Source organism: Triticum aestivum, chromosome 3B, assembly GCF_018294505.1.
Source record: "Triticum aestivum cultivar Chinese Spring chromosome 3B, IWGSC CS RefSeq v2.1, whole genome shotgun sequence".
In the NCBI taxonomy this organism is placed as follows: domain Eukaryota; kingdom Viridiplantae; phylum Streptophyta; class Magnoliopsida; order Poales; family Poaceae; genus Triticum; species Triticum aestivum.
The window spans coordinates 794,000,992-794,072,439 of NC_057801.1; the positions used below are offsets into that span (position 1 = coordinate 794,000,992).

Consider the following 71,448-nt stretch of genomic DNA (forward strand, 5'->3'; position numbering starts at 1 on the left):
TGCTTCCCCACGGTAGAAAGGCTTTATGCAAGTCTCTAGTCAACATTAAGTACTTCGACGAGGCCTTCGACGGGCACCCATCCTGCCAACCGAGAACCGACCTCCACGTGTGGACCGATGCTCACTTCTGCTCCAAGTTCTTCACGGAAAAGGTAATCGTCTATAGAAATGTTTCTTATGATATTAATTGTGCTGGAGTAGGTTGCTCCAATGTTCATGATTTTATCATACTTATTGTCTTGGACATTGACACTGGTCTCCAGTATATGTATACGTTTGATCTTTTATTATATGTATATAAATACATATTATGGAAATTTATTTTATAAAATCCAGAAGATACTATTTTGACCTACCAACATGAGTGCAAATTTGAGTGCAAATTTTCTAGAATGACAAACATTTAATATTTGGAACCCAATTAAAGTACTCACTAGCTACTTTCTCATTTAGTGGCTATGCTGTTGCTATGGCTGAAGGTGTGGATAAAGGGGGAGGTGCAGAAGGTCCTTGTCATGGGCGCACATAGGTTCTCGAACAACCGGTGCACGCCAAGTTAAATCTAAGATAAAAGTTCTTAAGTACACAAAATTCGAGAACTTTTGAGTCACAAATTCAACTCTTAGTTTGAGAAAAAATAAATCAAGTTGTAAGTCGAACAAGTTGTATCATTGTATCATGCGGGGGTTTGTTCTTTGTGTTTTTTCGGTGTTGTGTCGTGTTGTATCATTGGTTGTAAGGGATTCATTAATTTCAAGCAGCCTCTTTTCCAAAAAAAAAAAGAAAAGAAGTTGAACTAGTTGTAACTGAAATTCTGCCATGTTTGATATGTACTAGACGGAAACGCGCGCCTTGCCGTGCCATTTTTTCCTTACCAGACTTTTTCTCATACGATTGATGTTAGGCTCTTCCTCTTATATGTATGTATGTGATTTGGCATCTTGCATGAGATATCTACACCTACAACAACTGCATTTCAACTTCTGGCAGGGATGGGGATTGATTAAACGACATGGAAAATAAAAATAGGTTAGAAGTCAATGCCTGCCATAACACACCTATATTGAGCAGAGGTACACACACATTAACATGACAAAAGAGGTAACAACATTAACATACTGGGAAAGAGATATACTACTTGAACTGCAAAAACACCTTGCATCTAAGAACGGAATTAACGACACAAAGATCAGTATATGAGTGGATGACAATTAACATCAAAGTAAATATTTTCCCCAGAGATTGCTGCATACAAAACAATGCTTATTAAACATGTATATCTGTTGCTTGTTCCTATAAATAAAAATGATGCAGGCCATCTCCTTGATTCTCTTAACCAGAGTCTGAATCTTTAAACATAAGCACAACCCTAGTGTACAAACTGAATAAACATGTATTCTATAAATGATCAATCCTACATGACTGCATTATGCTTGGTCCATGAGTGCGTGGAAGAATCTGTAGCTCTTAAGTTAACCTTTCTTCTTTGCACCAACATATAAAGAAAAACACATGATATTATGAGGATGGTATATTAAACACTTAGGCATAACAAACAGATTAACTCATTATAAAAGCTCCAGAATAAAACCTTGCTTCCCTCCATTTATGATCTACCTATAAAGAAACTAATGCAGGGACATGCTAATTGCACAGGAAATGGAATCACTGTCGTCCATGTGTGATTAAGTTTAATATCTATCAAAGTTGTTTTACATGAACCAAGCAATGTTTGTATGTATTGCTTAGTCCTAACCAGACCTCTGGAATTTAAAACAGAACATGGTACATTTCTCTCCACAGATGAAAATGCACGCTCAGACATGAGGTGAAAATTCAAAAATGCAATTATAGCTTATGAACATTCTGCTCTGTAAAGCAAATGATGGAATTGCAACATCAATTTACTGGTCACTAAATACAACCATAGTATTGAGTGCAGGGATAATTAGTGTTTCAAAGTTCAAGCATATCTCATATTAGCCGAATCTTCATAGACCAATGTATGTTAGAAGTTACAACTACTGTGCACATCTTCTTATGAAGGTATAAGCTACTGTAGTGGCAAACTAAATCAAGAAGTAGGTTACAGCTACTGTGCACATCTTGTTAGGAAGGTATAAGCAACTGTAGCGGCAAACTAAATCAAGAAGTATCTGAATTCTAACCAGATACAAGTAGTATGAATGGAGAATCATATGGGACCTTACGATGCCTTCTAGGTTGGGTGAGAACCAAGTGGCGTGGAGGGACAACGTGGCAGAATGCCGACTGGCACATATAAAGAGACCATGAGAGCCCATGAGCAATTTTGAGTTTCCGTACAACTCATGATCTTTACTTGATTGAATATAAATCCACATGGACAGGCACAATAACTGGTATGACCGGCACAATAACTGGTATGACCGTTGAGCAATCTCAACAATTCAACAAAAGGAGACACAATATTTTCCAAGTTGTTCTCTTCAAGGTTCGCAACAAACTAACATACTGGCTCGCGAACATGTCATATTGATTTTAGGAATATATCAGATCATGTCATAAAGCTATTATCGACACCTATTTTTTTCACTTCATTGTTTGCTGAATAGAAGATAGAGAATCTTCTTCACTTCTTCATCCAGTACGGTTTACTTCTTCGTCTAGTAACTATAAAATAAAAACGGCAGTCATTTTTCTCAATCGATGCGCATATGAGAAAAATTGAAATCGTAGATAGCGAGCCACACAACAATTAGCGATAGATAGTGAGCATCAACACTATAGAAACCATAACCATTTGGTACAAAATGGTATTTCGGAATGTTGATGTATTCTTCATTCACCATCTTAAAGGTCAGACATAGTATCAACTTCAAAGTCACGTACCTTCCTGTGCAAATTATTTGGACTTAAAAAGGGTTGTTACTGATGAATTAAATTACTGGTTTACGTACTAAGCTGATGGATCCAAGGTTAAGCGGTTGTGTATGTGCTTGCTATAGCAAACTGGGAGACAAAGTCATAAATCATAATAGACTACTACTCTAGAAAATGCAACAACGCAGGTTCGTCACGAATGATTCAATACTCAACACAATGAGAAGAATCTATAATAATGTGCAAGAGCTCAGAGGATACACCTAGTAAAAGGAACCAACTACCTCATTAGCAAAGCATCTTCTCCATGATGGTAGTTGCAGAGCCCCCACCCAACCTAAGCTTCACTTGAACAAAACAACAACCAGCAATTACGTGCCTGGATCCTAGAGACCTAGATCGGCTGGATACGACTCCATGAAAGGAAAAGGTGTTGGATTTCTAGCAGTGATCGACTCTCTCTCTCTCTCTGAATTTCTTTCTCTGAAGAACACAACACACACACGAGGTGGAAGGGAACAGAGAAGGAACGTAGCCACACAGAGAGATTTTTGCGACGCGTTAACCGTGCGTCTTTTCTGTTCTTCCTTTTATTCAATTGCTTAACAGAAAACGAAAAACTCGCCACGATCCAGTATATGCGCGCGCCATCCCACGAGCTTGGATCGTGCCAAGTCTAGAGCTACCAGTTAGGCCTGAAAACTAGGAACTGAAACTACACCGCAACGTGAATGTAGTACGTTTCTGGTGGACAAATTCAGTCATGCTTATTATGTGACAGAAAAACAAAATAAGCTAAGGGAAACGGGGCAGATACATTGAGATTACATCCAACAGTCACCTCCTTAATCTTGAGGTATCTGCTCCAGCGTGCGCATGCCAATTCTCTCCCTGAACTCAAGGAACTTCAGTCGTCCTAGTGGCTTCGTCAGCAGATCGGCCAACTGATCTTCTGTGCGCACATGCTCCACTGCAATGCTCCCATCTTCGACGCACTCACGAATATAATGGTACTTGATGTCAATATACTTGCTTCTCTCGTGATGCACCGGGTTTTTACTCAATGCAATGGCTGACTGGTTATCAATCTTCAGAACCACTTGCTCGCCCTCAAGCCCTGTCAGGCTAGTGAGCATTCTGCTCAACCACACACCCTGACAAGCAGCTACTGCAGCTGCAACATACTCAGCTTCGCATGATGAATGTGATACTACCTTTTGCTTATTTGAGAGCCAAGTTAATGGGCTTGATCCAAGGTAAAAAATGATTCCAGTAGTGCTCTTTCTGTCATCAACATCACCCCCCAAATCACTGTCGCTGTAACCACACAGCGACATGGAAGTTTCTTCTTCTCTTTTATAGAAACAACCAAAATTCAGTGTTCCCTTCACGTACCGCAGAATTTGCTTCACTGCCGCTAGGTGATCAGATGCAGGCTTCTCCATGTACCTGCTTACAATCCCCACGGCATATGTAATATCTGGACGGGTATGGGTCAAATACCTCAAACTTCCCACAATGCTACGGTACAGAGTGGGATCAACAGCTTTGCAAGTGCTGAACTTGCTCAAATGTAGCCGAGCTTCCATTGGAGTTTGAACAGCATAACAGTTGCTCATCCCACACTTCTCCAGAATCTTTGTTGCATAGCTTGATTGGCTCAGAAACATCCCATTTGACTGCTGTTTAACTTCTATACCAAGGTAGTAGCTTAATAGTCCCAAATCACTCATACTGAAAAGGTTCTTCATTTGCTCTTTGAACTCACCAATTTCAGTTGGGCTTGGTCCTGAGATGATCAGATCATCTACATACACCCCTACAACAAGCTTCGACCTCCTGTACACAGCATGCTCAATTGGGCATTGCTCAAATCCTAAGTCAACCAGAGTGTTGTGCAGTTTCTCATTCCACGCCCTGGGTGCCTGTTTCAAACCATATAGAGCCTTATGCAGCTTCAGAACCTTCTGTTCTTGTCCCTCGAGTACAAACCCAGGGGCTGAGTGACATATACTTCCTCTTTTAATTCGCCATTCAGAAAAGCTGATTTCACATCCATGTGATGTACTTCCCAACTCTGTTGTGCTGCAATGGCAATGAGCAATCGAATTGTTTCCAACTGGGCTACAGGAGCAAACACCTTCTCAAAATCAACTCCCTCACGCTGCACATAGCCTTTAGCTACCAATCTTGCTTTGTGTTTCACAATTCTGCCATCAGGTTCTTTCTTTAGTTTGTATACCCACTTTAGTCCAATTGCCTTGTGTCCGCTTGGTAGATCAACAAGTTCCCAGGTGTGGTTCTCCTCAATTGACTTAAGCTCTATCTGCATGGCATTTTTCCATGCTGCTTCCTTGCTGGCATCTTCAACATATGTTGGCTCTTCGATGCCGAGCAGACACGAGTCTGTCAGAGTAGCCACCGGTGCTTCCTCGATGACTTCTTCCAAGAGGCGATACCTGCGTGGTCCCTCAGTGCTCGTTGGCGTCGAGGCACCAGTAGGAGGTGACACAAACCGAGGTCCAGAAGATGCTTCATCTCTGGCAGGAGTGACAAAATCCTCCGGTCTGAAACCTTCAGCTATTTCTTCAGATGTGAGTCTGTTCTCCTTCAGACTTTCTGTTGTCGGATGATGAACAGTACGCTTTGGCTAGGCAACAGTATGTGCATCATCGAGGTGTACATTGTACTGCACTGAGAAAGTCTCCGAGCTCCCCACAATGTCGCCGGGGGTCCATTCCCAGCATCTATCCTCTTCGAACACAACATCTCGAGACACACACAGTTTCTTCGTGCGTGGATCGAATAATCTGTATGCTTTACTGTTTGGCTCATAACCAATAAACACCATCTTTGAACTCCGGTCAGCAAGTTTTGGAAGATGCCCCCCCGACCTTCTTTACATGACCAATGCATCCAAACATGCGCAGGTGATCTACTCTCGGCTTCACCTTGTACAGGGCTTCATACAGGGTCATGCCACGGACACTTTTTGTTGGTGCTCGATTCAGCAAGTACACTGCAGTAGCTATTGCTTCACCCCAAAACTGACCAGGTAACCCTTTGCTCTTCAGCAGGCTTGTTGCCATGCCCACCACAGTCTGGTTCCTCCTCTCAACAACACCGTTCTGTTGAGGAGAATACGGTGCAGTCAAGTAATGCTTGATTCCGAGTCCTTCACAGAACTGAGCAAAGTTCTTGGAAGTGAATTCCCCTCCACGATCTGTCCGCAGGGCCATGACTTTCAGATTCAGCTCAACCTCTACTGCTGCTCTTATCTTCTTAACTGCCTCAAGTGCTTCATCTTTGCTTTTGATCAGCACAACCCACATGTACATTGTGTGGTCATCAACAAGTAGCAGAAAATAATTCTTCCCTGCAAAGGTTGCAGGGGAGATAGGACCACAAAGGTCCCCGTGGAGCAATTGCAGTGCCTTGTCAGCTCGATAGGAAGCTTCAGCGGGAAAAGGAGCTCGCCTCTGCTTTGCGACTAGACAGCTCTCACAGAGACGATCTACTTGATCAATCATTGGCAGACCCATCACCATGTTCTCTCTGGACAATAACCGCAATGCATGGAAGCTTATGTGCCGAAAACGTGCATGCCATAGCCAGGGTGTTTCTGATGCTCTCGACAGCAGACACACCGGTTCAGACTGCTCAATATTCAGAATGTACAGTCTGTTTGGTGCTCTTCTTACTTTTGCTAGCACCTTGCGCTCCTTGTCGAGGACTGTCATCAGTCCTCCATCCACTGAATACTTGCAACCAAACTCATCGAGTTGCCCAAGACTAATAATGTTGCTCTTTAATCTTGGGATGTAGTACACCTCTGTTAGGAGACGGTGCTCACCATTATGAGCTAGGAACAAGACTGACCCGCGCCCTTCAAGGCCAACGACCGAACCATCCCCAAAACGAACTGAACCTGTGATCTTTCGGTCCAATTCAGCAAACTTGTCAACACAACCGGTCATATGGTTACTAGCTCCAGTATCCAAGTACCAGGACTTGTTTGCAGTTCCTGAAAGCTTAGGTGTGACCTTTTCTTCATTCAGCATGAGCCTTTTTTCTGTCAGTCCAGCATCATGAAACAACTCACAAGCTTCAACCATCACGAGAGCCGGATCTTCATCACTCTGTTTCTGTGTCAGGTTAGCTCGCTCCCGCTTTGGCTCCGGACAGTCCGAGGCAAAGTGCCCATTCACATCACAGTTAAAACATTTTACTTTCGAGATGTCAAACTTACGATGCTTTTTCCGTTTGCCCTTTCCATTGTTCTGGCCGCGATCACCACGGCCTTTGTCCTGCCCGTCGCCTTGGCCGCCGTTCTGGCCGCCACCTTTCTTCGCACCAGAGCCGGAGGCCCCGTTGTTGTTGACGATCTTCTTCCCCTTCATAAGGGTTTCCAGCGCGCGGATCACGAGCATCAGCTGCTCGTTGTTGTCGCCACGGCTCTGGCGGCGCCCCCGCTGGTTCTCCTCGAACGCCGTGAGGCGTCCGACAGCCTCCTGCACCGTCATCGTGGCGACATCGCCCCACTGCTCGATGGTGTTGACGATGTCGGCGAAGCGATCCGGCACGGCGCTGAACAAACGCTCCACCACGACCTCTTCCCCAAGGGTGACGCTGACGGAGCGGATTTCGCTCACCAGCGTGGTGAGTTTCCTGGCAAATTCCGGGATAGTTTCCCCGTCTTCCATGTCGAGGCGATCGAACTGCCTCTTCAGTTGCCGCGCACGCGCCTTCTTCACGCGATCCTCCCCGACGCGCGCAGATCAGATCATCTCCCACGCCTCTTGCGCGGTGTCGCAGTCCGCAACCTGCAGCATAACATGATCCGGGACGGATTGGGAGAGCGCCGCGAAGGCCCCCTCGTCCGCCGCTTGGTCGTACTCACCGGAGCCGTCAATCGCCGACCAGACGCAGAGCGCCTTCATCAGTACTTTCATCTTGATGGCCCATAGAGAGTAGTTCGTGTCCGTCAGCATCGGGTACTGCACGGGCACATTGGTGGCTCTCGACGGAGCAGCCAGCGCCACAGCACCGTCACCGTCGCCTGTGGTCGACCTCCTGGCCGCCGGCGGCGTGTACTTTCCGCCACCGCTGCCGCTGCTCTTCCCGTCGCTTTTCTTAGGAGACGTATCCCCCATCGCCGCCGCCAAAGCTCCTCCGATCACCACCGCCAAACGCCCAAGGTCCTAAACCTAAAGCTCTGTATACCAAATGTTGGATTTCTAGCAGTGATCGACTCTCTCTCTCTCTCTGAATTTCTTTCTCTGAAGAACACAACACACACACGAGGTGGAAGGGAACAGAGAAGGAACGTAGCCACACAGAGAGATTTTTGCGACGCGTTAACCGTGCGTCTTTTCTGTTCTTCCTTTTATTCTGCTTAACAGAAAACGAAAAACTCGCCACGATCCAGTATATGCGCGCGCCATCCCACGAGCTTGGATCGTGCCAAGTCTAGAGCTACCAGCTAGGCCTGAAAACTAGGAACTGAAACTACACCGCAACGTGAACGTAGCACGTTTCTGGTGGACAAATTCAATCGTGCTTATTATGTGACAGAAAAACAAAATAAGCTAAGGGAAACGGGGCAGATACATTGAGATTACATCCAACAAAAGGTGCTCTCCAAACTCTGATCGGGACTAATAAAACACTGCAGTTGAGAACAACTGATTCAGCACGTGTCTAGCATGAGCTCATAGCGTTTCTTTGCACAGCCATGTTCCCACGCTAATATATCCAAATTAATGGTCTAGCAATTAATTACTGTAACATCAGATTGGCACTAATCACTTGAAATGTCGTCCTCCTGGTACTGAGTACTCCCTCCGTTCCCATATATTTGTCTTTCTAGACATTTCAAATGGACTACAACATAGGGATGTATATAGACATATTTTAAAGTGTAGATTCACTTATTTTGCTTCGTATGTAGTCACTTGTTGAAATCTCTAGAAAGAAAAATATTTGGGAACGGAGGGAGTAGTACCGATACCTCAATAAGCTCCTAAAATGAGGCTTCAAGACTAATTTTTTGCAAAACAAACGTTGATTGATTGTCTAAGATCACCGCTATTATCTGAAGTGAATTTGTAACAATATGCATCAAGACTAAGTTTTTCAAAGACACCCAACAACATATGTACTAATTTCTGAAGTTCCTAATGTTGCCGCATGGTGTCCCACTTCTGCAGAGGCGAGCGCGCTTCGGTTGAGCAAAAACCAATGCAAAGCCAGAGGAAAGGGGTAAATTGGAGAGGGCGCTCACCGCTGCCTTGTCGTCATCTTCGCCGGTGCCTCCTGTGTTTCCTAAAGCGTTTCCGGCAGCGTCGAGGCGAGGGCGAGGAAGAAGGGTTGTTCACCGAGGGGTGGCCGGCGGCAGAGAGGGAGTTTACCAGGTTGAAAATGTAAGAGAAACAATCAACTGCGCCCAAACAGCCGGCAAAAATCAGAACAGAGAAGACAATCCAGTAGGCACCCAGACTACACACCCACAGGCCACAGGTGACCAACGTCAGCGACATTGCCCCCAGAATAGCCAAATCCGTCTAAACAGCAGCCCATAATCAAACGACAACCGCAGAAATCGAGCACCCTATCTACACAAAGGCACCAAGCTGCGCGCTCGGCACTCCTCCCCTGCGGCCCGCCCAAGCACAGACCACCATCGAATCATCAATTGGAAAGATAAAGGAAGAACACTGAATCTTGCGATGCAGCGGAGGAAGATGAAGCGGGAAACAGGAGAAAATCAGGAGAAGCGAAGCAGCCGAAATCCACCACAGGAGCAAATCCGTCGCCCAAACCACCACCCGCCTGGCCGCCCCGACGTCGCTACGTCCGCAGCGAGAACCGGCACAGTAACAAGCACTCAACCCCGACTCCCCACCTCGCGTACACACGTGAACAGAAACAACCTAATCATTACCGCCTCCCCGTGCTACATGTAGTGCGTTAGAGCATCTCCAGCCGCGCTCCCAACAGACTCTTCCCAGGCGTTTTTGCCGCGTCGGCGCTGAAAAAACGGCCCAGTCGCCCCCCCTTCAAGAAGCCTGTTTTTCGCCGGCTCGGGCCGAAACTGGTGCAGGCGGACCCAGGCAGAACCCGGCGCACTGGGGGTGTCTGGGGCGCCGGCACAAGCGAAAAGGGCGCATGGATCCACCCTGTCGACGAGTCGAGTGCCTCTTCCCGCCGTTTGTTCCCGCTTTTCCGCCACTTCCCTCCCATTCTCTCATTTCCTCCCGCCAATCTCCCTCCCGCTCGCCTCCCGGCCGCCCGCCATGCCACCGAAGAAGTACGTTGTCCCCTGCGCCACGGCAACGGCCACCGCCTCCGTCGCGCCGCCGAATCAGAGGAAGCCGAGGGCGCCGCCGTCCAAGCTACCGGGCATGACAAACGCCGACTGGAGGGTGGAAGTGCAGCGACGGGAGGCTGTTACCGCCGACCACTGGAACAGGGCCCTCGCCAAGAAGGCCCGCAACAACATGGCATGCACGGCTGCGGCTGCCGCTGCCGCTTCGGCGGACTAGGCCGAGGCCGAGGCGACTCGCGCGGGGATGATGAATCCACCCGGCAACCACGCGCAGTACGCGCCCGGGGGCCAGCAAGGCGTCGGGTCTCCGTCGCCGCAGCCATGGGGATCGTCAGGCTACGCCGACGGGAACGCGCACGGTGGGTTCAACCCAAATGTCACTTTCCCCATGGACACCCGGCCCAGCGCACGCCCTTGCCCGCCTTCACCGGCGTGTAGTACCCTTCATACAACTACTCGCCGCCCGCGTACGCGTCCTCCCCGACGCCTTCTCTCCGCCGTTGCGCACTGCCCTTCTCGCACCTCGGCGACGCCGACGAGACCGACGCCGACATGGACGACATCATCGCGGAAGGTTCGGCCGCGGCCGCCGCGTCACCCGGGTACACCGTGGATGAGACGCTGGATCTCAGCGGCGGCATGGACGGCGAGCTCGGCTACATCTACGGCGAGGAGGAGCAGGAGGAGCAGGAGAACGACGAGGACGACGAGGAGGAGGAGGAGGAGGAGCCGGCGAGGAGGCGCAAGAAGAAGAAGCGGACGGCCAGGTCAGGCGAGCCGCGCATCAAGTGGGCGTCTAAAGAGGAGGAATGCCTCGCCGAAGCGTGGAAAGTCGTCTGCCTCCACCCGACCACCGGCGCGAACCAGAGCATCGAGACGTACTGGGCACGCATCAAGGCCGAGTTCGACGAGCACAAGCTTGTCGACCCCTATTTCAAAGGCGTCTACATGCAGCGTGGGTCGAAGGCGATGGCGAACCATTGGGGGCGTATCCAGGGGGCGTGCAACAAATGTCATGTGGTCGTCGAGGAGGTCGCCGCTCGCCCGGAGAGCGGCGCCAGCATTGAGGATCAGGTATGCCACGCCGGTCTCCCGCCTCTCTTCGCCGTGTGCGCCCGCCAATTGTTTGTTCGTCCCCGCGCAGTTGCTGCGCATGTTCGGCCTGTATCGGCAGAGCAACAACGACGCCGAGTTCAAGTACCTCCACGTTTACAAGCGCATTGACAAGTGTGATAAGTGGGCGGAAGTCCGGCGCACCCTCGAGAAGGCCAAGGAGACCTACAAGCCGGACGCGCCGACTGCGGGTGCGTCAGATGGGAGGACGGACGACAACAAAGGTGCCAAGAAGGGGAAACACGCGGACGCGGCCACCACTCGCGTGCAGGAGTCCATCCAGCACTGCCTCGCCGACGCACAGGTCCGGGCCGCCCTTCGTGAAGAGAAGACCGAGGCGCGATGGTCAGCGTTGATGTCGACCAGCGCCATCAAGTTTGACCTACTCCGGACCAACATCGCAGCGAAGAAGAGGAACACCGACCTGGCTTTCCTGCTGGGCGGGGCGGACATGCTCCAGAGCACCAACGAGGCGGTCAAGGCGTGGTACAGGGCGCATGTTGGCCTCGTCCTGGACCAGCTTCCCTGGACGACGCCGCCCACGCCCACGACGACGCCGCCCACGCCCACGCCCACGCACACGCCGCTGCCGCCGCCAAGCCCGACCGATGATGCCGCCGAGACTGCCCGCAGCACAGAGACCCCGTCAAGCCCGCGCACGCCGACTCCGCCGATGCCGGAGGCCAACCCCGCCGCCTGATGCGCGCTTCCGTCCTTTCAGCTTTTTGTACGCCGAACTTTTCATCCGATCGCCGATCTACTGGCCGCTTGATCGCCGGATTGTGGCGTCTATTTTGGACGCGGGAATGACTACGTTTGAATTTGCCGTGGCTGGGGGACGGCGCCGGGGGGCGTGGCTGGGAGCTAGGCCGTCCTCAGGGACTGAACTAGCGTCGGCTCGCCCCAGGCCGCAGGTTTTCGGCGCCCTGGAGGGCCAAACGGCTGGAGATGCTCTTAGAACCCAGATGGAAGGCACGCGTCCCGGGGAAAAGGTCAGCCTACTTCGGTGAACCGCTGCCCAATGGCGCCCAGACAATTTTCACAGCCTCGATTCACCAGATCGCTCTATTTTGAGGGAGCTTAGGATGCGTTTGGTTGAAGGTGTCGTATGAATGGGTTGGGACCGTTCAATTTTTTTGGGATTGAACCATTCAATTCATGTGTTTGGCTGAATATAAGTGGTGAGCTAATTATTTAGGACGGAACCACCAGTCATGCTCACATAGTCATGCATGCAAAGGGTGGCCATTTGATTCGACCGATTTGGTTGGGTGGAACGGTTCAGCATCTTCATGGCATATTCTCTTTTTTTGGCTCGAACCATTCATGTGCTTTATAACCAAACATGTCTATTTTCTGAACGATCCCAACCCATTCATGACCGCCCTTGCAACCAAACGCACTCTAATAACGGGATAGATACTCAATTATTTTCAGAAGTGGAGGCCTATGTGGAGGAGGAGGACCTGAAGCGGTCGGACAGGGGCATGCTCGTCGCCATGTTCTTGGCGTGCCGGGAGATGTTCCCGGCGATGGCGACGGTGCATCAGAAGTGATCCACCTATGGGTCTCACTCTCGTCGGTGCCAGAAATATGGTTACGTGCTGGAGACTGTATCTGTATGGTCGACATGCTGGCAACGCTCCTTGCTCCGCTTTGCTTCATGCTCTGCTTTGCTGACGATGTAACACAGTACACACGTGTTTTGCTCTGGTTTCCACTGAAGGATGGTGTGACTTTTTCTTCTTGCTCTGTTTTTCTTTATCAGCTTCGCCATCAATAAACTTTGATTATGGATGGCATTGCTACTTACAACCTCGGAAACATATAGGAGTAGAACGCATCGATACACTTGTCAAACAAAGTCACTATCCTTCTACATTATAGTACCTTTTGGATCTGCTCACCGTGTTCGATACTACATTAATTTTTTTCGAAACGGAGGCAAAAGGTTTGCCTCATCCATTAAATAAGAGGAGAATAGAGTTTGGAGTTTTTACAAGCGCACCTGCAAAATGGCATGTCAATTACTCTCGTACAACAATACACCCTAGTTTCTTAGCACCTGCCGTAACCAATAGTTTTGCCTCGAGCACGATATTTTGGAGCAGGATAGGCGGCGGCGCACTCTTGTTGCGAAACACACGTGTGTTTCTCTCGTTTCAAATAGTCCAAGAGACGAGCATGATGAGGGAGGCCATCGCTCGTCTATTGGGGTTTCGCATGTCGGTCCTTCTATCACACCATCGCATGAGGGAATCCTCAATGTGCCAATTGGAGGTGTCCATGTGCACAAGACCGAACTTGTCGATGACCAATCGCCAGAGCCTAATGGAGAAGCGGCACTTGCCGAAGAGGTGGATGACCGATTCTTGCTCACATTTGCAAAGCGGGCAAAGCCCGCAGTTATCCTAACCACGCCGCTCCAACCGGTCGGCGGTCCAGTTCCGGTCTTGCAACGTCAACTTTGCTCGGGCCTTGCGGCTAAGGTGGCCATGGTACGAATGGAAGGAGCCTACCAAGTTTTGGGTTGGCTTGGGAATGGTGCAAAAACACCATTCTGGGACTCCCCGTGGTTGTTTGGTCGCAAGCCCAAGGATATTGCCCCGCTTATTTTTCAAGCCTCAAAAAGGAAGAGATCGACGCTTCGTCAGGCCCTTCGAGGGAACACTTGGATGACCCACATCAAGCATGACTCTATTGTCTCTGTCGCACACATCAGAGAACGTTTCTCGCTTTGGGCTCTTGTGCATGACTTCCATCTTGACGATCACGTTTAGGACGACATTGTTTGGAAGCATGCTGATGATGAGCAGTATTCGGCGGCCACAGCATATAAAGCGCAATTCCTTGGCCTGACGCACTTGCCTTGGAGAGCTTCCCCCCCCCCCCGTCCCCTAAGGTCTATACTGCATTATTAGCTAGCTGGTTAAATAAATCTCTCTCACTGCAGCTGCATCAATCTTAGTGAGCATCCTCTGCCTTTCAATTAGCATTTTAATTAGAGCTTCCCTCGCCACCAAGCTTGTCCTTTTGACTGTAGCAACTGATAAGATAAAATGACTAGAAAAATGAGAATTAAGAGAAGGGCCCGGCCATTCTTGGAGAAGAAGCAACGACACCATTTGGACCAACTCGTCTTTATCAGTGTCTTATAAATATCTATGTCCTAGCAAGCGTATCTGATATATCAGCCAATAATGGTGGAACCAGTGAAGCTCATTGGAGGCTTTGGCAGCCCGTTCGTCCACCGCGCCGAGGTCGCCTTGCGTCTCAAAGGAGTGCCCTACGAGCTCATCCTAGAGGACATGACTAACAAGAGCGAGCTGTTGCTGAAGCACAATCCCGTCCACAAGAAGGTCCCTGTGCTCCTCCACGGGGACAAGGCTGTCTGCGAGTCTCTCCTCATTGTCGAGTACGTCGACGAGGCCTTTGACGGGCCACCCATCCTGCCGACTGACCCTCATGAAAGGTCTGAGGCCCGCTTCTGGTCCAAATTCTTTGTGGAAAAGGTAATCATGTGTAGAGATAGTTCTTACAATTCAAATCAGCTCTACCACCATTGAAGAAAAAACAGTTCTGCTAGGTAGGATACTCCTCCGCTCATATATACTCCCTCCGTAGCAAAATATAAGACATTTTTGCAGTTCAAATTAAGATGTAAAAACGTCTTATATTTTGGTACAAAGGAAGTAAATCATACATATTGTGTTGGACATTGAATTGATCTCAACCGTAGAATATATATCACTAATGCGTATTATAATTTTTCATTACAACCTAAAGATAATAATTTTTTGCCGGTCTAAAGATATTATTATCAGCTTACCAATATGAATATATTTTTCATATTTCAATAGTTAAAGTAAGACAAGGCGACATATATTTATATTTGTAACCCAATTGAAATACTTTCTAACAACTTTCTTCATTTAGTGCTTGATGTCGTTGTGGCTAGCGCTGTGGACGGAGGGTGAGGAGCAGAAGGTCTTTGTTATGGACGCAAAAGAGAACCTCGTGGTAGTGGAGGCGCAGCTCAACGAGAAGAGGTTCTTCGGAGGCGCCACAATTGGCCTCGCCGACATCGCCGGTGCCAGCCTACTGTCTCTCTGGGCAAGCGTGATGCAAGAGGTCGCAGGGGTGAGCGTGATGACAGACGATGAGTATCCTGCTATCCACCGGTGGATCGAGGACTACAACGCTGATGAAGCTGTCAAGGAGTGCTTGCCGGACAGAAACCATCTCATCTCCTACTTCACCACGATCAGGGGAAAGTGTGTCTCCGCGGCCAAGTCCATGCTACCCAATTATCTAGCCAAGAAATAGTCTAATCTGGTAGGTTTGGTCATGCTTGTGGCCTGAATCAACATGAAGATAAGTAAAAAAATGATAAGGGGGAGCTGCTGGCAAGTTATTGTTCCATGTCACTGTGCTTAGAGTTGATTTGGTTGTAGTTTGTAGGGAGTCCCAAGTGCAAGTCCAACCTCGACTAGCAGACGGCCCTAGTTGCAAATCAACGTTCAACTTCAACTCGCAACTAGGCCGCAGCTATGTTTTTGTCCTCTTGGTTGCAACTTTAACCCCCAACTCATCCAACTTCGTCCCAGTTTGTTTTTGTTGTCCCAGTCGTAGCTCAACAAGGGGTGTGCGGTAATGTTGTACATGATGTGTGTCTAAAATGACACCTAGTTTGTCAAAATGAAGATAACATGTTCTCTGAATTTTCTTCACTAAACAGAAGGTGGAGAGCATTCTGTTATAGAGGTTATGAAACAGGTCCCTATGTTATGGTTTTGACACAGGGAGTTTTTCAGGGAGCTAGTTTTTATGCAGTTACTTTTTAGCGTTTCCGTAACTTATTTTGGGTAGTCTCTAATTGGACCAGTGATATGTTTTTACCGCAGTAGCATCAAGTGGGGGTTTGATTGGTTTGACCCATGTACTATGGTGGTCTGTTTCCAGCAAACAGATAGCTAGTCTCTTTGTAGATAATATTATTACCTTTTTGTTAAAACCATAGTGGTCTTGGTGGGCTAGCAAGGGTTATGTCTTACACAATTCCTTCTTCTATTTTTCTAAGGGGCTTGTACAGGCCATGCATGTCTTGTGCTGTTTTCATTTTTATTGCGATTATTTTCTTAATATTGGTGCAAAAACAGCTATCTAAACTCCTTTTCTTTTTCTTCGTGGTTAGTGAGTGCTGCACAAAACACACATCTTTTGGCGCACAAGGGTGTCAACAGGGATATCAAGCATAGAGAATCAGATATTGTTAGTATTGATGAAGGCAGAGAGCATTTTTTGTTCTAGATGTTTGAGTCCGAAGATGATTGTGTCAATGTAGATTTAACCAAAACAGAAGCATAAGATAACTTGTTGTTTTGCTCTGTTTTCTGTTCAAGGCCTTGCTATGTTCTTTTTTATCAGCTTCGCAACCAAGAAACTTTGATTATGGATGACATTACTAGTAACAAAAAGTATTTAAAAAAGCAGAAGGTGAACATCCCGGCGAGTGGCAATATATTTGAGTCAGCATGTGAAAGCTACATGCTGGCAATCAGGTACCATGTTCTGCAACTCACTCTTGCCAATGATATGACCTGGTGGTATGCATCCAATCCAGTCAAGCAGCAATCAAAGCAATGTAAGAAATAAATTGAACACCCTCTCTCCTAGAGATGCCTTCGAAGACATGTATTCAACTGAAACAAACAACAACTTTCTTAAATATGTTTAGGAGAATCTTAGGAATTTTTTTGTCTAATCACCTTCCAAAATATCAACAATAAAGCTGCAGGGGAAAAGGCATACTAACTATTATTTCTCACACACGCACAAATAACTCAATCCCGACCTAGATTAAAAGTAGAGTAACAAATCTATGGACGTGCATACATTTCAATTATATGCATGTAAGTATGAGCAAGAATATATATCCCACACTTGAAAGGATCTTCTTCTGAACCCAGGCAACAGCTCATGCATGCATAATGCAAGACATAGTAAACTGAAGAGAAAAGTTTGTAGCATATTCCATGAAAACAATCAGGATGTACGGTCCGGCTGATTTAGCATGAATGTAGAACAAACAACGAGTTTGATGAGTGATAGCTAATTTACCTTCTTTAAATACTCATGTAACCTTGTAACCGATAACCCAAATTAAACTAAGAAACAGTAGGAAGGACACGCTATGGTGGCCATCCAATCTCGTATCCCATGTGGGTGTGTTCTTAGGTTTACGCGTTTGCGCCCGAGGAGGATCGATCTCATTTCACATGTGTGTGCGCGCTTGCAGCCAAGGGGAATCCATCAAGCTAGGTTTGTGCACATGCATATCTTGCCGGAAGATCAATCAAGTGTTGCTTTGTCTCATCCAAAATTAATCGCCGATAACATCAGGAGCATGTCGAGGGCGTGCATGGAATTGAGCATGGAGTTGGAGAGGATCACGCAGAGCGAGTGAGATTAAGACGTTATTTCTGTTCCTACAAGTTATTTCTGTTCGTAGGATTAGGGATTTAGTAGTTTTTTTCCATTTACAGAGGGATGAGGTAGGTTTAATGGTGTCAGGTTCCTAATGGTCCATGATTTTCTTTTGAGATGATTACATGCTAGTATTTTTTAGGCATAATTGAACAACTTGCTCGCTTTATTTTGTCTAGGCATATTACATACCTAGGTATATATTTTTTGGCAAACGTACGTAGCTAATGAACCGAGATGTTTTGATTTTCAGCGTCTGTTATGGGCTGCCACATGCGAGGCCCATGTGAAAGGATGAACTGAGTGTGTTTGTATTTTTACAACCCTGAAAGGATTTTGGGCCCTATGAGTTTTTTGCAAGGATTATATGGGTTAATCTACACCGTAATAATTCGGCCACACCAGATGAAGGATTAGTATTTTTTTTATTAAAGTGGGAATTTTTGTGGAGTCTATAATTAGTATAGATAGATAGATAGATAGATGGTAAACCAAACCGATCCGTGAAGGATTTTGAATTGTTAGTACTTCAATGCGATGTGGGTAACATCACATTACTTAGCTATCATGCGTTCACAGTATCATGGAATGCATATTTTTTTGCAACCGGTTGCATGAGCAATTGTATGAGGTCCTTTTGAGTTTCTATAAGCATATAAAAGGCTTATACACATGTTATATTGCCAAGCATAGGCCACAGGTCTAAGCTTATAAACAACAGTGTAAAAGTATAGACCAAAAGTGGGCTTTGCAATATAACCACTATTCAAACTTCATATTGTTGCATGTAAAATAGCATTCAACAATATGAATGTTACACCTTGAATGAAATGAAAAAAGGACAAGTGAACAGTATCATGGGTACATGTCAACTGGACGCGCATATGGATATGTTTGGTAGTAGAGAAACAAAAGCTTATATGCCATAGTAAATCTTTGCTCGTAGCTAGCTACCAAACGACAAGTTAGTGAACGAGTTGCATTCATTTGAATAGGATGTGTCCACCAAACATCCGTGCAAGTGGAAATCATGGCCAACCATCCGTTAAATGGATTGGAAATAATTGCGCATCTGCACGTTGGCAACCGGAGTGCACTATAAGTAACCACACATAGTGTAATCGAACAATCTTCGAGGGTTCTCAGCTCTAGTTCATCTATGAAAAAAAGGATTGACCAACCAATAGCCAATATTCACATAGAGACGCACGAAAACTGGTCGGTGAGCCACTAGGGATTGGGAGGTATCAAGATATTAACTCAAACAATGTTTAGATGGGACTTTCATCGCCGGATGATTCACTGCGTTCTATATTGTACATCGACTAGCCAGTTCATTCAGCCACGCAACGCCTCAGAGGAGTCCCCTACAAACTCCCCCTCATGGACACGCCTTACAAAGCGAAACTGTTTTTGAAGCACAACCCCATCCACGAGGTGTACGTGCTTCCCCATGGAGAAAAACCTTCTGTGAGTCTCTAGTCATCATCTAGCACGCTGACGAGGCCTTCGACGGCCCACACATCCTGCCCACTGATCTCCATGAATGGGCCGATGCTCTCTGCTGGTCAAAGTTCTTTGCAGAAAAGGTAACCATCTATAGAAATGAGTCTGATAAATCAAATCAGTTCTGCTGGAGTAGGACACTCCCACGTCCATGATTATATTGTACATGTTGTCTTGGGCGTTGATATTGGTCTACAACATATCTGTTCATTCAACCCTTTGTTATATGTATATAAATAACATATTATGAAAATAGATTTTATAAAATCCTAAAGATAATGATATTGGCTTACCAGTATGAGTATATTTTTCAATGTTATGATAGTCAAAGTTACATTTGAATGCACAATTCTAGAATGAAAAACATTCAATATTTGGAACCCAATTAAAATACTCACTTGCTACTTTCTTCATGCCGTGGCTGACGTTGGGGATAGAGTGGGAGGCGCAGAAGGTCCTTGGCATGGAGGCACGCTGGTTCTCGAGCAACCGGGGCACACCACGTTAAAAGTTCTAAAAATATTCAAAATGCAAGAACTTTTGAGTCACAAATTCAATAGTTTGAGAAAGGTAAAAAGGCAAAACATTCTATGAATAGTGGTCCATTCAAATTGGCCCGTTAACGCTACCACAACGACAAAAAAAATCAAGCTGTAAGTTGAACTAGTTGTAGCTGAAACGTTGTGACATGTTTGATACTATATGCTATGTCTATGTTTACTCAATTACTTTCAGCAGTTTTGAGAACTTCTGATATGTTTCTTTAATGTTGGGTCTGTACTCCAGGTACACACGATATATATATTCTCGAACGCGAATTTATCCATTTCTGTGATAAGTAATTCGGGACGGAGGGAGTTTGTTGTTTGGTTAGTTGCCCCTGTAGTATTCATTCAACACTCCAGTTCCCAAGCCTCAGCGATTCTTCTTCCTATCACGTAGCAGTGTACTGAACTGAGCGTCTGATAAACTTTTTTAACCTGTGAAGGTCGTAAGGAAGCAAAGCGGTTTAGTTTATTTCCACCCCAAGAAAATAACAATCTTACTGTCAGAAAACAAATGTAAATGTTCCTAGGAGGAGCAGTAACGGAATATATTTAGCTTATCCACGCAGAAATAGGTTTCCCTACAAATACTACCAACGTATCAAAATACAGAATGTTTTTGCAGTTCAATTTTTTTTGCAATTTAAATTGAGCTGCAAAAACGTCTTATATTTTGGTACGAAGGGAGTACTAGGTTACTAAAGGTCTCCATATACATATCGAACCTAAAAGTACTTCAAACTTTTCAGAACAGAATATTAACTGCCGAAGGAAGCAAGAATGGGGGAGCCCACCGTGAAGCTCATCGGCGCTTTTGGCAGTCTGTTCAGCCACCGTGTCGAGGTAGCCCTGAGGCTCAAGGGAGTTCCCTACAAGCTCGTCCTTGAAGACCTGAGCAACACGAGCCAGCTGTTGCTGTGCTGACCCACAACCCCATGCACCACATGGTTTGTCCCTGCTCCTTCGCGGCGGCCAGCCCATCCCGGAGTTGCTCGTCATCGTCGAGTATATCAACGAGGCCTTCGACAGGCCGCCACTGTCGGCTGACCCCCACGACCGGGCCACCGCCTGCTTCTTGGCTCTGTGAAGCCAGTAGATGATCGGTTGTCTTGTATGGTTTTTTTAAAACGAGGCAAAAGACTTGTCATTTTTATTGATTATAAAGAAGTGAGAATTATCTGGTTAATTAATAAAAAACCGGGATAAAACCAATACATCACAACCCAGACATGGGCACCACCGGCTAACCTGGCCAAGCCAATAGAAAGCCACATGCGCAAACACCGACATCTCCGACTATGACGACGCGCATTGCAAGGGAAATATGCATGACTTGCGCCAACATTGGCCTTCGCAAATGACCACTGAGAACCTATCATCTTCACCACCTGGAGCCGTTGCAACGCAGTTCCGACTTCAGACCAACGAGGCAACCACGGAAGAGCACCTCAGACACGCCGGAAAGATCCAACTACCGAAGCCCAAGCCGCGATCCGAGCTCCTCTCAATGCCAGCACTACTAGGGAAAACCTTATACACAGAATCTTAGCAGCACTGCGACACAAAAAGAAGCGCTACTGCTAATTAGCAGTAGCGCGGGTTTTTAAACCTCGCTACTACTAAGTTGATAGTAGTAGCGCGGGTTTTTAACCCTCGCTACTACTAAGCGGTCTCTACCGTGGCCCCCGACACATGCCATAGTAGTAGCGAGGGGTATAAACCCGCGCTACTACTAAGTTGATAGTAGTAGCGCGGTTTTATACCCCTCGCTACTACTAAGTACGAGGTAGGTGAAGTCGCCATATCCTCGGCTGAATCCCCATCTCCTCCCCCAAATCCCTCCTCTCGTCCACCACTCTCTCCTCTCACTTTTCATACGCTCTCACATGGACCTCTTGCCCATGCACCCATCCTCCTCCATGGCGCCGAAAGAGGCCGCCGCCTCGCGCCACCGGCGTCTAGAAGCTCGCCGGTCTTCCACCGACGTCTAGGAGGCCGCCGCCCCGCGCCACCACACCGGAGCACCTCGCCATCGATGACTAGCTCCGCTGCTCCCTACATCACCTTCGTCTCTCCCTCGGTTTTCCTTTTCTCTCTCTCCCTCTGGTTTAACTCACCCTCCCATGTCCATGCCCGTGCAGGTCGTCGCCATGGATGACCCGGAGCTATCTGGTATGGTCGGGAAGAGGAGCCCCACGTCACGGCCTGGCTCTTCCATAGAAACGGGCCCTCTCTCCAACAGCCACTGCTGGATCTGGTCTTCCACTGTCCGTTCATGCCTCCAGTGACGCCAATCATCGCTAGATCTTACCACTGGTGCCATTGACAGCACGCACGGGATCGAGATTTTTTTTGTTTTTGAAAGTAATAGCAGTAGCGCGGGGTATAAGACCCGCTACAGCTAATTAGCAGTAGCGCTGTTTGCAACGCACGCTACAGCTAACCATGTATAGCAGTAGCGTGTGTCAACACGCGCTACTGCTACAAGTTAGCTGTGGTGCCGTCTCAGTAGCGCGGGCACCCGCGCTACTGATACACCCGAAACCCGCGCTGCTGCTAGGCTTTTCCCTAGTAGTGCAGTATCGTTGCCAAACAGAAATCTACGCCCCTAAAATGGCCTCCTCAGCAAAACCACGCGGCGAAGATGCAACCATCCACCGGTCTCGAAATTGCAGCCGGTTCTGAGGCGATGCCCCCAAGGAGGAAAAGGACGTGAGGACACCTTCATCGCCCGATCCCGCGGATCTGAGGTTTCCCTCCAGAGCCATGGCCATGGGGAGAGGAGAGGAGCACCACACAACAAAGACTCTTCCAAGGAAGTGTGCAACGCCCGCAAGCACCGCCGATGCTGGATCCGGCCAAGGCCGGAGAAAGCATTTCTCCTGGTGGAGCTCGACCCCAACTGCCCGTACCGGCCGGCCACGAACCACCACCCACAAATCACCGCAGAGCACCGAGGGGAGAGCCTCCCGTCTGCGCCCGCACCCGCTAAGGCCATCCCACGCGGCTAGTCCTGGCCATGGGCAGCCCGGCCTGGCCCGACACTGCTCCCGTGCCGGGCCCGAGCCCGTTGTTTTTGCTATTTCCCGAAGGGACCCGGCCCAAGGCCCAGCAGGCTTTTACGCGTGCGGGCCGGGCTTGGGCCCAAAAATCCGGCCCGATGGCTGGGCCAGGCCGGGCCATCGGGCCTAGGTTTTTTATGTCGGGCTTAGCTAGGCCCGACCCGAGGTATGGCTACATATATGCACGGCTACCAGGCCAGCAGCTGTAGCGCTGCCGGAACCTGGGCGCGCCCGCCATCCTGCACCATCAAGCCGCCCTAGCCGGAAGAGCGAGGGCAGCACCCGGATCTCACCGGGCAGCACCTCCCACCGCCGCCGCAGTTTGCGCAGCCGTTCTGTATGTCGTTCAGGTCCGTCGGCAGATGGCGGCGAGAAGCACAAGAAGGGCTCCATGAAGGAGGCCAAGGGAAACCTGTTGCTTCTGGAGGGGCAGCTGAAGGGGAGGAAGTTCTTCACCGGCGATGCCAGAGAACGTCACCGGCGGGCTGTCGCACTGGCTGCCCGATGAGTTCTGCGGGGTGACGCTCGTGGCCGACAAAGAGTTCCCCGGTGTATGCCGCTGGGCGAAGGCATACATCGATGAGGAGCACGTGAAGCGGTGGCTGCCAGACAAGGGGGCGCTCGTCGCCATTAGGGTCGGGCCCATAGGTGTGCAAAACGTGCGGCCCGCACAGGGCCATATAATTTGAGGGCCCCAAGTTCTTTTTAGGGGAGCAACTAATTAACGAGCGCTCCTTCGGCAGCCTCGCAACGATCAGCGCCACTTGGCGCGCTCTCAGCCATTCGCCACGTGTCGCGCTCTTGGCGCTCCCTCTGGATTTTTTTATTTTTCCGCACGCGTTTTTGGCTTTTTAAACGGTTTTTTTGGGGTTTTTTTTGACGTTTTGGTTTTCCACCGGTCTTCCCTAGCTTTTTGACCAAACAAAATTTTCGGAATTTTTTTTTGCGCAAAAAGACGCATTTTTTTCGCGAGAGTCACGGTTTTGTTTTCGCGAGAGGCACGGTTGTGCTTTCGCGAGAGGCACAGCCGTGCCTCTTGGAAACGAAAAAAAAAACATGTTTTCTATTTTTTTTCCTTTCGCTAGAGGCATGGTTTTGCTTCCGCCAGAGGCACGGTTGTGCTTTTGCGAGAGTCGCGGCGTGCCTTCTCGGAAACGAAAAAAAAACATATTTTCTATTTTTTTTCGTGAGAGGCACGGTTTTGCTACCGTGAGAGGCACGGTTGTGCTTTTGCGAGAGGCACGGGCGTGCCTCTTTCTTAAAGGGAAAAACGTGTTTTCTGTTTTTTTAGCGAGGGGCACGGTTTTGCTTCCGCGAGAGGCACGATTGTGATTTCGTCAGAGGCACGGGCGTGCCTCTTTTGAAAAGGAAAAAAAACCGTGTTCCCGATTCGATTTTTTCGTCGGTTTTTTTCGTCCGTTTTTTTGTGAAAAAAAGTTTGGCAAAATCTATCAACATGGGATCTAGTTTTGAAGACCTCGTCGCGAGGAATCCAACGACGAAAGCGGTTCGAGATTTGGACGGACGGTTTAAGAGATAAAACGTTTTGATTAAACGGATCTACGAAAAAAAGGAAAACTCTCAGGTTGCGACAAGTGGCGCACATACACCGCGCCACTTGTCGCAACCTGGGGCAGTTAGAGTGATCTCCGCAAGGAATACTCAACTAATGATTTGGTCTTTTTAGGCCTATAAGATGTTGGTGGTTCCTGGGCGCTGGGCCGCGCTTGGCTCTGGGCCGCTAGCGCGTGCGCGTGAGTTGAGCCTCGAGGCGTTGAGCGTCGGATGGATCATCCGCTACAGCGCTGCTTGATAGAAATTAGGAAAAGGAGATCGTCAACCCGGAAAAAGAAGAAACCGAATCGTCGGATCGATCGACGAATCGCAAGCAAGCGAAAGAACTTGCGTCGCTACAGGCTACAGCGTACAGGAAACATGATCATCCATCGTCGGATCGATCGGCTTCGGCGACAGTTCTTACAACGCTGCTAGATCGGATCATTGGAAACGTGATCGTTGGATCAATCGGCAACAGTTCCAGACTCCAGAACACCGGCAAGGGGCGGCACGGCTACAGTTCCAGACTCCAGAACACTGGTGATGGGCAGCATGGCGACAGTTACTCTGATCCTCTCGCCAAAACAAGTAACCTCCCACTGGGGAGTCCTTTCTGATTAACTTCGGCTCCTACTCCTAATTTCTAATTAGAGATCAGGAGAGTTAGATGGTTCGTCTAATTGCCAAACATTCATGCGTAACCTCCAATTGATATCTGCTGTGTTATCAGTTTAGTTTTCTTTTATCCGTGTTTTGTATCTTGTGTTTCAATAATACTGATTTTAGTCATCACGAGGAAACATCATTCTAGTAAGACATTGTATCATATACATTATAATTGACTTTTTTTACGGTTATATACATTATAATTGCTCGTTAGTTTTTTTTCTTGTAAAATAGGGCCTCATCCATTTTTTAGTTTCGCACAGGGCATCAGATTTTGCCGGCCCAGCCCTGGTCGCCATACACTATCTTCTCCACCTGCAGGGAGAGATGTTTCGGTGAATCAGAAGTGACCCTCTTATGAGGTCTCACTCTCGAGTCGTCGGTGCTAAAAAAATGGTTATGAGCCATGGACTGTATGGTCGACATGCTGGCAATGCTCCTTGCTCCAGTTTCATCCATGCTCTGCTTTGCTCCTTGCTCTGCTTTCTACTCAAGGATGGTGTCAATGTTTCTCCTTGCTCTGTTTTTCTTTATCAGCTTCGCCATCAAGATTTTTTTTTTTTGGACTTGCCATCAAGAAACTTTGATTATGGAAACATATAGAACATATCGATACACAAGTCAAACAAAGTCACTGTCCTTCTAGATTATAATCTGTGTTCTATACTATATTATCGGCTAGCTGCTTAAATAAATCTCTCTGATTGCGTCTGCATCAATCTTAGTGAGCATCCTCTACCTGTCAATTAGCATTTTAATTACAGCTTCCCTCGCCACCAAGCTTCTCCTTTTGACCATAGCAATTGATAAGAACAAATGACACTAGAAAAATGAGAGTTAATAAAAGAGCCCGACCATTCTTGGAGAAGAAGCAACAACACCATTTGGACCAACTCGTATTTATCAATGTCTTATAAATATCTATGTCCTAGCAAGTGATTCTGATATACCAGCCAATAATGGTGGAACCAGTGAAGCTCATTGGAGGCTTTGGCAGCCCGTTCGTCCACCGCGCCGAGGTCGCCTTGCGTCTCAAAGGAGTTCCCTACGAGCTCATCCTAGAGGACATGACTAACAAGAGCGAGCTGTTGCTGAAGCACAATCCCGTCCACAAGAAGGTCCCTGTGCTCCTCCACGGGGACAAGGCTGTCTGCGAGTCTCTCCTCATTGTCGAGTACGTCGACGAGGCCTTTGACGGGCCACCTATCCTGCCGACTGACCCTCATGAAAGGTCTGAGGCCCGCTTCTGGTCCAAATTCTTTGTGGAAAAGGTATTCATGTATAGAGATAGTTCTTAGAATTCAAATCAATTCTGCTAGGTAGGATACTCCTCAGCTCATAAATACTCCCTCCGTACCAAAATATAAGACGTTTTCCCAGTTCAAATCAAGATGTAAAAATGTCTTATATTTTAGTACAGAGGTAGTATATCATACATATTGTGTTGAAAGTTGAATTGGTCTCATCCATAGAATATACTATATTAATAATACGTATTGTGATTTATCATTACAACCTAAAGATAGTTTTTTTTGCGGGTCTAAAGATAGTATTTTCAGCTTACCAATATGAATATATTTGTTCACATTTCAATAGTTAAAGTAAGACAAGACGACATATATTTATATTTGTAACCCAATTGAAATACTTGCTGACAATTTTCTTCATTTAGTGCTTGTTGTCCCTGTGGCTAGCGCTGTGGACGGAGGGCGAGGAGCAGAAGGTCTTTATTATGGACGCAAAAGAGAACCTCACGCTAGTGGAGGCACAACTCAAAGAGAAGAGGTTCTTTGGAGGCGCCACAATTGGCCTCGCCGACATCGCCGGTGCCAGCCTACTGTCTCGCTGGGCAAGCGTGATGCAAGAGGTCGCTGGGGTGAGGGTGATGACGGACGATGAGTATCCTGCTATCCACCGGTGGATCGAGGACTACAACGCCGACGAAGCTGTCAAGGAGTGCTTGCCGGACAGAAACCATCTCATCTCCTACTTCACCATGATCAGGGGAAAGTGTATCTCCGCGGCCAAGTCCATGCTACCCAATTATCTAGCCAAGAAATAGTCTAATCTGGTAGGTTTTGTCATGCTTGTGGCTTGAATCAACATGAAGATGAGTTACAAAAAGAGAAGGGGGAGCTTTTTTTTTTTCGAAAAGGGGGGCTTCCCCGGCCTCTGCATCAGCATGATGCATGCGGCCATCTTATTAAGCATAAAATAGTCCACAAAGTCTCCAAGTCTCAAGGTTGTCAACAAGAAAAGTAAGAAATGGCTCACACAGAGCCCGAAGGCTAGATACACAAGCTAGCCAAAGCACTTATACATCACAGCCGTTTGGCTCCAAAATAGACAGGTAAACTAATTGCCTATCCTGTTACACGACCGCCATCCAAACCGGCTGAATATATCCCGAGCTACCATCTCCCATCGGATAGCAGCAGTAACCAAAAGCTCCCTGGCCTCCGTCGGAGTGAGTAGCGACCAGGAACGGATAAGAGCCGTTGCTCGGAAGATAACCTGCAAAACATGGATATTTGTTGATCTGTTAAAGACGAAGTCATTTCTGCAATTCCAAAGCGCCCACAAAAAAGCGCAAACCCCCAAGCGAATATGTTTTGCTAACCCGGGCTCTACCCTAGTTAGCCATGTCCCAAACAACATGTTAACCGACCTTGGTGGGGTAATATTGAAAGCGACTTGAATAGTCGTCCAAAGAATTCTAGCTAGTGGGCAGTCAAAGAAAAGATGTTTAATGGTTTCACCCTGATCACAGAAACTACACCTAGTAGGTCCTGTCCAATTACGCTTAATAAGATTATCCTTTGTTAAGATCACCTGTTTATGTAGAAACCACATAAACACCTTGATCTTTAAAGGAACTCTGACGTCCCACACATGCTTTGAAGTAGGAATCGAGCTGGAATTAATAACATCAACATACATTGATTTAACCGTGAATCCCCCCGACCTAGTGAGATTCCAGCGTAATTTATCAGGTTGTTGAGATAGTTGTACCTGCATCAGTCTCCTAACTAGATGCAGCCACTCTTCCCAACGATTGCCCACTAACGATCTTCTAAACTGGATATCCAGGGGTATCGAGGCGAAGACCGATGCAACCAAAGCATCGCGCCTTCGAACTATACGATACAGAGACGGATACTGGATTGCTAGGGGAGCCTCTCCAAGCCAAGTATCCTCCCAGAATCTCGTGCTTGCACCATTACCAACTAAATGCTTTGACCTCTGAAAAAATGAAAGCTTCACTTTCATAAGCCCTTTCCAAAAGGGTGAATCAGTTGGTCTAACCGACACCTGAGCCAAAGTTTTGGTTTGGAGATACTTGTTACGCAGGATTTGAGCCCACATGGCGTCAGTTCCTGAGGATAACTTCCACAACCACTTACTAAGAAGGCACCGGTTCTTGACTTCGAGATTCTCAATCCCCATACCCCCTTGGTCTTTCGGTCTACAAATGATATCCCACTTCGCTAACCGATATTTTCTCTTAGGCTCATCCCCCTGCCAAAAGAACCTCGATCGATAGAAGTCCAGTCGTTTCCTAACTCCAACTGGGACTTCAAAGAAGGACAAAAGGAACATGGGCATGCTCGTGAGCACCGAATTAATAAGAATTAAACGGCCTCCATACGACATGAGCTTGCCCTTCCAACAACTTAGCTTCTTCTCGAAACGATCCTCAATACACTTCCATTCATTATTCGTGAGCTTGCGGTGATGAATAGGAATTCCTAAGTAGGTAAAAGGCAGCTCACCCAAACCACATCCGAACAACTGCTTGTAATCCTCTTGTTCCTCTTTGGCTCTCCCAAAGCAGAACAACTCACTTTTGTGGAAGTTAATTTTGAGCCCACTTAGCTGCTCAAACAAACAAAGCAGCAGCTTCAGATTTCTAGCTTTTACCAAGTCATGCTCCATGAAGATGATAGTGTCATCAGCGTATTGCAGGATGGATATACCCCCATCCACTAAGTGTGGCACCAAGCCCCCTATTTGGCCAACTTCCTTGGCTCTCCCTAACAACACCGCCAACATATCGGCTACTATGTTGAACAGAATAGGGGACATCGGATCTCCCTGCCGCAGGCCCTTATGTGTCTGGAAGTAATGACCGACATCGTCATTCACTTTTATGCCAACACTACCCTTTTGCGTAAAAGTTTCAATCTGGCTCCTCCAGCCCTCGTGGAAACCTTTCATACGCAAAGCTTGTTGCAGAAAAGGCCATTTAACTTTGTCATACGCTTTCTCAAAATCTACTTTAAAGATGACTCCATCAAGTTTCTTAGAGTGAATTTCCTGGAGCGTTTCATGCAACACCACCACCCCTTCAAGGATGTTTCTGTCTGGCATGAAAGCTGTTTGGGATTGCTGCACCACAGAATGCGCAATCTGTGTGAGCCTATTAGTCCCAACCTTGGTAAAAATTTTGAAACTGACATTCAAGAGGCAGATAGGACGGAACTGCTCAATCCTGAGAGCGTCGGTCTTCTTTGGAAGCAACGTTATCGTTCCAAAGTTCAAATGAAAAAGTTGAAGCCGTCCAGCAAAAAGGTCGTGGAACATGGGTAGCAGATCCCCTTTGATGATATGCCAACATCTTTTGTAAAACTCCGCCGGGAACCCATCCGGCCCGGGAGCCTTATTGTTCTCCATCTGAGAGATGGCATCGAAAACCTCCTTTTCCGTAAACGGCGCAACTAGCATGTCATTATCAGCAGCAGTTAATTGAGGCACATCCTCAGTCCTGGACTCATCGAGGGACACAGCGCTATCCTCCGGCGGTCCAAATAACTGCTTGTAGTATTCGGTGATGTATAGCTTAAGATTATCGTGACCAACAATTGTGCCTTCATCTTGCTCGAGCTGAAATATTTTTTTCTTTCTGTGTTTGCCATTCGCAATCAGATGAAAGAATTGAGTGTTCGCATCCCCTTGGATTACTTTGCGAACCTTTGCTCTGAGCGCCCACTTCAGCTCTTCTTCGCGGAGAAGTTCCTTCAACCTCTTTTCCGCATCAATCTTACAGCACATATCCGCAGATTGAAGAACCGCTGATTCAGCTTTAACATCTAGGTATTGAATAATCTCCAGGAGTCTGTCTTTCTCAACCTTATAAACTCCACTTAGATGTTTAGCCCAACCTCGAAGAAAGCACCTCAAATGCCTAATCTTATTCTGCCATCTCTCGACAGGCGATCTACCCCTAGACTCTCTAGCCCACTCTCTGGCAACAATATCCAAGAAACCTTCTCTTTCAAACCATGTCGTTTCAAAGGAGAAAGTATTCTTGTTTCCCACATGCCTTGGCTCCCCTGAGTCAACAAATAGCGGTGTGTGGTCCGAAATTCCTCGCGTTAGAGCCTGCACCGTGACCAGAGGGAACTTCTGCTCCCATTCGGCACTTGCAAGAACCCGATCCAACTTCTCATATGTCGGGTTTGGTAAAGAGTTAGCCCAGGTAAATTGTCTACCAGAGAGTTCGATTTCTCTCAAATCCAAACTCTCAATGATGGTATTAAACATAAAGGACCATCGCCCATCAAAATTATCGTTATTCTTTTCATCCCGCCTCCTAATAATGTTGAAGTCCCCCCCAACCAGGATAGGGAGTTGTTCGGACCCACAAATTCGAACCAGGTCAGCCAAAAATTCAGGTTTAAGCTCAGGTTGTGCAGCCCCGTAGACCGCCACCAACACCCAGTTAAACCCATCTATTTTGGACCTGACTCTGAATTTCACTGCAAAGTCACCCATAACAACACTCCGGACTTCAAGGGAATCACATCTCACACCCAGCAAGATGCCCCCAGACCTCCCTCTTGGAGGAAGACAATGCCAATCGAATTCCACCCCTCCCGACAACGTGTTAAGAAACTGAGGTGCAAAATTATCCCTACCAGTTTCAGAGAGAGCAATGAAATCTAAACGGTGCTCTAAAGATGCCTCCGCTAGAAACCTACGTTTAGCCAAGTCCTTAAGACCTCTGCTATTCCAGAATATTCCTTTCATAGGTCATCATGGAATTTTTTGGCCTTACGAATTCTAGCACTCCTGCGTACCGCGGATGCAGGGTACACCTTCCGCTTCCACTTACGTTTAGGAATGTTATCACCTGTAGCCCGGTCCTCATAACCGTGCTCTGGTTGAACATGAGCTGCATCATCTACCTGGAGTTCATCCTCATCAGGCTCCGCAGACGGAGGAACAAGATCCGCGCAGAATTTATCAAGCACCCTAACACCCAAGGCCTCAATCTCCGCATCATTCAAAGGTTTTACAGCCGCTAGGTTTCTAATAGACTCCAAGGCCCGTTCCGCTTCCAAATCTAAAAGATCATTAACCGAGTTTTCAATTTCCAAATTATTATTCCCAAGAGACACCCCCACTTGGTTTGCATTATTAATAATCTCATCCTTAGAGAAATGCAGAATAGAATTTGAAACATTAACTGACATACCTGTTGTGCTCTCCACATCACGCAGCTTGGCCGCCCGCATAGCGCACCTCTGCTGCAAATCATCAACCTCCGGAAGGTCCTGGAGACGAGAGCTCGTCCGCCTCCCCTCGGAAGCAGGGTCTCGGATCCCTCCGAACGCGATCACCTCCTCCCGAGTAGCGGCTCCCGGAGTAGGTCTGGGAGAGGGGGACCGCGTAGGAGATGTGGAGATGCCTGACGGAGTTGGCACCAGGGCCTCCTGCCCTAGTCCGACCCCCCCAGCCGACGCCGTGGCAGCCGTGCGCTCCACCTGCAGGACCGCCGTCGGTACTAGAGGGTCAGGGGCCACCTGCCCCTGACGCCTGCCTAGCACCTCCGGCGACCCCACCACCAACGAGGCTCCCGCGAGACGGACCTCCAGGGCCTCCTGCCCCAAAGATATGTCGCCCCGGCTGGACACAGGTACCTGCGCCGCCTGCTGTGAAACAGAAGAATGAGAGGGAGTCGTGGCCACCTGCCCAGACGCCCCTCCCCTCCGCGAGGAAACCGAAGACCTAGATCGCCCTGGCGACTCCTGAGGCTCCACCTCTTGAACAACACGGGCACTGAAGCTGGCCGACTGCCGGGGTGACCGCCCAAAGTCCAAGACCGGTAGCGAATGCTCGAACGCATCGTCAGAGTCAACCCGATCACTCCACAGACGAGGAGGCGCCGACGACGGCAGAAAAGATCCAAACCGCAGTGAGTTATGAGGCAAAGACGAAGCCGGGGACTGCTCCATCCCGGCTCCGTTCTCCGGCTCCTGAGCAGCAGGCCCCGATCCATTGGGCTCCTGTGCTGCCTCATCCGCCTGCTCCCTGGGAGCACCTGTATCATCACCCCCATCGTGCATATCCACGTCAGTGCCAGCAGCAACCTCAGCAAACAACTCTGCATCCTCAAACTCAATATCAAGTGGAAACACCTCGCCTCTATAGGTCCAGTTGATGACGTCCGGGACATACTCAATATCCAGAATGCTAACTCGCAGTCGAGCCACCCCCTGAGCTCTAGTGAACGCCATATCCACTTTCTCCGTCTTACCAACCATAATCCCCAAACTAGCCACCACACGCACATCAGAAAGAGCCTCAGACGGTGCCCCCGAGAAACGCAGCCACACCTGAGTAAGAGGCTTCCCCTTAGGCTCAACTTTCTTCCACTCGTGGAACTCCAAAATACCTTTGGTGCCTGGCACCTTACACATCCCAAAGCTCAACAAACGCTGCAAGTCCTCAATCGAAGGAAACTCCACTCTGAATACTCTATCCTCAACGGGTACGAGGTCCCACTGAAAATCACCCGGAGCCAACTCCTGAAGTCTCTGCACAATCTGAGCCTGGGAGACATCTCCCTGTGTCACCTTGACCAAACCAGAAGTAAGGCTCTGTGTATCAGCTGGGATCTCCCTCGCAGCCGCTGACTCGAAGAACATCAGCTCCGCACAGTACACACCATATACAGTAAGAGCTGGAATATGGTCCCTCAGCAAAGGACAATCCCCTGAAGCATGCGCAGGCTTACCACAGGATTCGCACAGCTGGGCCACACACTCCGCGATGAAGTGCCCCTTCTCTCCGCACCGGTAACAAAGCATTCTCTCTTTCTTCCGAGCGTACTTGGATGCCCTCTCAGAATCAGCCACTTGAACCACCTCAGCCTCCTTCGCAATCCCAGGAACCTCAGCAACCGCAAGTGCATTCACCACCTCCATCGCCTGGGGAGGTAGCTCCTGTGGTGTCTGATCAGTCTCCATCGCCGCCCCGTCAGAGTCAACATGTCTAGGGGGAGGCGGCCGGCGGAACCTTCCGCGGCCTCCACCACGACCACGGTATCCGCGATAACCTCCTCTGTGCCTGTTATCAGGTCCTGAGGCCCCCTCAACGAAGCCTCCAGCCGGCCCCAGGAACGGTCTCTCTGCAGACCCGTCACTCTGCCAAGCATAACCCCGACCTCCTCCCGCTGAAGATGAGCCCCGATGCTGGCCTACTCCATACGCATCAAACCCGTCATCACCCCACTTGCCTCGAGGTGCATCAGTCGGTCTCCCACTGGTATTACTCTGATTACTCTGAACCTGATTCTGCCCCGAACGATTCTGCGCCTGACGAACCGCAAGGTGTGGCGGGGGTGCACGCTGACCCCCGGTAGTTGCCGCCACCGGATCAGCAGCGACACCGGCAGCCACCGTGGCCCCCGGCGTCTCGGCCCTCAGAGCAGCCATCCCCGCCGCCGACGCGTTACGAGCCGGCACCACCGGCGGTGCAGGGCGAGGAGCTCCACGGCCAGTATTAACCATACCAGTCGTCATCGACCCAGGAGCCGGCGCCGCCGGCGGCGGAGGGCGAGGGCCTCCCCGGCCGACCCCAGCAGCATGAGATGGCACCGGGGGTCTATGCGCTGCCCGGCCAGCCGTCGTTGGCTGCGCCTCAGGAGCCCGAACTCCCGGAGCGCCCAGCTGCTGCCGCGGCTGGAGAGCGCCTCCACGACCTGCAGCACCCGGCGCAAGTGCCGGCGGCTGCTGTCCGGCCGGCGGTGCGCCCCGTCCCGACGCATGGGGCGGCGGCGGTCGAGCCCTTCCAGCCCCCCCCCCCCCCCCGCGGTACTCGCAGCAGGAGGGGGTCCCGCTCCACGTCCAGCCATTAGCAGCGGCGGGATCCTCCTCGCCCTGCCCGATCCACACTGCGGGAAACCACGACTCCCCTGGCGATGAACCCTAGCGGCACGTACCGACTGCGCTGGGACGATCGAAGGATCGGACGTGCATGGCAGAAAACACTCAACGGACCGGCCTTGATAGACATAATGGGCCTCATACCCATTATTGTCCGGCCCATTGGCAACGAGGGCCCGAAGGCTCCCGATCCAGCCCGGCCGCACCAAGCAGCTGAGCGAGCGCGGTCGCCCTCGTCGATCGAATCTCGGTCGCCGTGGCCTCCATGGCCGGCGCCGGCGGACGCACATTCCGGGACAACAACCTCCGTCCTTTCTTCCTCTTAACCGTAACCCACGCATCCGGTCGGATCAGATCAAACACAGTGAGCTTCGGCAAACATACCTTGGGTAAAGGTCCCTTCCATGGACGAAGCGCCGACGGCGCCGTCCTTCTATGCACGATCCGGCGAACAATCTCGATCTTCTCTCCATCGTGCAGCCCCTCACGAGCCAGATCGTCTCTGGGAACCACCTTGTCCACCGTGGTCGCTACTTCCTCTTCCGAGTAACCTGAATGAAAGAATTCACAGATTAGGTCCGACGGCGTAGGAGACGGCGGTGACTCCCCCGGCGGCTCCGCTCCATCCTCGTCCGCATCATCATCGTCAGATCCGGCGAGGGCCCAGAAGCGACCGCCCACCCGGCGGCGATCGCCGGCATCGGGCAGTGGCTCCGCCGTCGGGCGCGGAGATCGCCCCGGATCGCCTCCCTGTCGCCTAACGGTCATGATTCGACCACGTGCATCCTTCTGTTAAGAGAAGGGGGAGCTGCCGGCAAGTTATTGTTCCATGTTACTGTGCTTAGAGTTGATTTGGTTATTAAGGAATAATATACTTTCCAGTGATTGGTACCAACGTCTTAAATTTAGATTAGGGAAGTACTTGGGTTCAGTCCAAATAAACCTGGGCATGGGTAGCCTGGCCCGATGAACTGGCCCAAACCCAGCCCGAAAATCCAGGGATAGGCAGCGTGGATCCTGGACCAGGCATGGGCTCGTTTTGCTACTCATCAGCATTTTTGGGCTGGGCTCAGGCTTCTGTTTCCAGCCTGAAAATAGCCCGGCCCGGCACTAGGAAAGGCCTAGCACTAGCAGCCAACTAACATCCTTCTCAGCCTCCCCTGAAGGCCCGATCCACTGAATAGAGAAAAATGGGGAGCCGCGCATGCACGGTCGTGGCATTTCCATGACGCGCCCGTTAGTACTGTTTCGGCAATCTGGCGCACACCTCTTCCGCACTAGGCTGCACTGCACTAACCACCGAAACCACCTCACCTGATGTGATTTGTTACATAGTTTTCCTCCTTTACTTCTTTCTTCTTTTCTTCTTTTCTTTTGTTGGAACTGTTTTGTTCGGTTTTTCTTCATCCTTTTCTTTCTTCTTCATTTTCCATTTTTTCTTTTTCTTTTGCTAAATGCATGATTTTTTTTTCAAAATCAATGAACTTTTTCAAAATCAAAAAACCATTTTTCAAAATGAATGAGATTTTTTCAAATTTAGTTTTTTTTTTCAAAATTGCTCTATTTTTTTGAAAATTGATGATTTTTTTAAAATCGATGAATATTTTCATAATTCCTATTTTTGTATTTTTGTGATTTATTTCAATTTCGTGAACTTTTTAGAACCCACAAACATTTAATAAATCCATGTATTTCACGAACATATTCAAAAGTGCAAAAACCGGGGGCCAGTTTTTTTTCCTAAACCAGCATGACAACACAATCGAAGAAATGTGAGCAAGCAAGTCGATTGAGCGAATGAAGCGGGAGCGAGTGTGTGAGTGATAGTTTAATGTGCCGGCGCATGAAGGGGAATCACTACACCACGACACTACAATAACAACACGCATCTGTTGGCATAAGTGCACATTAGCGACACATTGTCTGCACAAAACAACACCGACACATCAAATTGTCAAAGTTGCTCTAGAGGGACAATGTTCTATCTGTCGGTAATGCTTAAAGGTGTGCAGACATATAATGTGTCGGCGTATATCTTTTTGCTGTTAGATTATCCGTCGTTGTTACGCCGCGATAGAAAAAGTGTCGGCGTAAGTTTGGTCCTGGCCCACTTATGTTGGGCCATGCGGGATAAGTTGCGCGCGAGAGACTGCAAAATTTTGGCTAAGCCCATCTTATGTCTTTCTCTGCCCGGCCACTCCTTCTGTTTCTCCCACGCCACACACTCTCCCACCTAAACCTAAACCTAGGTCACCTGCCGCCGCCGCCTGACTTGCCAGCCGATTTGCTCGCGTTGTTGCCGTCTCTTCCACCACCAGCGGTGCCTCCCAAATCCTCCTTCTAGCATGTGGTGCTTCCCCATGTTCCAACCCCAAGGTGATGCCTTAACAGAAGGCATGACAGGAGAAGAGGAAGGGAGATCCACCGCGAGCGAAGAAGGCCGGGCGGCGACCATGGCACGCCCAGATCGGCCAGCGCCGTCGACGTCGAGCTCCTCTGCTCCCAGTGCCAGATCCGCCTCGGGCTCCATCTCCACAACCACGCACCTACAGCCGCCATGGAAGGTCTCCTCCCCGCCCCTGTCTCCCCCGGACTGTTGGTTAGTCTTGTTTTGGCCGCTCGCCTCCCTGATGTGGTTTCCTCACGCGCGCGCAGGTGCTCTGCGTGCTTGCTTCTTCCCTTCCTGGGACGCCGCTGCTCCGACGCCATGGACAAATGTAATAATTTGTCTTCTCTCCCCTTCTTCTCGTCTCCTTCCTCCGTCCTGTATTTGCTTACTGCACCACAATAATTATTTCTTCAGAGAGGAGAAGAGGACAGGTCCTGGAATCCAAATTTCCTTCATGAACAAATGAAGCACAATCCTTTGCAGTAGCTGAAGTTTCAGACTGGATAAATTACATTGCAGCACCTGAAGTTTCAGACTGAATATATTATGTTGGCCACCTGTATTTGGAAAATTTACCCGATGTAGCATGTACATTTAGTTTCCTAGAAGGCCATTGCACTTGTTGTTAATTAGCAACTCACATTACAAAAGTGCCAGTGGAAATTTTTGAAATTAGTAGTGCAGTTTGCATCTTTGTAACAGAACATGTTATACGATCAATATTAACCATAAAAATTGGACTCTGTATGTAGTGTATGGGAAGTTTTAAGTGATTATGCGAATATGCTTTTCCTTCAGTTGTGCATCAGATTTCACAATCAATATTTATTTATTTTAGAGACTGGAAAATGAAGAGAGAGATTATGGGGTGTGGTGGCCATTAGTTGCTTCCGCTGTATGTTGACCTACTTGACTTTCCTTTCGTTATACATGCAGCCAAAATTTATGGGGGGTGTTATATAGGCTGGCAACTGATTATATTGTAGACCATCTGCTCGCAGCTTGTCTAGGATTGTTGTTATTGCTTCAGGGTTCATATGAAACATATTTCACTTTTGATAATTTGGACATGTTATTTCCTAAGTGCTAGCTCCAAAACAGGACATTGAAATCTTAGTTTCACATTGGATGTTTGGAACATCAATTGAGTATCCTTAGTAATAAACAGAAACCATATTCTCAATAAACTGATATTTATTGTTGAACGTGCCTTTTTCTTTTGAAATGATAATTATTACTTAGCATGTGATGTTGCTTAGTAATAAACTAAACCATATTTTAGTGTTTTCATTTTCCTCAATTACCAAGTTTAACATCCACCTTTTTTATCTAATACACTCCATTATACTCAAATATGTTCTTTACAACCCACATGTGTTGCATTTTTTCTGCTAACAGGAGAGTACCACATTTGTGTAGACTTTCATTTCTTACATTCGTTACTTTCAGCCACTGAACAAACCAAGGTATAGAAATACAAACACGGAAAAGGCTACCTGTTGGCTGTGGGTGCTGAGCTGACGAACAGTGTGGAAGAAGAAAGTGTGATCTTGGCAGCGGCCCATGAAGCTTTTTTTTTCTTTGCATGTTGATCACTACTACACTGTTCAGGTTCTTAATCAAGGTAGTAGTAAATTCTCCGTGTTTTCCTCTGTACAAATTTCGACTTGTTTGATGTTCTTTAATTTTATTTCTCCTAATCAATCATCTAAGTTCCCAATGAAAGTAGCTTTGTGGGTGTGTGTGTGTGATCATGCTTCATTTACTTCTATCGCTAAGTTTCAGTTATCTCAATATGACCACTATAAAAGCCAGGCGATGTTTGCTTGAGAAAATAGTGTAATAAACAGAGATTCTTTGTGTTGCAAATAATTCCATATACCGAAAGAACAACTCAACCCAGTTTGCATGCAGCTGGCACATATATTCACCAGAAACTGATTGACTATGATTGTGGGTCGCAAGCAAAGGAATGCTAACCGTGGTGGTGGTGGTGATTGAAGAGCCCTTAATCAATTCGGCCCTGTAGATTGGAGCAGCAACCTGGGATATTGCACCATCTAGCTCCGTCTATCTGATTCATCTTCTTTTCTTGGTCTATCAATTGGAGGAATCTACAGGTATGTGCTGCATGTTTTCTGCTAACGGGAGAGCAACATATTTGTGAAGACTTTCGTTTCTTGTTTACTTTCAGTCTGTCATAATTTTTTAACTGAAGACATATTATTGTTAGTTGGATGAGAGCTGATGCTATACTGCCATTAGATAGACTAGGGCGCAAACTCTCTTAATCTGTGCAAATAACAGTGCAAACCAACCTCGTATTCTTTGAGGAACAAACTGATATTATGGTTACAGTTTTTAACAGAAGCAAGGAATCTTAGTAAGCATTATATATTGATGTTACATGATTTGCTGCACCTTAGGACCATCAGCTAGGCATGGCCTTACAAAATACGTTCATTATCTGGCCAACCATTCTTCCTTTTGCTACCTGAACTGACAACAAGCATTGTAGTAACGTGATGTTTATGTCAATCCCAGATTCGTGAATATGTTCCTGACCTCGCACAATCGATAGTCGGTCTGATCTCGTCCTCCAATGACCAAGAGTTCCGAGACGAATGTGTGGTGCCCCTCGCGTAACATAGGTGAGATGATCTTGCACTCACCTTTAATTATATTTTCCCTACAGTCTTCTATGTGTAATATTGGCACTACATTAATGTAATTTCTATTATATTCATGTTGTAAAGAACGGCTTCAGCATCATAGGGTGTGCAATAATAAGAGCAAAATTTATCATCCAATTCACATAGAAAATTCAGTATCAAATGTACTTAAACACACTCTGTTCACAGTTAGACCTGTTTGTCAATGTATTTTGTCGCTTTTTATTTACCCCCTTGTTGTACTCCTTTCTCATCACTGTATTTGTCCATCAGCCATCCCTTCTTTTCCCTTGTGCTTCCCTAACCTTATTACCGATGCCTTAGAACAAATATGATTGCTTAAGAATGGGCGCATAATTTTTATAGTAAGCCATGTCATATGGTAGGAGGTAGCGTGGCTTTGGTTTATTTTCTGATAAGGATATCTTATGTAACCAAACTGTTTGCAATATCTTCTAGTTTTTAGATATTGTTTTAGATCTTTGGGATCATTGGCAACTCGCAAGTTTGAACAAACTATCATTTCTATGATTGTTGAAACATAGATGTTGTTTTTTGCAGGGACATGGCAGAAAGTAGCAAGTCCACAAGTTGATCTAAGATGTTCCGGTGATCGCTTTTGTTCATAACATGGTAGATACATTTTGTTCATATGGAAGTTGATGCCGGCTTGGTGATTGAAGGATTGGTCTCTTTCATAATACTCCCTCTGTACCTAAATACTTGTAGTTGGGGGAAACTTGACACGTCTTGTATGTCGACTTATGTATTACCTTCATGGTTGTAGCAAACTTGAGTGAAGATAACAAATGTTCAATATATGTTGAATAAATGTACTAGTGAATGGTGTCTTGTGATGAATAGAAGAGTGCAATTATTTGTATATGTATTGTGCACCGAACATGAGTTGAATACTACAAATGTAATTTTATTGAAAATATGGTGCAAATGCATTTTGTGCTGAAATGTAGAGCCCTGGCAGCAAAAGTGTTGGTAGAAGTATTGGACGTCCCACTATGTGTCGGCATAGCACATTAACAGACAAACTGTCGGCATAACAATGGACGTTGCACTATGTGTCGGCATAGCATGGTGTCAGATGATCTGTCGGTATAGCATAGTCTGTCGCTATAGAATTGTCTGTCGCCATAGATCTCACCAAGCCCATCAAACTGTTTGTCGGCATAGATTTATCTATCGGTAAAGACCTTTCCCGACAGGACTATAGGCGACAACTCATTTCCATCTATGTCGACATGCCCGCTATTGATTGGGTGGACTTGTCGACGACGCCATCAGCTGCCGTCTCGGCATTTTTTTGCCGGCGATCATACGGAAAGCCGGCAGCATAGGCCGCTATGCTGACGGCTCTTTTTATATGCCGACAGTCTTGTTTTCGCAAGATAAATTTTAAATATATCCGCGCTGGCATTTTAGGTGCGGGCGTGCCAGTATACGAGTGTATACAAATTGAATTACTGCAAATACACATAAATAGAAACCCGTATTTCATCATATTATCGAGAATCTATTTATTTCTATTTCACCTGTATTTTTCATATTGCGCCTGAATATACATCTGACGAAGACGATTGCAAAGGCCCTTTATTCCAATGTAGATGGCCATGTCATTGTTGGGACGTGCCTGAATCATTATGAAGGTGACCTATGCATCTCAAGTGAATCTGCTGTTTTTGCATATGTTTTATGGATTCAGATTCATGATGTGTGCGCATGCTGCACTCTTGGGAAGCCTTTTGCCAGCACAGTGTCCCATGCAGGCTGATGCTTGCATGAAATTTTATAGATCATCACGTGTCAAGAACCTCAAATAAATGAAGATCAAACTGGGCAAAATGACAAGACGCCCACACTGATCGTGAAATGCCCAAGTCGGCGAATCAATTGCCGGGTAGTGCCACGAGACATAATTACCCTTTTTCTATATATATGGGGCCAAACGCATCTGTGACGATGATTGAAGCGTCGGTAGAGCCACAAGATGGCATAACTCTTCTTTTCCATATCAAATCGTGACATATCTACGGCGACCATTGGAGCGTCAGGTAGAGCCGGTAAATGGCATCACTCTTTTTTTTTCATATCGGACCGTGACGGCGATTAGATCGCCATGTAGAGCCACCGGATGTCATCACTCTCTTTTTCCATATCGGATCAACACACATCCGCGGCGACGATTAGATCGTCATGTAGATCTGCCGGATGTCATCACTCTTTTTCCATATCGGATCAACACACATCCGCGGCCACGATTAGATCGCCACGTAGAGCCGCGGGATGCAATAGCTTTCTTTTTTCACATCGGATCAACTCACATCCGCAGCGACGATTGGATCGCCATCCTGAGCTGCGGAATGTCATAATTTCCTTTTTCACATCGATCAACACGCATCCGCGGCGAAGATTGGAGCGCCATGTAGAGCCGCGAGATGGCACAAATTCTTTCTGTAGATCTGATGGTGAAACATCCACAGCGATGATTCAATCGCCATGTTGAGCCACGGGACGCCACCAACCTGCAACACAAGCACAAAATAGAAGGAAGAAAAGAAGTAGCCGCACCTCACCTTCATGCAACTCACTTATCAATTAACACCAGTGATCTGGTTCTTGAATGCATACGCCAAGTGAAGATTGAAAGGAACGGTAATTACTAGAGGCTTGTTGGGATTTCATGGAGCTGTCAATATGGATATGGAGATATAGGTGTGGGCGTGTGGTGTTGGTGGAGGCGTGGGTGTCGTGAGAAGTGAACTGCGCCGTTGCGCTATGCGTCGGCCAAAGAACTCCAACCTCCTCCCCCCGAGCCTGCATCTCGTGAGATCCTTTTAAAACGTCCAACTCCAGGGTAGACGTTGGAGGCGTCCGAGCCGCCGGTCTCCAACGGACTCCCGTATATGCCGTCGAGGGGTTGTTGCTGGATGCTTATCTTGTTATCCGGCTTATCTTTAAACGCTTGAATCAAATCAGCCACAATGGTCGTGCACGCGTGTGTGACTTGGAAAGGAACCAGTTGCACGTACTGACAAATGGTCAAACTATAAGTCTGACTAATCAATCAGCGTGTACACGCTAACACACACTCATCCCATCCTTTTTTCTTGATGGTGGGCTCCATCCTTAATTATTTCCTTACAAGGACTCCTAGATGATGCAGATTTCTCTCCTTCAACATGTGTGTCCTATTTTACCACTACTGCATGAACCGGCACCTCACTTGTGTACTTCTGACTTTTTTCTATTTACAAATATCCAATGAAATTAGCTTGTGTTTATACACATTTACTTTTTTTTTTACTTTACAAACTGTGCCAATAGCAACTCCTGAACTCGTAAAACCATGTAAAAATCTCATTCAACAAATGTCCCTCGCTGAGTAGAGTCCGAATGCGTAGCCAGTCGGGCTGTACTTAGCGGTTCTAAATTTTTGCAGTTGTGTAACTTGCTCACATTATTGATTGATAATGGATAACAATGTTCCCGTGACACTCTCAAAATTTCTGATCCTCTATTTCCTGCAATAATCCACCATGTTTAATGTGCAAGTGTACATTGAACCCTCTTAACTCAGTGTATGTTGAAGCTGAGGCACTTTGTTCTTGCTCAGAGATTGTATATACTGCCTCGTTCTCCATGAATTTCTACTCAACACATTTCCTTGTATTGCCGCCCGATCATATCCTCCATATATACTTAACGTATCTCATATGCAAACATAAATTATTATTATTTTGCATCAAAATAGGTGCCTATAAATTGCTGACTGAAATTCATCTTCAAAGTTTCGCAGGACATATCTATAAGCTTGCCGGAATATAATTGATATTTAAATATGTATATTTGAGGAAAAATCATCGAAGTCCATGATGTGTATGTATGTTTCATCAGAGTCGCTCCATTGTGGCCATGTTAAAGTCCTAGTGGATGATAAAGTTGATCTCTTAAACTCGTAATTCACAACGCAAATACATGCCATGATAGCGAAATCAAGCTGATCATTTGTAACCAATATTCTTTTAGCAAAGCAACAACAAAAAACCATGTTGTGATATGTTAATATAGAGAGCCAATCTCATTTGCAAAACTGTGTTTGGCAAAAGTCACAACGAAAAACCATGTCATGTATATGCCAAGATAGAGAGTCAATCTCAATTGCAAAATTGTGTTTGGCAGAAGCCACAACGAAAACACATGTCATGTATATGCCAAGATAGAGAGGCAATCTCATTACGACCATAATGGTCCCAACCAATAGGATGACAAATATGAATGTGGACCTGTAATTCGGTAAAGCCACGACAAAAATCCATGCCGTGTATATTCCATATTGCGACCATGATGGTGCCAACCAAAGGATGATAAATCTGATTGCTGAACTTGTATTTCTATAAAGCCATGACCAAAATCCATGTCGTGCTGCCATATTGCGACCATGATGGGCCAACCAATAGGACAGTAAATCTGATATCTTTTCAGTAAAGCCACGATGAAAAACCATGGGTGTACATGTCATATTGCGACCTTGATGGTGCCAGCCAATAGGACGGTAAGTATGATACCTGAACATGTAGTTCGATAAAGCCACGATGAAAAACCATGTCGTGTATATAACATATTGCAAATGATGCCAAGCCAATAAGACAACTAGGGGGAAATCCTGGTGCTATAGCGGAACATCTCTGGGACCGTCTCACTGCAACGGTTTCCAGCAAGAGCTCCAAAACATCAAGAAGTACTCTCATATTTTTTATTTGAGTTGCAGCAAAAGACCATGCCACACCTCGAGATATTTATCAACTCTTTTGCCACGGTGCATGATCCAATGCTAGTCAGCTGAGCTTAAAGCTCTCAAATAATCCTCATGAACGGCACTAGCATGCTTCACCGCTCCTAGAGTTCATGCATTTTGGAGAAATATCATACCATTATGTTGAGGAGTATCTTGTAGGCATCCCTTGAATTACAAATGCCAGCCATGTTTCTAGTACCATATATGTGTCATTACCTTTTCTCGCGGGCCAGAAGGAAAAAATCAAACTGCTAGTCTATTGTGATCATTTAACTGCTAGTCTGCTACGATGTCGACCAACTGCATTGGAGGATTTCACATTCTCACATGGACCAAACTGCCATGCTCTGTTCTCTAAAAAAAATTCCAAGCAAAATACAGGGATGGTCATTCTAGCGAGTATTCCGAAGACTTATATCATTTGCTTGTTTAATCTGACTTTACACCATACTTGCTAGTGTATGGACATGTAGTTGCAAGGTTGATCAATGTATCACTATGATTAAAATAACGATAAACGTGTATTTGTTGCTATAGGTGGTGTAACATCACCAGCGACACATCTTATTGTATAGACATTCACTGTTTGAATTTGCATGTCGCCATCGAATATGCGAAGACATTATTTCCATTCCTCAGCCCAAAGCTGTAAAAAAAAATCAATGACCATGGATCATTTTGGTGCCCCCTGCTGTACCAATGTGATCAAAAATCTATAGGGGATTTCTCTCCATTTCATGTAGCATCCAAATAACACAACGCCTTTTGGTGAATCCTCTGTGTCTAGTTGTGATGTGGGTGCTCTTATATACGTTGCATGCACGTCAAGAAGCATCAAGAACTGTCAAAGACGTCTCGTGACTTGCTTTAATAACTTATTTGCGACACGAGCTGAGCAGAAAATTTTCACTGAATGATATCATTGAGGACTTTGGGGTAGGGTCTTAACATAATTTTACCTGGAAAACTTATAATAATCTACATTTGTTGAGTACATCCGATTGGTGTGTTATTCATTTCTACGTTTTGGGCATCAGTAAACTTCCCTGTGCTTATAACATGATCACACTACTATATACTCCTTGTGATATCAAATCAGCATAATTCATACCAACCAAGCCTCTGTATCACGTGCTCCAAATCTGCAAGCAACTCATGAAGTCACATGGCTAAATTGCTAGTTCGGCCAGCCTTTTGCAGGAAGAACTTAGCGCGGTGTCAAGACGCAAGAGAGTAGGCCACAACGGTTATATTAACCTCTCAGATCAGAGACTGCTGCCCCTACTTGATTTGATTTTGAAGAACATAATCCTCACATATAACAAAATTTGGAACACTAACATTTGCGGTAATGGCATGTCTTTTGTAAGTTGTCACGTATACAAGTACATCTTCACATGTTGTATGGCACTGACAAGTTTTTCTAAATGACTCGTGTGCCCTGTAAGGCATATGTGTGGTACCGTCGAGCTAGACCTGATAGCACAAGTAACTTATCAGGTATGTTTGCACCCCCATCGACATATCAATTTTTGTAGAACCTTATTTGTGTCAAATGCTACTAAGGTGACATACCCGGAAAAATTATATTAAAAGCTAAGACACAACTATGCATCCTAAACTGTCTGCCTCTTGACATAGTACGGTCAAAAGGCTTTATAACCAAGTTCTGTCGGAAAATCCTGGGGAGAGAGCATAACCACGTGTGTTTGAGAATCACCATGTCATTTGTCAAAAGCAAACTAGTACCTTTTGGGTGGTTCTTGGGCACTAGTAGAAAAGGGGGCAAAGGTCCAGGCCGGGTCAGCCCATTAGTCCCGGTTCAGTCCAGAACCGGGACCCATGGTGGCATTGGACCCGGTTCGTGAGCCCCGGGGGGCGGCCGGGCCACGTGGGCCATTGGTCCCGGTTCGTCTGGACCTTTTGGTCCCGATTGGTGGGACGAACCGGGACCAATGGGCCTCGCTCCTGGCCCACTACCATTGGTCCCGGTTGGTGGGACGAATCGGGACCAATGGGTCTAACCTTTAGTACCGGTTTGTGCCACGAATCGGTACTAATGGGGTTTGAGGCATTAGTACCGGTTCGTGGCACGAACCGGTACTAAAGGTCCCATTTTCAAACTCTACCCCCTCTTGGATCGCCTTTTCAGTTTTGTAAAAAGCAAAAGAAAATGATAAAAACTTCAAAAATTAAAATCCTTCGAGATGTAGTTATGTTATTACATCTACTAGTTAGGAAAATTTAAAAACTTAAATTTGGACATGTTTTACAAAAAGTGTAGGGAAAATGTAAAACGGCTATAACTTTTGCATACTATGTCAGAAAAAAATGTATAATATATCAAAATGTTCAGAACGAAAATCCGCATCCGATTTTGACTGCCTACGGCCTATTTTTGCAAATTTTTAGAATTCTCAAATTCTAAAAGGGAAAAAAATTATGCTCAAATTTCAGTTTTTGTTGAAGTTTTGTTAAATCTGGTCAAACTAAAGGCCCTTATGAACCGGGAGTAAAGGCCCTTTTTCTACTAGTGGGGGTTCCTTCGATACAGAATATTCAGATTACGTGTGCGCTCTAGCTGCCTTGTGAAAGCATCCGGAGAAATCAAATATTTTGGCATGTGTTCCTCACGTTGGAAAAATGAATGCCAATTCTGTCAGCTTTAGGTACTCTTGTCAGCTTAAATAACATCTTTGTAATCACACCATACCCTTCCGATGGTCGTCTTGGATGTGTGGATGTTTTTTTAAGCATGACAATAGCATTCACCTGCTACAAAGCGAAGATATGCCCCTAATCACATTGTAAGCAACTCGAGATATGTCAGCTTCAATTAGGAACCACCACTCAAAGATGAGGTCGAAATGACAATTCTCTGTCATGATATACTGCCTGGCTTGTGTACCCAATATATCTTGATAGTCTAGCATGCTTGATCAATGTAGAAAACGTGTGAAAAATTTATGCATGATAGTATAGCATGCTTGATCAATGTAGAAAACGTGTGAAAAATTTATGCATCACTGCAAGCTGCTGCTCATCTAGGGGGTCATTCAACAACTCACTTGCGAAATCTTGTGTTATGAGAATTTTATAGTCTGTCATATGCCTCAAAGGGCGGACTCTGTCTATCGAAGACCATTGCATGGCACTCGAACTGCTCTGGCAAAACGAACGTGGATAAAGATAACATGTAACTGACAAGATTCACGCACAAATTATGAATACATTACTTTCTTCATAACATCATGATGACGGTGAATGCTCCGTGAGCAGAGCCATGTGATAACATGCCTTTATGTAAACTTATCATATTATTTCTGAAGAAGACTTACAAGAATTACTAAGCTCCTTTGGTCGACTCGTCTGAGCACAAACTTCTAGAGATGCTTCCTAAATGAGCTATCAAGGCCTCATAATAGTTCTAGGCTCTGTGTCCTAAAGAAGAGGCTTGTGCAACGCCATCGAGTCAGATGTGACTATCTATTTCACCTATCTAGTTGTGCTCGATTACATGTCTTATTCGTGCTATCTATATCTCAGAAAAAACAGAGTATGGAAGGCCCGTGGTTTGCACACGAGAAATTATAGTGGCCTACACAGTCATGGCTCTCCTGCTGTCTGCACTTTCTTTAGAGACCTTCCCACGAACCAAATAAAAAAATATCAACACTTGCGTGTCTTCCCAACCTGTAATTAAATGATTTCCGGTCTAAGCTATTGCTGGTTCACCCGTAATAAATTCAGGTCTGGCATGATGATACCTTTGTAATGTCGGATGAGTGCTGGTTTCAGCGATTCTCCATTGGACTCCATGGCAGCACTGTGCAGGCGTAGCACAACAAAAGCTCCAACGCAAAGCACCGACGGCCCAAGGCTTTGCTCCATTAGAAGTCCATGGCAGCACCATGTAGCGCATGCAGCAAAAGCTCCAACGCAGGCCCCGACGGCCCCGACATTGCTCCATTCGATCTCCATGCCAGCACAGTGTAGTACAGCAAAAGCTCCAACGCAAGCACCGACGGCCCCCGACGTTGCTCCATTGCATCACCGGTCTGAGGTGATCATTGGACCGTCATCGTTATATGACTTGTAGCAGTCGTGGATCGGCTGGAGCACGAGGCCCGCTCCACAACACTGGCGGTCACTGGTCCCTCCTGCACCGGCCGCCTTGCAGAAGCTCGCAACGCCATGTTGCTTTGTAGTAGCCAACGCCGGTGAGGACGCCTCACCTTGCGGCAACGGCAGATGCAGTGGACAGCCGTTGCAGCACCGGCAAGTGCTGCATCACCATCGCCGGTGACTTCGATGGGTGCTGCACAGAAGCATCAATGTTGTGCGGTAGCCCTCATGGCGAAGAAAGTGTGAGGTTAGAGACGAAGAAGAGACTCACGTTTAGGGGAAGCAGAGAAACGGGTGGCTCACAACATGCTGATCTTCCCAGGGAGATAACGGGTTCTCAGTTGGTTGGCGAAGAAGAGAAACAGGTTGGCAGTTGGTTGGCCCCATGAGAACGTGGCTGTGCTTTCAGGCCAACTCATGCGAGTTTGTGCGCGAGCGAGCGCGATAATTCTATAAGATCCAACGCATGCTTTAGCTTCCATCTTGGAGTACTGAAGTCGGGTTTCACCTTGTCTCCGCTGGTGACACTACCATGCAAACAGAGCCAATGTAGAATGTATATGCAGTTTATGTGGTTGCATGTACAAATATCTTTAGGGCCTGGACATCACAGGCATCTCTCTCCTCCTGATTAATTTTATTTTCTTGAATACGCCCAAGCATGCATATCATATATTAAATATAGAGAAGGGGGCAAAGAGCACCTCTACATGGGTATATGTCACAAGCACAGACCCAAGTCCACCCTAGATACAAGATAATTCTACTACTCCCGAATCCCGATCGACCCACTGTGACAACACATGAAAGAAGCACTCGAGGTCCCTTGTTATCAGTTCGGCCTGCTTCCAAGCTCTCCCTTCGACTAACATCCTCCTGCCAATTCCTTGTAGTGATGGAGAGTCTCCGTCAAATACAATGATGTTCCTATAATATTCTTCCACAGCTCCCAGGAGACAGGGACTAAGATAGTCTGAAAGTCCTTTCGTAGGCCATCCATGGTGTTCTTGCTTTCAGACCATTTGTTTAGAGAGTCAGTTGGCGTTGGAACCCAACCTTGCCAGCCAAGCGGTTGAAAGACTTCAGGCCACACCATTCTCGCGAACACACATTCCAAAAGTAGATGGCTGATCGTCTCATCGCACTGGCTGGTGTGGTAAACCACACGTAGTGAGACGGTCAGCAGTCCAACATCTATTCTTCAAGGCCAACTAGGTGAAGAAGCGACATTGTAATGGTGGTCCAGATCTCCAAGTGAACTCTGCAGTTCGGTTAACCTCTCTACCCACAAACTTTCCCGCATACGTAGATCTCACCAAGAATTCACCATTTCCTTCCCATGCCCGACTTAACTTGTCTAGAGTGCCGACTCGAGTTCCACCACCGCAAATCTATGCCACTAGTCCAAGTATTCCCTTAGTGTATCCAAGTCTAGGTTTGGTCCAATGTCCGTCGATCTATCACCATCATGTAATGCCCTATTGATCGTCATAGAGATGTTTTCTTATAACACATGTGACATCCTTCGCTTTGCTATTAATGGTCACATCATGTCCTTTACACTACTACTGCTTAGTAGGAATGATAGGGATTAGGTTTCTAGACCTGGGAAATGCTTCCAGGTGTAAGCAAGCACTTTTACTTCTTCGTAGGAATATGAGATAGTTGTGGTGGAGCTATGTACAAGTCTGGGGGCTGTGCCCCCCCCCCCCCCCCCCCCCCCCCCCCCAAACTTTGGACCAGATTATGAAGAAATGTTTTGGGGATGGCTTAGATGAGATTTTTTAGCATCACCCATGTTTTCTACCTAGCTCCTGCATTGAAGGATAGCATTACCTTTCTAAACCTGGGAAATGCTTCTGAGTGTAAGCAAGTGGTATACACCGCGGCCCACCTATATAGGTGTCATCTCTCTCCACTTCTGTGGCATCAAGCTAGCAACTACTCTTCGAGCTCTCACTCTCTCTAGTTCCCTCTCCTGTCGTCTCTCTCGCCCAAGCTCGCTCTTTATCTCTCTCTTCTGAAATCACTTCAACAATTGCTTCTGTCGCTTGCAACTCCTACAACCAGAGTAAAGAAAGCTGCATCACTCTCGACCTCGACTTTTCCTGTTCTACCCCTTTGCTCTTTCCCCCTCTCCCTCTACCTCTCTTCACCCCCCGGTCTATCTCTAATATTACTTTTTGTTTTGCTGACATGCAAATGGTTGTTAGCTTTCCCGGCTTCAATGAGTACCCTGGTACCGCTTGGTGTGGAATGCCGCAAGCCCACGCGCGTATGTTGCTGCCTTCATCGGCATCGACCTTGGCATGCTTGCCATCAAGGCGCTGACGTACTGCATCTGCGGCCTTCGTGGAAATGACAACAAGGACAAGGCCCCAACAGTGGGGCTAGAGATGGTGTAGAACACCTGGTATGTGCGAATGAGGCTAGCAACACCATATAGTAAACAAGGATTTTTTATCAATTATGCCACCAGTTGCGTCTCACTACTCAGTATTACCACTAAGAATTTTAACTGCTAAAATTGTCAATGCTTTGTTAGACACATGCTCAAAAATGCCACCAGACACCATTATTGTCAGCTCAGAGCCTGTTTACCATGCTATAATGACAAAAATGCCCATGTACCAACATGTCAGCTCTCCCTCTATGTCACTACAATAAAGTATGGGTCCCACTCGATCCCCAATAACACTCTTATTTTCTTCTAAAATTATTCGGTTCTTACTCCTGACAAGCGGGGGCCACACCTGTCATTGCGGGATAGAGAGATCGGACATGTGGGTGTAGGAGTATTTTGGTCATATAACATGGTCAATGGGTTGGACCTGATAGTAATGGTGTCTGATGGCATTTTTAGCAAACATCCAATGGAATGATGGAATTTTTTAGGCATCTAATGTCATTTTTGAGGAAACATCTCACATAACGATGACATTTTTTAGCAGTTGTAATTTTAATGAAATTGAGTACTGACACATAACTAGTGGTATAAATGATAAAAACCCATAAATAAAAAAGGATGCATCGATGGCCGTAAGATCACAGGATTACTATAGCTTGTCTTAATATATTGCATGACGGGATTACTGTATGCACCATCGCTATGCCTGTGAAAATACTGATATCGACATTGTACTCCAACCTTTCCAAATATTGATACCATATTATCGAAAATGTACTGATATAACCAAAGCATGTGTGAATATTTAAAGTATGCACTGTAGATGTTTAAATGAACAACCAGATGTCCAACTATATGCACCATCTTACATTTCAGTCTCGGCATTTCTTCTTTTAATTTTTTTTAGTTCTGAACATTGACATGTTACAAATAAAATCGAGCAAAATTCGGTAAACACTTAGTCCCTGCATTTGGGGTCAGTAATGGACTAATGGGCATGCAAAGATTGTCGAAATGTTTCTACTGCCATGGTGTTGATATGAGTTATACCTTGCAAGTGTTCAACAAAATGGATATAAGGGAATGCCCTTTTGGTATCAGTAGTGAACTGATTTAGTTCTATGATTTTCATAAAATGTATGAGATAAGGGGGTCGAAGGTATGATGCTATTTGTTGTGTGAATGGAACTGAGTAGGGGATGTTGAACGGATGATTGTGAAGTGTAGCGCCAAAAAATCGACATTTTGGTTGGTAAGGTTGAACTGGATTTCAACAAGTAAACTGATCATGAATCACTATCTTGTCTTCACTATTGAGTACATTTACAGATCAATGCTGCTAGCTTAGGTTGATTGGTAGTTTTACCAAAAAGGTTATTAAAAACAAAATTGAGAAGAACTTGAAAGTTTTCCACACTACAAAATAAAGGTAATAGCCAGGTCACTACAGGAAACAACTAATATGCCGATGGCTTTTACCTAGAGATAAGCCGACAGCCTCCAGAAACCTGTCGGCAAGTCCAGGACGGCGGCAAAGCTCGGGATATGCTGAAGGTGGCCGGCAGCAAAGCTCGGGAAATGCTGACGCTGGCCGTAGGCAAATCACCCACACAACCCGATGGTGTTCGTGGGCAAATGTCTGTCGTCGACAAAGCTCCAATGTACGCCAACAATGGCCCTTGGCACGCGACACATTGGCTGACCGAAGGCTGACATTGTTATAGCTATGCCAACGACTAACGGCGGCCGTCGGCATATTTTTTTTAATTTCCTTTACGTTTTCCAAAAGGTTGAATTTGAGGGTTTTGAACCTGAGTTAGCTAGACTTAAACATATACAAATTATATATCAGTTTGGGGTAGATTTTTCATAAAGTATGAATATACAATTTGTTTATGTTTTTAGATGGTTAGATTGTGACCTCTTGTACTTTTGCAAATATGTTCTTATACTTCGTAAAAGTCACAACTAATTCATATTGCATCGATTTTGACAAACTTTATATGTTTTTATATCAGAATCTGGAAAGTATTCTGTTCGTATACTATGTTTTGAAATTTGAACAAACAAAAATCTTGTTTGTATCAAAATTTCCACATAACACCTTGTTTGAATTGTTTGTATATTTTTCATTCATTGGCCAAACAAAGGCACATTTTATATCTATTTGGATCAGAAAGTTACAAGGATTTCAAAAATCATGTGCTTAGTATGAAATGTTTAATTACTACGATGATGCTTTGCCGTAACAGAGAAAGTCAAAAGGGGTAGATTATTTAGTCAAATGGGCCAAGGTTAGTTCGCTCGGGGGTCTTCGGAGTGTAGCAATGCCACCAAAACTTGCGTTGTGTTGGGTTCTCTTCAAGGTTCGCAACAAACTAACATACTCGCGAACATGTCATATTGATTTTAGGAATATAGCAGATCATGTCATAAAGCTATTATCGACACCTATTTTTTTCACTTCATTGTTTGCTGAACAGAAGATAGAGAATCTTCTTCACTTCTTCATCTAGTACGGTTTACTTCTTCTTCCAGTAACTATAAAATAAAAACGGCAGCCATTTTTCTATATGAGAAAAACTGAAATCGTAGATAGCGAGCCACACAACAATCAGCGATAGATAGCGAGCATCAACACTGTAGAAACCATAACCATTTGGTACAAAATGGTATTTCACAATGTTGATGTATTCTTCGTTCACCATCTTAAAGGTCAGACATAGTATCAACTTCAAAGTCACGTACCTTCCTATGCAAATTATTTGGACTTAAAAAAGGGTTGTTACTGATGAATTAAATTACTGGTTTACGTACTACGCTGATGCATCCAAGGTCGAGCAGTTGTGTATGTGCTTGCTTTATCAAACCGGGAGATAATCCCTGCATAAATGAAATCTCAGTCATAAATCATAATAGACTACTACTCTAGAAAATGCAACAACATAGGTTCGTCACGAATTATTCAATACTCAACACAATGAGAAGAATCTATAAAAATGTGCAAGAGCTCAGAGGATACACCTAGTAAAAGGAACCAACTACCTCATTAGCAAAGCATCTTCTCCATGATGGTAGTTGCAGAGCTCTCACCCAACCGAATCTTCACCTGAACAAGACAACAATCATCAATTACGTGCCTGGACCCTAGAGACCTAGACCGGCTGGATACGACTCCACGAAAGGAAGAGGTGCTCTCCAAACTCTGATCGGGACTAACAAAACACTGCAGTTGAGAACAACTGATTCAACACGTTTCTAGCATGAGCTCATAGCGTTTCTTTGCACATCCATGTTCCCACGCTAATACATGCACGTATCTAGACGTATTTTACTTCGAGATACATCTCTTTTTATCCATTTTGATGACAAATATTTTCGGACGGAGGGAGTATATCCAAATTAATGGTCTAGCAACGACACCATTTGGACCAACTCGTCTTTATCAGTGTCTTATAAATATCTATGTCCTAGCAAGTGTATCTGATATATCAGCCAATAATGGTGGAACCAGTGAAGCTCATCGGAGGCTTTGGCAGCCCGTTCGTCCACCGAGCCGAGGTCGCCTTGCGTCTCAAAGGAGTGCCCTACGAGCTCATCCTAGAGGACATGACTAACAAGAGCGAGCTGTTGCTGAAGCACAATCCCGTCCACAAGAAGGTCCATGTGCTCCTCCACGGGGACAAGGCTGTCTGCGAGTCTCTCCTCATTGTCGAGTACGTCGACGAGGCCTTTGACGGGCCACCCATCCTGTCGACTGACCCTCATGAAAGGTCTGAGGCCCGCTTCTGGTCCAAATTCTTTGTGGGAAAGGTAATCATGTGTAGAGATAGTTCTTACAATTCAAATCAGTTCTGCTAGGTAGGATACTCCTCCGCTCATACATATATGGTACATGTTGTGTTCATGTGTTTGATGTTGAACTGTTCTCAACCATACAATATGTGTTATACGTATTATCATTTTTCACTAAAACCTATAGATGATATTTTTAGCCTATCAAATATGTTTCTTTTCATATTTCAATAGTTAAAATAAGACAAGACGACATGTATTCAATACTTGTAACCCAATTGAAATACTTGTATATTCTTCCTCTAGTGCTTGATGTTGCTGTAGTTGGCATTGTGGACGGAGGAGGGCGAGGATCAGAAGGTCTTTGTTATGGACGCAAAAGAGAATCTCGCCCTAGTGGAGGCGCAGCTGAGCCAGAAGAGGTTCTTCGGAGGCGCCACAATTGGCCTCGCTGACATCGCTGGTGTCAGCCTACTATCCCGCTGGGCAAGCGTGATGCAAGGGGTCGCTGGGGTGAGCGTGATGACAGACGATGAGTATGCTGCTATCCACCGGTGGATGGAGGACTACAACGCTGACGAAGCTTTAAGGAGTGCTTGCCGGACAGAGACCATCTCATCTCCTACTTCACCACGATCAGGGGAAAGTGCGTCTCCGCGGCCAAGTCCATGCTACCCAATTATCTAGCCAAGAAATAGTCTAATCTGGTAGGTTTTGTCATGATTGTGGCTTGAATCAACATGAAGATAAGTTAAAAAGAGATAAGGGGGAGCTGCTGGCAAGTTATTGCTCCATGTCACTGCGCTTAGAGTTGATTTGGTTGTAGTTTGTAGGGAGTCCCAATTGCAAGTCCAACCTCGACTAGCAAACGGGCCATAATTGTAGTTGTCCTAGTTGCAAATCAACGTTCAACTCAACTAGGCCGCAGCTATTTTTTTGTCCTCCTGGTTGCAACTTTAACCCCCAACTCGCCAACTTCGTCCCAGTTTGTTTTTGTTGTCCCAGTCGTAGCTCAACAAGGGTTGTGGGATAAAGTTGTACATGATGTGTGTCTAAAATGACACCTAGTTTGTGAAAATGAAGATAACATGTTCTCTGAATTTTCTTCACTAAACAGAGGTTATGAAACAGGTCCCTATTATGGTTTTGACACAGGGAGTTTTTCAGGGAGCTAGTTTTTATGCAGTTACTTTTTAGCGTTTCCGTAACCTTTTTTGGGTAATCTGTAATTGGACCAGTGATATGTTTTTACCGCAGTAGCATCAAGTGGGGGTTTGATTGGTTTGACCCATGTACTATGGTGGTATGTTTCCAGCAAACAGATAGCTAGTCTCTTTGTAGATAATATTATTACCTTTTTGTTAAAACCATACTGGTCTTGGTGGGCTAGCACGGGTTATGTCTTACACAATTCCTTTTTTTATTTTTCTAAGGGGCTTGTACAGGCCATGCATGTCTTGTGCTGTTTTCATTTTTATTGAGAATATTTTCATAATATTGGTGCAAAAACAGCTATCTAAACTCCATTTCTTTTTCTTCGTGGTTAGTGGGTGCCGCACAAAACACACATCTTTTGGCGCACAAGGGTGTCAACAGGGATATCAAGCATAGAGAATCAGATACTGTTAGTATTGATGAAGGCAGAGAGCATTTTTTTTAAGATGTTTGAGTCCGAAGATGATTGTGTCAATGTAGATTTAACCAAAAAAGAAGCATAAGATAACTTGTTGTTTTGCTCTGTTTTCTGTTCAAGGCCTTGCTATGTTCTTTTTTATCAGCTTCGCAATCAAGAAACTTTGATTATGGATGACATTACTAGTAACAAAAAGTACTACAGGAAAGTTTTCCACACCGGCAAGAAGAACTTGAAAGTTTTCCACACTACAAAATAAAGGTAATAGCCAGGTCACTACAGGAAACAACTAATATGCCGATGGCTTTTACCTAGAGATAAGCCGACAGCCTCCAGAAACCCGTCGGCAAGTCCAGGACGGCGGCAAAGCTCGGGATATGCTGAAGGTGGCCGGCAGCAAAGCTCGGGAAATGCTGACGCTGGCCGTAGGCAAATCACCCACACAACCCGATGGTGTTCGTGGGCAAATGTCTGTCGTCGACAAAGCTCCAATGTACGCCAACAATGGCCCTTGGCACGCGACACATTGGCTGACCGAAGGCTGACATTGTTATAGCTATGCCAACGACTAACGGCGGCCGTCGGCATATTTTTTTTAATTTCCTTTACGTTTTCCAAAAGGTTGAATTTGAGGGTTTTGAACCTGAGTTAGCTAGACTTAAACATATACAAATTATATATCAGTTTGGGGTAGATTTTTCATAAAGTATGAATATACAATTTGTTTATGTTTTTAGATGGTTAGATTGTGACCTCTTGTACTTTTGCAAATATGTTCTTATACTTCGTAAAAGTCACAACTAATTCATATTGCATCGATTTTGACAAACTTTATATGTTTTTATATCAGAATCTGGAAAGTATTCTGTTCGTATACTATGTTTTGAAATTTGAACAAACAAAAATCTTGTTTGTATCAAAATTTCCACATAACACCTTGTTTGAATTGTTTGTATATTTTTCATTCATTGGCCAAACAAAGGCACATTTTATATCTATTTGGATCAGAAAGTTACAAGGATTTCAAAAATCATGTGCTTAGTATGAAATGTTTAATTACTACGATGATGCTTTGCCGTAACAGAGAAAGTCAAAAGGGGTAGATTATTTAGTCAAATGGGCCACGTAACAAAAAGTATTTAAAAAAGCAGAAGGGGAACATCCCGGCGAGTGGCAATATATTTGAGTGGCAAGACATGTATTCACCTGAAACAAACAACGACTTTCTTAAATATGTTTATGAGAATCTTAGGAAATCTTTTGTCTAATCACCTTCCAATAAAGCTGCAGGGGAAAAGGCATACTAACTAATATTTCTCATTCGCGCACAAATAACTCAATCCTGACCTAGATTAAAGGTAGAGTAACAAATCTATGGACGTGCATACATTTCAACTATATGCATGTAAGTATGAGCAACAATATATATATCCCACACTTGAAAGAATCTTCTTCTGAACCCAGGCAACAGCTCATGCATGCATAATGCAAGACGTAGTAAACTGAAGAGAAAAGTTTGTAGCATATTCAATGACAACAATCAGGATGTACGGTCCGGCTGATTTAGCATGAATGTAGAACAAACAACGAGTTTGATGAGTGATAGCTTATTTACCTTCTTTAAATACTCATGTAACCTTGTAACCAATAACCCATATCAAACTAAGAAACAGTAGGAAGGACACGGTATGGTGGCCATCCAATCTCGTATCCCATGTGTGTGTGTTCTTAGGTTTACGCGTTTGCGCCCGAGGAGGATCAATCTCATTTCACATGTGTGTGCGCGCTTGCAGCCAAGGGGAATCCATCAAGTTAGGTTTGTGCACATGCATATCTTGCTGGAAGATCAATCAGTGTTGCTTTGTCTCGTCCAAAATTAATCGCCGATAACATCAGGAGCATGTCGAGGGCGTGCATGGAATTGAGCATGGAGTTGGAGAGGATCACGCAGAGCGAGTGAGATTAAGACGTTATTTCTGTTCGTAGGATTAGGGATTTAGTAGTTTTTTTTCCATTTACAGAGAGATGAGGTAGGTTTAATGGTGTCAGGTTCCTAATGTTCCATGATTTTCTTTTGATATGATTACATGCTAGTATATTTTAGGCATAATTGAACAACTTGCTCGCTTTATTTTGTCTAGGCATATTACATACCTAGGTATATATTTTTTTTGGAAAACGTACGTAGCTAATCAACCGAGATGTTTTTATTTTCAGTGTCTGTTATGGGCTGCCACATGCGAGGCCCATGTGAAAGCATGAACTGAGTGTGTTTGTATTTTTACAACCCTGAAAGGATTTTGGGCCCTATGAGTTTTTTTGCAAGGATTATATGGGTTAATCTACATTGTAATAATTCGGCCACACCAGATGAAGGATTAGTATTTCTTTTATTAACGTGGGGATTTTTGTGGAGTCTATAATTAGTATAGATAGATAGATAGATAGATAGATGGTAAACCAAACCGATCCGTGAAGGATTTTGAATTGTTGGTACTTCAATGCGATGTGGGTAACATCACATTACTTAGCTATCATGCGTTCACAGTATCATGGAATGCATATTTTTATGCAACGGGTTGCGTGAGCAATTGTATGAGGTCCTTTTGAGTTTCTATAAGCAGATAAAAGGCTTATACACATGTTATATTGCCAAGCATAGGCCAAAAGTCTAAGCTTATAAACAACAGTGTAAAAGTACAGACCAAAAGTGGGCTTTGCAATATAACCACTATTCAAACTTCATATTGTTGCACGTAAAATAGCATTCAACAATATAAATGTTACACCTTGAATGAAATGAAAAAGTACAAGTGAACAGTATCATGGGTACATGTCAACTGGACGCGCATATGGATATGTTTGGTAGTAGAGAAACAAAAGCTTATATGCCATAGTAAATCTTTGCTCGTAGCTAGCTACCAAACGACAAGTTAGTGAACGAGTTGCATTCATTTGAATAGGACGTGTCCACCAAACATCTGTGCAAGTGGAAATCATGGCCAACCATCCGTCAAATGGATTGGAAATAACTGCGCATCTGCACGTTGGCAACCGGAGTGTGGACTATAAGTAATCACACATAGTGTAATCGAACAATCTTCGAGGGTTCTCAGCTCTAGTTCATCTATGAAAAAAAGGATTGACCAACCAATCGCCAATATTCACATAGAGACGCACGAAAACTGGTAGGTGATCCACTAGAGATTGGGAGGTATCAAGATATTAACTCAAACAATGTTTAGATGGGACTTTCATCGCCGGATGATTCACTGCGTTCTATATTGTATATCGACTAGCCAGTTCATTCAGTGATGCAGCGCCTCAGAGGATTCCCCTACAAACTCCCCCTCATGGACACGCCTTACAAAGAAAAGCTGTTTTTGAAGCACAACCCCATCCACGAGGTGTATGTGCTTCCCCATGGAGAAAAACCTTCTGTGAGTCTCTAGTCATCATCTAGCATGCTGATGAGGCCTTCGACGGCCCACACATCCTGCCGACTGATCTCCACGAATGGGCCGATGCTCTCTTCTGGTCAAAGTTCTTTGTAGAAAAGGTAACCATCTATAGAAATGAGTCTGATAAATCAAATCAGTTCTGCTGGAGTAGGACACTCCCACATCCATGATTATATTGTACATGTTGTCTTGGGCGTTGATATTGGTCTACAACATATCTGTTCATTCAACCCTTTCTTATATGTATATAAATAACATGTTATGAAAACAGATTTTATAAAATCCTAAAGATAACGATATTGGCTTACCAGTATGAGTATATTTTTCAATATTATGATAGTCAAAGTTACATTTGAATGCACAATTCTAGAATGAAAAACATTCAATATTTGGAACCCAATTAAATACCCACTTGCTACTTTCTTCATGCCGTGGCTGACGTTGGGAATAGAGTGGGAGGCGCAGAAGGTTCTTGGCATGGAGGCACACTGGTTCTCGAGCAACCGGGGCACACCACATTAAAAGTTCTAAAAATATTCAAAATTCAAGAACTTTTGAGTCACAAATTCAATAATTTGAGAAAGGTAAAAAGGTAAAACATTCTATGGATAGTGGTCCATTCAAATTGGCCCGTTAATGCTACCACAACGACAAAAAAAATCAAGCTGTGAGTTGAACTAGTTGTAGCTGAAACGTTGTGACATGTTTGATACTATATGCTATGTCTATGTTTACTCAATTACTTTCATCAGTTTTGAGAACTTTTGATATGTTTCTTTAATGTTGGGTGCCTCTGTGCTCCAGGTACACACGATATATATTCTCCAACGTGAATTTATCCATGTCTGCGATAAGTAATTCGGGAGTTTGTTGTTTGGTTAGTTGCCCCTGCAGTACTCATTCAACACTCCAGTTCCCAAGCCTCAGCGATTCTTCTTCTTGTCACGTAGCAGTGTACTGAACTGAGCCTCTGATAAACTTTTTTAACCTGTGAAGGTCGAAAGGAAGCAAAGCGGTTTAGTTTATTTCCCCCCAAGAAAATAACAATTTTACTGTCAGAAAACAAATGTAAATCTTCCTAGGAGGAGGAGTAACAAAATATATTTAGCTTATCAGCGCAGAAATAGGTTTCCCTACAAATACTACAAACATATCAAAATACAGAATGTTTTCGCAGTTTAATTTGTTTTTGCAATTTAAATTGAGCTGCAAAAACGTCTTATATTTTGGTATGAAGGAAGTACTAGGTTACTAAGTGTGTGTTTGGTTCTCCTTACCGGATGGAATGTAACGTGTCCGTCACATGCCTGCCCCACGTTCTTGTGTTCGGTAGTATGCACGAGCGAGAACCCACCCGTTCCCATGAGCGGAATATTCCTCTAAGATCCGGGATGCGCTCGTACCTCCGATTTGGAGGAATCACATGGAACGGCTCGGCTCGCGTCTCCCATCTCCCTCTATCGATCTGCGACCCCAGTCTCTCTCACTATCGCGCCGCCTCTCCTCCTCCCTCTCTCTCTGGCGATGCATCTCCGCATCCGGCCGCTACAAATCTCCGCGTCGGGCCGCTGCGGATCTCTGCATCGGCTGCTGCGGATCTCCGACGATGCTCCACGTCAGGTCCCTGAGGATCTCCGCGAGCTGAAACTGGATCACGACGAATGGCTGCACGTCGCAGGCAAGCTTTGTCCTGATGAGCTCCTTGCTGTCCCTCAGTGGCGACTTTGTAGTGCCGGCCAGCGACTGCCAGCTCCGGCTGGAGTGCTAATCCCTCATCTATGTGCCACACCTAGGCAAGCAGGAACAAGGAGCTGCTGAATCGATTTGGGAACATTATTATGTTCAGAAGCTTGGTAGCTTTTCCTAATCACAGCAGTACGATTTTGTGTAAATGACTTGTATTTTGACAGATCTTTATGCATCTATATGGATGGATGACTTGTATTTTGACATGAATATAGATGCACGACTTGTACTTTGACAATTTTTAGGCTAGTGTTTTGACAGATTTTTGACATGTATATGATTGAATAACTAGTATTTTGTTTGGCATTTTTCTTATTATGTGTTAAAAATACAAAGACTAGTGACAATTATGCATACACGTGACATTATTTTTAAGAATAGTGAGATGAATCAAATGCCTTTCGTTACGTTATTTCCAACCAAACATTAAAATGAAACCGTTCCATTACACCTATTTGCCCAATCAAATATAGGAACGGAACAGACCCATTCTAGTGGAACGGAATGCCATGGAACCATGCCATTCTATTCCACTTCGTTCCCCAACCAAACACACCCTAAAGGTCTCCATATACATATCGAATCTAAAAGTACTTCAAACTTTTCAGAACAGAATATTAACTGCCGAAGGAAGCAAGAATGGAGGAGCCCACCGTGAAGCTCATCGGCGCTTTCGGCAGTCCGTTCAGCCACCGTGTCGTGGTAGCCCTGAGGCTCGAGGGAGTTCCCTACAAGCTCGTCCTTGAAGACCTGAGCAACACGAGCCAGCCGTTGCTGTGCTGACCCACAACCCCATGCACCACATGGTTGTCCCTGCTCCTACATGGCGGCCGGCCCATCCCGGAGTCGCTCGTCATCGTCGAGTATATAAACGAGGCCTTCGACGGGCCGCCACTGTCGGCTGACCCCCACGACCGCGCCACCGCCTGCTTCTTGGCTCTGTGAAGCCAGCAGATGATCGGTTGTCTTGTATGTTTTTTTATTAACGAGGCAAAAGACTTGTCATTTTCATTGATTAAGAAGAAGTGAGAATTATCCGATTAATTAATAAAAAACCGGGATAAAATCAATACATCCCAAGGCCCAGCAGGCTTTTACGCGTGCGGGCCGGGCTAGGGCCCAAAAATCAGGCCTGATGGTTGGGCCGGGCCGGGCCTGGGTTTTTTTGCGTCGGGCTTAGCTAGGCCCGACGCGAGGTATGGCCAGGAATATGCGCGGCTACCAGGCCAGCAGCTCTAGCGCTGCCAGAACCTGGGCGCGCGCGCCGTCCTGCACCATCAAGCCGCCCCAACAGGAAGAGCGAGGGCAGCACTCGGATCTCACCGGGCAGCACCTCCCACCGCCGCCGCAGTTTGCGCAGCCGTTCTGGATGTCGTTTAGGTCCGTCGGCGGATGGCGGCGAGAAGCACAAGAAGGGCTCCGTGAAGGAGGCCAAGGGAAACTTGTTGCTTCTGGAGGGGCAGCTGAAGGGGAGGAAGTTCTTCACCGTTGATGCGAGAGATCGTCACCGGCGGGCTGTCGCACTGGCTGCCCGATGAGTTCTGCGGGGTGACGCTCATGGCCGACAAAGAGTTCCCCGGTGTATGCCGCTGGGCGAAGGCCTACATCGATGACGAGCACGTGAAGCGGTGGCTTTCTTTTTTTTTTGAGACAAACGTGAAGCGGTGGCTGCCAGACAGGGGGGCGCTCGTCGCCATCAGGGTCGGGCCCATAGGTGTGCAAAACGTGCGGCCCGCACAGGGCCCATAAATTTGAGGGCCCCAAGTTCTTTTTAGGCCTATAAGATGTTGGTTGTTCCTGGGCGCTGGGCCGCGCTTGGCTCTGGGCCGCTAGCGCGTGCGCGTGAGTCGAGCCTCGAGGCGTCGAGCGTCGGATCGATCATCCGGTACAGCGCTGCTTGATAGAAATTAGGAAAAGGAGATCGTCAACCTTAAAAAAGAGGAAGCCGAATCGTCGGATCGATCAAAGGATCGCAAACAAGCGAAAGCACTTGCGTCGCTACAAGCTACAGCGTACAGGAAACATGATCATCCATCGTTGGATCGATCGGCCTCGGCGACAGTTCTTACGACGCTGCTCGATCGGATCATTGGAAACGGGATCGTTGGATCGATCGGCAACAGTTCCAGACTCCAGAACACCGGCAAGGGGCGGCACGGCGACAGTTCCAGACTCCAGAACACCGGTGATGGGTGGCACGGCGACAGTTCGTCTGATCCTCTCGCCAAAACAGGTAACCTCCCACTGGGGAGTCCTTCTTTCTGATTAACTTCGGCTCCTACTCCTAATTTCTAATTAGAGACCAGGAGAGTTAGACGGTTCTTCTAATTGCCAAACATTTACGCGTAACCTCCAATTTATATCTGCTGTGTTATCAGTTTAATTTTGTTTTATCCGTGTTTTGTATCTTGTTTTTCAATAATACTGATTTTAGTCATCATCAGGAAACATCATTCTAGTAAGACATTATATCATATACATTATAATTGATTCTTTTAGGGTTATATACATTATAATTGCTCGTTAGTTTTTTCCTAGTAAAATAGGGCCTAAGTTTTTAGTTTCGCACATAGCCCCAGATTTTGCAGGCCCAGCCCTGGTCGCCATATGTTATGTTCTCCACCTGCAGGGAGATGTTTCGGTCTCACTCTCGAGTCGTCGGTGCTAGAAAAATGGTTATGAGCTGTGGACTGCATGGTCGACATGCTGGCAATGCTCCTTGCTCCAGTTTCATCCATGCTCTGCTTTGCTCCTTGATCTGCTTTCTAATCGAGGATGGTGTCATTGTTTCTCCTTGCTCTGTTTTTTCTTTATCAGCTTCGCCATCAAGATATTTTTTTTGGACTTGCCATCAAGAAACTTTGATTATGGAAACATACAGAACACATCGACACACAAGTCAAACAAAGTCACTGTCCTTCTAGATTATAGTCTATTTTTAATTTGCTCACTGTGTTCTATACTATATTATTGGCTAGCTGCTTAAATAAATCTCTCTGATTGCAGCTGCATCAATCCTAGTGAGCATCCTCTACCTGTCAAGTAGCATTTTAATTACAGCTTCCCTCGCCACCAAGCTTCTCCTTTTGACCATACCAATTGATAAGACCAAATGACACTAGATAAACAAGAATAAGAAAAGGGCCAGACCATTCTTGGAGAAGAAGCAGCGACACCATTTGGACCAACTCGTCTTTATCAATGTCTTATAAATATCTGTCCTAGCAAGTGTATCTGATATATCAGTCGATAATGGCAGACCCAGTGAAGCTCATGGGAGGCTTTGGCAGCCCATTCGTCCACCGTGCCGAGGTCGCCTTGCGTCTCAAAGGAGTGCCCTACGAGCTCATCCTAGAGGACATGATCAACAAGAGCGAGCTGTTGCTGAAGCACAATCCCGTCCACAAGAAGGTCCCCGTCCTCCTTCACGGGGACAAGGCTGTCTGCGAGTCTCTCCTCATTGTCGAGTACGTCGACGAGGCCTTTGAAGGGCCACCCATCTTGCCGTCTGACCCTCATGAAAGGTCCGATGCCCGCTTCTGGTCCAAATTCTTTGTGGAAAAGGTATTCATGTATAGAGATAGTTCTTAGCATTCAAATCAATTCTGCTAGGTAGGATACTCCTCCGCTCATAAATATATATCATACATATTGTGTTGAGCGTTCAATTGGTCTCAATCATAGAATATATATATTACTAATACATATTATGACTTATCATTACAGCCTAAAGATAGTATTTTTTTTGCGGGGTCTAAAGATAGTATTTTCAGCTTACCGATATGAATGTATTTGTTCATATTTCAATAGTTAAAGTAAGACAAGACGACATATATTTATATTTGTAACTCAATTGAAATACTTGCTGACAATTTTCTTCATTTAGTGCTTGATGTCGCTGTGGCTAGCGCTGTGGACGGAGGGCGAGGAGCAGAAGGTCTTTATTATGGACGCAAAAGAGAACCTCGCGCTAGTGGAGGCACAACTCAAAGATAAGAGGTTCTTTGGAGGCGCCAGAATTGGCCTCGCCGATATCGCCGGTGCCAGCCTACTGTCTCGATGGGCAAGCGTGATGCAAGAGGTCGCCGGGGTGAGCGTGATGACCGACGATGAGTATCCTGCTATCCACCGGTGGATGGAGGACTACAACGCTGACGAAGCTGTCAAGGAGTGCTTGCCGAACAGAAACCATCTCATCTCCTACTTCACCACGATCAGGGGAAAGTGCGTCTTAGCGGCCAAGTCCATGCTACCCAATTATCTAGCCAAGAAATAGTCTAATCTGGTAGGTTTTGTCATGCTTGTGGCTTGAATCAACATGAAGATAAGGGGGAGCTGCTGGCAAGTTGTTGTTCCATGTCACTGTGCTTAGAGTTGATTTGGTTGTAGTTTGTAGGGAGTCCCAAGTGCAAGTCCAACCTCGACTAGCAAACGGGCCGTAATTGTAGTTGTCCTAGTTGCAAATCAACATTCAACTTCAACTCGCAACTAGGCCGCAGCTATGTTTTTGTCCTCCTGGTTGCAACTTTAACCCCCAACTCGTCCAACTTCGTCCTAGTTTGTTTTTGTTGTCCCAGTCGTAGCTCAAAAAGGGGTGTGGGTTAATGTTGTACATGATGTGTCTAAAATGACACCTGGTTTGTCAAAATGAAGATAACATGTTCTCTGAATTTTCTTCACTAAACAGAAGGTGGAGAGAGCGTTCAGTTATAGAGGTTTTGAAACAGGTCCCTATGTTATGGTTTTGACACGGGGAGTTTTTTAGGGAGCTAGTTTTTATGCAGTTACTTTTTAGCGTTTCCGTAACTTTTTTTTGGGTAATCTCTAATTGGACCAGTGATATGTTTTTACCGCAGTAGCATCGAGTGGGGGTTTGATTGGTTTGACCCATGTACTATGGTGGTCTGTTTCCCTCAAACAGATAGCTAGTCTCTTTGTAGATAATATTATTACCTTTTTGTTAAAACCATACTGGTCTTGGTGGGCTAGCACGGGTTATGTCTTACACAATTCCTTTTTCTATTTTTCTAAAGGGCTTGTACAGGCCATGCATGTCTTGTGCTGTTTTCATTTATATTGAGATTATTTTTATAATATTGGTGCAAAAACAACTATCTAAACTCCATTTCTTTTTCTTCGTGGTTAGTGGGTGCCGCACAAAACACACATCTTTTGGCGCACAAGGGTGTCAACAGGGATATCAAGCATAGCGAATCAGATATCGTTAGTATTGATGAAGGCAGAGAGCATTTTTTGTTCAAGATGTTTGAGTCTGAAGATGATTGTGTCAATGTAGATTTAACCAAAACAGAAGCATAAGACAACTTGTTGTTTGATGGTATAAAAAGATCAGACCATTTGTTATTTTTTGGTTTTTACATTTTTCTCTTTTTTCTCCTGTAACAAACACAACAGCATTCATTTTTTGTGACGGAAAAACACTACAACATTCAATTACCTTATTCATTTTTCTTCTACAATTCTAAGAGTATTGAGAGCAAAGAAAGAAGGTACTATTTTTTTAACAAGTAGTGGTACCATTCAAGAGTACTGATTAATGTTGTTTTTTTTTGCAGATTTGTGGATAAAGAAAAACTCTCCTATGTAGGCTTGCTTTCTTGGAAGTCCAGATGTAGAGCACATGAGACAACAGTAACCAGTTAGCGAAAATCGATTTTAAGCTTTTTCTTTGAGTTTTTTGTCATATGCAGCAACATTAATAAATGCCCACTGGGGAGGGGGTTGGCTCGCTGGGTTGTTTGTGTTGGGCTGGACAACAAAAAAACTGATAAAACAAACAAGATATAAGGTGAGTGTGGTTCATTTGTGGTGACATGATGCTGACATCACTTAGATTAGATGTGAGATAATATCTCACATCAAGATGTGATATAGTCAGAAGTAGAGATAGAGATAGTGCTCGCAGGCACCGATGAAACTGATGGACCTTTTGCCTAATACATACATAATAATAGACTAATCTAAGTGAACACAAGTGCTATCTGTGCATGTACATATGGTAAAAGGACTCTCTCCCAACCAAAAACAATATGCTCAAGAAACTAGCTAAGAGGGGGGGGGGGGGGGGGGGGGGGGCTGTGGCCCCCCAAAGATACACATACCTCTGCCATTGAATGTATAGAATGTATATGCAGTTTGTGTGGTTGCATGTACAGATGTCTTTTGGGCCAGGACGTTACGTGCATATCTCTCCCCTTGATTAATGTGTGGCATAGCTTTTACTAGATGGATATGCGCCCTTTGCTGCGCGGTGGTGATTTTACCAAGAATTGGCTGATGATCTGTCTATTATTACATACCAAAGTGTCGGAGCACCACCAATCTAGCAAAGTTATTTCTCGAACAAAGCACAACCCGATGTAATAATCAATTTCTTGTACCAATCTTTTTACAAAGAAGAAACAATGTGCTATGCACAAAGACTACCGCATCAGGAATTGAGGAGTTGTAGCTACCTACAACACGCACAACATGAACTTGTATAGGCAACAAAAGTGGCCAGTCCTACATAAGGTTACCAACAAAAGTGGCCAGTCCTGCAAGATCACCCCCCCCCCCCCCTGTTAGTTGTGCTCTCGCCATGAACCGGACACTCTGATGATGATGCAGCCACCCTGTTACCATCCTGACTTTTCTGATACTTGTCTTTCATTTCATCAGTTTATCAAAACGCTTCTTCATTGGTTGCACTGTTTGGTTAAAAGTGACTTTAAATCCTAGAGCAGATAAAGGCAGGTGGAAGAAAAATAATACATAAGCATGAGAACTAAGAACCATACTGTGAGCACACGCTTACCACTCATTTTTTAAATTCATAATCAATGTGAGACATGATAAAATAAAATATATTGATGGCTCCATGGTAAAGATTTGTAATAGCAGTCTAGAACGCGCATATGCTCTATTGTCAATCATAAAGCCGCGAACACTCTCCTGTAGGTTGCTGCACTTCTCTCATCCAGTTAAAACTGTGGAAGCTTCATTTTACTGGAACACTTACTTTCCGTGACTTCCTCGGGATCTATACGGTCGATGCATAGTCTTGAAGGATTAAAATGTTTCCAGGTCTTCTGTGAACGTCAAGCTCTGGATTAAGGACTTGTAAGCAGGCCCAAAGCATACATTATTGCAATCACCACTCCTTGCCAATAAGTCGAGAATAGTATTGACTTGAACCAAAGAAACTTAGCCAGAGGTTTTATATGTGCCAATTCGTCCTGCCATGTACCATTCTACTAAACACTATAGGGCCCAAAATTGACTAAATTTTAGGACAACATCAAAGTAAGGGTATCTACACCAAACAAATATATGTAGGGGGCATACAATAGATGAAGCACTAATTGATTCAACAATCTAACTTGTTACATTATCAAATTGTAACACTCAAGCCACGTTCAATGGTTATTACATCTTAATTCAAAATAAGGCAGCCCTAGTTTTTTCATGCATTCTCTGCCAAATCACAAATAAGCCAAGGAATGATAATAGTTGTACAAACAACAATGCCAAAGAAAAATAGAGTTTAGGAGAACAAGGACTACATTGAAGGGGTAAACGAAGTGCTTGTATTCGAGGTCAAACGATAAAAATGAGAATTTGTACTAACTTGTTCAGATGAGAAGTTGGAAGTTAAGTTATGGCCATCCTTTAGTAGCATTCTGTCACATATTTATGGATGAGCCTAGCCACCAACGATGAGCTGGTATACCATAAAATGCTCATCAGTACCGTTGTATCGAGACTCAAGAGACAACACAAAATATGATGACATTGCATCCAACAACAAATATAAATAGATAAAAGTAGGAAGTCAGTATTCATCAACCTGATTCCCATGCCAAACTCATTTCCTGGCTGCAGAGGTTGAGTTTATTTGTAACTTCTATACGCTAAGTGCACTAAAGCAGGCTTACAAAATCTTCAGTTTGCTTGCTTGGACTACACAAACCAGAAGTGATGTCATCACAACCAGATTCAATGTAGAAATGCATTTGCTAGCATGCATACACTTCCAGAAACTACTAAATAAACATCATTTGTGAGAGGCAGGTTAGTAAAACATCAACAGTACTGACATGCTTGCTTGATGGGTCCACACTTGTAGGGATTAAGAGCATCTCCAGCCATTGGCCACCCAGGGGGCGCGTAAAATTGCCGCCTGGGGGCGAGCCGGTGCTAAAATCAGCGTGGGGGCGAGCGGGTTCCCAGCCGCCGGCCCCAGGGCCGCCCCCCAGACGCCGTTTATGTTTTAGAAAAAGGGTATTCGACAAAGTTCGACAAATTGGAAAAATTATTCGGCTAAAGTTCGGCAAAATGGACATATATTCGACATATTCGACATTACATAGCAAAGTTATTTAAAAAAGGGCCGCAACTACAACTATTTAAGGGACGAAGAAGTCGCTGAGCGCGGCGAAGTCGCAGGCGTCGCCGCCATCCTCGCCGTCGTCGTCGGCGGCCTTCTCCTCCTTGATGCGGCCGCCCCTGCTGGACCCCTGCACGGCGTCGCCCTGGCGGACCGGTGACGGCGGCGCGTCGTCGTCGAGGACGGCAACGTCTCCCTCGTCGCGGCCCCGGCGCCGAACTTCGAACTACTCGTAGGCGCGACACCGGCGCTCCATCTCCATGCACGCCCAGTCTTCGCGCACCCATTTCAAGGACGCCGTGTCATTGGGCTCCTCCTTGACGCCGCCTGCGAGCCCGGGCTCCGTCTTCACGATGGTGGGCCCCGGCTCCGTCTTTGGTTTGACGTAGCGCGGAGAAGCCGAGGAGGAGGCGCGCCGGCCACCCTCGCTGATGACGATGTCGGCGCTGCGGGTGCGCCAGCCGAGCGACGTCTCCATGCGGGCTTGGCCTTGACGCCGAACACCGCCGGCGAGCTGGAAGAATGGGATGAGGAGCGGGAGGAGGACTGAGAGAAGGAAAGATGAGGAGGAGCCGAACCTCCTGGGCATTCATTGCCCGGCCTCCGGCAGGGGACCGGGGTGGCCGCCGCGGCAGGGTATGCCAGCGGCGGGTCATTGCCACCCTCGAGGTGCTCCAGCACATCATGGAATGTGCGGCCAGGGGCGCCCCCTCGCTGTTCTTCACGCCCCTACCACTGGCACCCCGTTGGTTGACGCCAGCGTCTGCGTCTGCCGGCGCTGGAAGTACGCCGCCCACGACGTGTGGTTGTCGGCGGCGTACTGGGGAAGGGCACGCTGCTCCTCTGTCAGGGACGCTCGCACGCAGTCGACCTCGGCGGCGAAGATGGCGGGGCACGCTTCAACGTCGGGCACCGAATGGGGACGCCCCCATTGCTGAGCCTCCACCCCGTCGGCCCGGCGCGCATGTCTGGTGGCGTCGGAATGTTCGCCTCGAACAAGAGATAGGCCTCCCACTCATGGAGCGAGCGGCGGCCGAAGCCGTTGGCTGCCGCCGCGTTGCCGGGGAATCGCTCGGCCATCGGATGGGCTTGGGGAGAGGGGGGAGGGGAGGAACATCAGCGGGCGGCTGCGCATGGGGAGAAAGGCAGAGCTCGGCGGCGGCTATGGGCTGGTGTGGCCAGAGGCGTGGGGGAGGTGCTGGTTTTATAGCCTCGCGCCATGTATACGCGTGGCGGGAGGGGAGGCGTCGCCGCGCCGCCCGTGATGAGGAATCAATGGCAAGGCCGACCGGCGGCAGCCTTGCCATTGATTCCACGCCGGAAACCGAGGCGTTCCGAGGACGACAAGGCGCGCGTCACTGACTCGGCGGGCCCGCGGCTCATTCGCGCCAAAATCGTTCGCCCCAGCGCCCCCGGGTGCCCCCCAGCGCGCCGGGTTCGGCCTGGGTCCGCTGGTGCTAATTTCAGCCCAAACCGGCGAAAGACGGGCTCCTGGGGGCGTGACTGGGCCGTTTTTCCGGCGCCGGCGCGAAGAAATTGCCTGGGGGGGGGGAGCGTGTTGGGGGCGCAGCTGGGGATGCTCTAATATGTGTGAGAAAGGCATATATAATTTGGAAAATTTGAACTTAAAATAAAGGTGCTGAAGTACTAACATATTAGCTAGTAAAAATCATGCAAACTAACATAGATGAATGAAATAAGTGTCTGGGTCAATTCGAGTTTTGGTT

General features: G+C 46.1%; 4 protein-coding genes, 1 long non-coding RNA gene and 1 pseudogene across 9 annotated transcripts; 5 read left to right on the forward strand and 1 right to left on the reverse strand.

Annotated features, from left to right (window-relative positions):
- Positions 1 to 14,502: 14,502 nt before the first annotated feature.
- On the forward strand, positions 14,503 to 15,759 carry LOC123066616 (glutathione S-transferase U8). The gene is made up of 2 exons (XM_044489664.1): positions 14,503 to 14,814; positions 15,239 to 15,759. The coding sequence occupies exons 1-2, from the start codon at positions 14,503 to 14,505 to the stop codon at positions 15,626 to 15,628; spliced, it is 702 nt and encodes a 233-aa protein (XP_044345599.1). The 3' UTR covers positions 15,629 to 15,759.
- A 10,323-nt stretch (positions 15,760 to 26,082) lies between these two features.
- On the forward strand, positions 26,083 to 27,418 carry LOC123072482 (probable glutathione S-transferase). Its single transcript, XM_044496035.1, has 2 exons — positions 26,083 to 26,395; positions 26,797 to 27,418. The coding sequence occupies exons 1-2, from the start codon at positions 26,084 to 26,086 to the stop codon at positions 27,184 to 27,186; spliced, it is 702 nt and encodes a 233-aa protein (XP_044351970.1). The 5' UTR covers position 26,083; the 3' UTR covers positions 27,187 to 27,418.
- LOC123072481 (uncharacterized) lies at positions 27,375 to 34,185 on the reverse strand. Its single transcript, XM_044496034.1, has 2 exons — positions 31,603 to 34,185; positions 27,375 to 27,638 (listed from the first exon to the last, which is right to left on the reverse strand). Exons 1-2 carry the CDS (start codon positions 33,929 to 33,931, stop codon positions 27,496 to 27,498), a joined length of 2,472 nt encoding a protein of 823 aa, XP_044351969.1. The 5' UTR covers positions 33,932 to 34,185; the 3' UTR covers positions 27,375 to 27,495.
- A 2,291-nt stretch (positions 34,186 to 36,476) lies between these two features.
- Positions 36,477 to 40,242, forward strand: LOC123072483 (uncharacterized). 5 transcript variants are annotated; one of them, XR_006435189.1, is made up of 6 exons: positions 36,477 to 36,858; positions 36,950 to 37,011; positions 37,098 to 38,310; positions 38,598 to 38,803; positions 39,228 to 39,334; positions 39,917 to 40,242. It is a non-coding gene; the product is annotated as an uncharacterized lncRNA (long non-coding RNA). The 5 variants fall into 5 exon arrangements; XR_006435192.1 differs by having other exon boundaries at positions 37,098 to 38,307; positions 38,587 to 38,803; XR_006435191.1 differs by having other exon boundaries at positions 37,098 to 38,307.
- Positions 40,243 to 54,198: 13,956 nt separating this feature from the next.
- LOC123067927 (probable glutathione S-transferase) lies at positions 54,199 to 55,190 on the forward strand (annotated as a pseudogene).
- A 9,191-nt stretch (positions 55,191 to 64,381) lies between these two features.
- Positions 64,382 to 65,951, forward strand: LOC123066617 (probable glutathione S-transferase). Its single transcript, XM_044489665.1, has 2 exons — positions 64,382 to 64,896; positions 65,219 to 65,951. Exons 1-2 carry the CDS (start codon positions 64,585 to 64,587, stop codon positions 65,606 to 65,608), a joined length of 702 nt encoding a protein of 233 aa, XP_044345600.1. The 5' UTR covers positions 64,382 to 64,584; the 3' UTR covers positions 65,609 to 65,951.
- The last annotated feature ends 5,497 nt before the right edge of the window (positions 65,952 to 71,448 follow it).

Bases quoted from the DNA above. Each gene is read 5' to 3' on its own strand.
- LOC123072482 (XM_044496035.1), top strand. From the start codon at position 26,084: ATGGTGGAACCAGTGAAGCTCATTGGAGGCTTTGGCAGCCCGTTCGTC. The intron at 26,396-26,796 runs GTATTCATGTAT...TTCTTCATTTAG, and splicing joins CCAAATTCTTTGTGGAAAAG to TGCTTGTTGTCCCTGTGGCT.
- LOC123066616 (XM_044489664.1), top strand. From the start codon at position 14,503: ATGGTGGAACCAGTGAAGCTCATTGGAGGCTTTGGCAGCCCGTTCGTC. The intron at 14,815-15,238 runs GTAATCATGTGT...TTCTTCATTTAG, and splicing joins CCAAATTCTTTGTGGAAAAG to TGCTTGATGTCGTTGTGGCT.
- LOC123072481 (XM_044496034.1), bottom strand. From the start codon at position 33,931: ATGACGACTGGTATGGTTAATACTGGCCGTGGAGCTCCTCGCCCTGCA. The intron at 27,639-31,602 runs GTATGTCAGTTA...CATGTTTTGCAG, and splicing joins TGATGTGGAGAGCACAACAG to GTTATCTTCCGAGCAACGGC.
- LOC123066617 (XM_044489665.1), top strand. From the start codon at position 64,585: ATGGCAGACCCAGTGAAGCTCATGGGAGGCTTTGGCAGCCCATTCGTC. The intron at 64,897-65,218 runs GTATTCATGTAT...TTCTTCATTTAG, and splicing joins CCAAATTCTTTGTGGAAAAG to TGCTTGATGTCGCTGTGGCT.